This window comes from Coffea arabica, chromosome 10e, assembly GCF_036785885.1.
Source record: "Coffea arabica cultivar ET-39 chromosome 10e, Coffea Arabica ET-39 HiFi, whole genome shotgun sequence".
NCBI lineage: Eukaryota > Viridiplantae > Streptophyta > Magnoliopsida > Gentianales > Rubiaceae > Coffea > Coffea arabica.
Genome location: NC_092328.1, coordinates 13625310 through 13684029, shown reverse-complemented (window position 1 = coordinate 13684029; position 58720 = coordinate 13625310). Strand labels below are relative to the sequence as shown.

The 58720-nt window shown below is 34.2% G+C and overlaps 3 protein-coding genes and 1 long non-coding RNA gene across 7 annotated transcripts; 1 reads left to right on the top strand and 3 right to left on the bottom strand.

Moving 5' to 3' along the window:
• Positions 1-20658: 20658 nt before the first annotated feature.
• Positions 20659-21519, bottom strand: LOC140015487 (uncharacterized). The gene is made up of 2 exons (XR_011822114.1): positions 21191-21519; positions 20659-21084 (listed from the first exon to the last, which is right to left on the bottom strand). It is a non-coding gene; the product is annotated as an uncharacterized lncRNA (long non-coding RNA).
• Positions 21520-27728: 6209 nt separating this feature from the next.
• On the bottom strand, positions 27729-28590 carry LOC140015118 (uncharacterized). Its single transcript, XM_072067006.1, has 3 exons — positions 28297-28590; positions 28115-28173; positions 27729-27969 (listed from the first exon to the last, which is right to left on the bottom strand). The coding sequence occupies exons 1-3, from the start codon at positions 28588-28590 to the stop codon at positions 27729-27731; spliced, it is 594 nt and encodes a 197-aa protein (XP_071923107.1).
• A 965-nt stretch (positions 28591-29555) lies between these two features.
• LOC113712191 (stromal 70 kDa heat shock-related protein, chloroplastic) lies at positions 29556-34686 on the top strand. The gene is made up of 8 exons (XM_027235504.2): positions 29556-30258; positions 31521-31773; positions 32530-32609; positions 32694-32836; positions 32914-33012; positions 33186-33375; positions 33491-33889; positions 34037-34686. The coding sequence occupies exons 1-8, from the start codon at positions 29725-29727 to the stop codon at positions 34439-34441; spliced, it is 2103 nt and encodes a 700-aa protein (XP_027091305.1). The 5' UTR covers positions 29556-29724; the 3' UTR covers positions 34442-34686.
• Positions 34687-38894: 4208 nt separating this feature from the next.
• LOC113712546 (uncharacterized) lies at positions 38895-49615 on the bottom strand. Of its 4 annotated transcripts, none has more exons than XM_072067618.1 (10): positions 49416-49615; positions 47928-48061; positions 46675-46819; positions 46444-46571; positions 45399-45470; positions 43641-43767; positions 43435-43559; positions 43135-43176; positions 41009-41221; positions 38895-39230 (listed from the first exon to the last, which is right to left on the bottom strand). In XM_072067618.1, the coding sequence occupies exons 1-10, from the start codon at positions 49570-49572 to the stop codon at positions 39162-39164; spliced, it is 1212 nt and encodes a 403-aa protein (XP_071923719.1). In that variant the 5' UTR covers positions 49573-49615; the 3' UTR covers positions 38895-39161. The 4 variants fall into 4 exon arrangements, with proteins under 4 accessions (XP_071923719.1, XP_071923721.1, XP_071923720.1 ...); XM_072067620.1 differs by having other exon boundaries at positions 47928-48057; positions 49416-49554; XM_072067619.1 differs by having other exon boundaries at positions 49387-49552.
• Positions 49616-58720: the final 9105 nt, after the last annotated feature.

The window sequence follows — 58720 nt, the reverse complement described above, 5'->3', positions numbered from 1 at the left end:
AAAGACCATAAGGTTAAAATTTGAACTTAGATTTGTGACAAGTAATGCACTTAGCCACCATACGTTCTACATTTCGTTTCATCCTTGGCCAATGAAAGTGTACTTGAAGGATGACTAAAGTTTTTGACACGCCAAAGTGTCCTATCAAACCACCTCCTTGCACTTCCCTAACAAGCAGAGAATGTATAGAACAATTAGGAATATATAGTTTATTAAGGTAAAATAGGAATCCATCAAGGATGTAGAATTTACCTTGCATAGTCGAACCAGAAGAAGAATAAATATGAGAAAAATCTGGATCATTGGAGTATAATTCCTTAACTAACTCAAAACCCAACAACTTAACATCAAGCAAAGTAAGTAAGGAATGCCTATGTGATAGTGCATAACTTTATGCGTGATCACATAAGGAAATGTATAAATGAATGCAATCCACCTAACATGATGCTTATTTAACTTTTGTTGAGACTTAATGTGTTTAAGCAATTCATGATCAGCGTAAATGACAAATTCCCTTGGTCTCAAGTAGTGTTACGAAGTCTCTAAAGTTCTAACTAATGAGTACAACTTTTTATCATATGTGCAATAATTCAAAATTGCCTCATTTAGTTTTTCACTAAAGTACACAATTGGCTTATCTTCTTGCATTAAAATAACTCTAATGCCCACTCCTAATGCATCACACTCAATTTCAAACGTTTTTTCAAAACTAGGCAGAACATGTAATGGTGCATGTGTGAACTTGTGTTTAAACAATCGAAATGCATTTTCTTGAGTCTCTCCCCATGCAAACTTTTCATTATTTTTTATTATGGCAGTTAAAGGTGCAGCAATAGTGCTAAAATCTTTGATAAACCATCTATAGAAGCTTGCAAGACCATGAAAGTTGCGAACTTCTCCCACTGTCGTTGGTGTCGGTCATTCTTAGATAGCTTTTGTCTTATTTTCATCTACTTTCATCCCCACTCATAACAAATCTTAGGAAAACAAGTTGGTTGGTACAAAAAGAGCACCCTATTTTGATACTCATCCAATGCTACTCATCATTTATTTTTGTGAGAAAATTTTGCTTAGAAAATTCAGTGCCAATTAATTAATTCAGATGTTCAAAATTTGGTTATCAAACACATTTGAACACTAGGGATACCATACGTGCATTGCACGTGGTTGGATGATATGTAGTTATATCATTTTGTTTTGTTTTTATAATGAGTTTACCTTTGTAATGTAGAGTTGGGAATAGAAGCAAAGGTGGGAATTGCATGTTACAAAATTTTGTAAAGTAAGCAATTCAAAGCAATCTTATTGAATGTAAGATGAAGAAAAAGAGAAGATATTAAACGTGAAATAGTAATCATTAGTGTTTTAATCTTTCTCGACTTTTATCTTCTTTTTCAATTGAGTTTTGAGCTTGGATGCATTACTTCTTGCTCCCCTTTTTTTGGTTTTGAAGGACTGTAGTGGAACATCATCGTCAATTTTAATCACCTTTGAATTTTTGTCTTTTATTATGCTTTGCCGAGCATGTTGTTCAGATGTAATAGATGGAGTGGCATTTTCTTGTTTGTTGTATTTGGTAGTTGCTCGAATGCTATTGCCACCATTGATAGATGTCCATGAGAGGAGTGCCCGATCTTAATTAAGCTTGATGAGGAATTTGAACTCCTTATACTTTGCGGCAATCATTTTCTTATACAACTTTGATTTCTCCTTGTCCTGTTGGATTTTCAGTATTTGTAAATCAGATAGGTTTAAATTGAATGCTTAACTAATAAAAGTTGATGTGTTTATTATTTTAATAATTTTTAGGAATTTACCTTGAAAGATGTAGTGCTATCTATGTATTCTTGTATTGGGCATCCAATAAAATTATTTGTCAAGTCCTCAAATAATATTATTGTTGCTACATCTTGTCCATTGACGACTTCCATCCTTATATTGTACCTATTTTGGAAATGATATTAAGTTGTTAACTGTGCTTTTCAAGTTTGCCTTTTTAAAGTCTAGCTTTCATGTTACGTATTTAATTGAGTGACTTACCTTGGTGTAAAATCTTTTGTTGGATGATTGCATTTGGGGCATTCTGCATCTTCTTCGAAGTTGATAATTTTGGTGCTATATCCTTTACAAGCATTTTAGTATAGTTCGACTTTGTTCTCTATATTGTTAACAATTGCGTTGGAAGTGTAGAAAGCATGCTGCAAAAAGCATTCATTTGTTATTGTTTTTATGATGTTTGGCTTTTTTTTCAAGGAATTTTCTAAATTGAAGATTTATGAGACGATAAATTTACCTCTTTCAATGAATGTTGTTGATGAATAATATTTTTGAGTTGAATGTGCTCGGCCAAGTCCATCTTGTTCTTCAAGGTTGCGGCTTCAATATTTTCACTGTTCTTTGTAGTAATCCGATATCAATTTTCAGTATTGTAATTCAAGGCATTCAATTTGTATAAAAAAATTTGTATTCATACCACTTTTGAAGTTTCAAAACCTCTTTGCAATTTGGATTGACTTTTAGAGTTGACATGAATGTTGTTGACAATTGAAACTCTCCTAGAATATTTTAAAATGTCAAGTTGTAATGATAATATTATTTTATTTTTACCTTGGTATTCAGACATTTGGATTTGTATTGCTGCAATTGCTGGTTTTTGAGATGCAACTTGTTGTAGAAATTGACCTTCATTAATTACCATATCTCCCTATAAGATGATTTTCATTGTGGCAAACCTATAGTGTCAGGATAATTTTTATATTTTAATATAAAAATGTTAGGCATGAAGTAATGATTGCTAAGTTGTGAAATAGGAAAAGTATTAGGTGGCTGAATTATGAACACTCTACATATAAAGGAAAAAGTGATGCTAGACGTATGTTTTTTTTTCATACTTGGAGCTTCAAACATTTATATAGCAAGAAAGCAAGCTAAAAAGTAATCTTACTTTTTGTTTATTATGGTGATTTCTCTCTTTTGAGTGTATCCACCTTGTCTTTTTGGAAGCACCAATATTTGAGCCACACTTGTAACAACTCACTCCAATGACATCTGTAGAAAATAAGTTTATTTTGAATGTAAATAAGTACAACAATTCAGTCTAACAGTGTAGAAAATTGTTAGAAGTTTTGCACAAGAAATTTGATTGATTTTGGAAGAAAATGTTACCTATTCGTTTGTTGATAAAGTCTGGTTTTTTTGCCTCTTCAAACTTGATAGGTGCATAGATAATGTTCCTTGTTGGTACATGAGAATGGTCTTCTTTGATGTGAGTGTAATTTCGTAGGACCAATTCAATCTCATTGTTGACATTTGCATACGAAGTGTTTGTTTTATTCACACTTCCATTTGAAAGTAAGTACAACTTATTGTATTGAAAATTATTTCCAAATCTTGTGATGATATCATCAAACATGATAGCTTGAATTTTTGTTCCCTATAAATTTATTAAAATGTAAATAAGAAATGGTAATAAATTGCAAAATATAAATAAAAATTAATAGATGAACATGAAAGTATATATTTTTTCACTTCATCATGGACCAAAATTAAATTTTGCAAAGTTGAAGAAGAAGCAGAAAAAGGAATAAATATAATGGTGATTTGATTATTGGTCGCCATAGTAAATAGACAGAATATTAGAGTTTTTTTGTAATTTTTTTTTAAAAAAATTAGGAATAAGCTTTGACATGTTCACTTTTTTAAAAAACATTTTCTAGCCAATCAGTTAATTTTAAAATTTGAAAAAACCTAATACAAAAGCAAAAAAAGAAATAATAGTAACTTGGTGCTGGAAATGGGAATAAATTACAAAATATAAATATAAATTAAGTGATGAACATAAAAATATATATCTTCTCACCTCATCATCAACAAAAATCAATTTATGCAAAGTTCTAGATTTCTGTTTTTCAACATAATGCTCGATATTAAATTTTCGTAATAGTAAAACTCGAATTGTCCACATCTTTTCTTTTGGCTTCAGTGAACCGATGAAACGGTTCTTTGTATTGCCATAATACCTAAAAATATGAGGGAAAAAAACTCGAAACTGGTAGATTAGTAAAATGAAATGTGAAAATACCAGTATAGTAAAGGTTTTAAGTATAAATATAATACGTAAAAGGGTATTTGAGAAAGTAAATTAATGGTAATAAAAAAAACATAAAAAGGAAAGGAAACAATGATAGCAGATCACAGATATGGCAATATTTTCCTAACATCTACACGTAAAACCAGACAATTTCTGCTTTCCTTTCCACCTCCTCCCTCTCCTGCCCAATTCTCTCTCTCTCTATATTTTTTTGGCAAAATCAAACTATTCTATTTGTGTCTGTTGATCGATGAATTTGTATTGCATGGTTGTATTGAAGGGAATGTAAAGAGGTTTCACCAAGTTTGAGAAAGGTATGTGTATTGCACACGTACCTATAATACTTCTTTTGCTCTTCTTCTGTTTCTTTTCTTTCTTTTCTGTGTCTAAGGGTGTTGGAAATTGGGTGTAGAACTTAGTAAAGATGCGATATTTATATAAATGTAATGTTGTTTTCTATCTCATATGAATTAATTTTTTCAGTTTCTGTGATTAATTCGTTGTTTAGCTTCATATGATTTTAAGATTGTATTTTAAGTTTTGGTAGGGGTTTTCAGTTTTTGTTTTTTAGCTATTAATGATTGGTGTAAATGATTCGTAGTGGTATTTCAGTTGGTGTTAATGATTCATAGCATTATTTCAGTTTTAGATTTTCTGTAACCTGACTGTTCAGTTTTTAATTTTTATAATGATTGTAGGGGTTGCATGATTGCAAGCCATAATTTTGAAAACTGAAAAGGTGCAACCCGCATTAGGTCAGTAGTACATAGCACACCCTAATGGTGAGACTATGGTAGATGAAATTCAACTCTTTCAAGATGCAAGATAGGTTTCAGCTCAGGAAGCTATCTGGAGAATTTTTGAATTCAATCTTAATGAGATGTCCCCAACCGTCATCAATTTGCAAGTACATCTCCCTGGAAATAATGTGTGACTTATTGAAAGAATCAAAATCAAAAAAATCTTCTCCAATGGTTAATTTTATTGGAATGTTATTCTCATCTTCTTGGTTCATTTGCTATTCATTTTATGAATAGTTTTCGATTTTTTTTCAGTTTTTCTTGTTTTGAGGGTTGCTATTAATGCACTACCACTTACAACTATATCCTGGATGCTATTTATTTTTTTTTTTGGAAAGTGGTTTTATGTCCCAAGAATATGCAATGGATGACATTTTATCTATTAAATATGATATTTTTAGTTTTGGAGTTCTAGTCACTTGTGACCCTTTGTCTTACCTTGGGTGCAATAATTAAATTTAACCCACAATTAAGATTATATGAAACCTTAACAACAAATTTAAAAAGGCATAATTGGAATAACAAAATTTCTAGTCACTTGTGACCCTTTACCTTACCTGGGTACAATAATTAAACTTTAACCCACAATTAAGATTAAATGAAGGCTTAACAACAAATTTAAAAGGGCATAATTGGAATAACAGAAATTAATATCAAAATACTGCTTACACTCACACTCCAAAGTAGACTCATGGTACTTTTTATACACTATCACTTACAACTATATCCTGGATGCTTTTTTTTTGGGCAGTGGTTTCATGTCCCGAGAATATGCAATGGATGACATCTTCTCTATTAAATATGACGTTTTTAGTTTTGGAGTTCTAGTCACTTGTGATGCTTTGTCTTACCTTGGGCACAATAATTAAACTTTAACCCATAATTAAGATTATATGAAGCCTTAACAACAAATTTAAAAAGGCATAATTGAAATAACATAAGTTCTAGTCACTTGTGACCCTTTGTCTTACCTTGGGTGCAATAATTAAACTTTAATCCACAATTAAGATTAAATGAAGCCTTAATAACAAATTTAAAAGGGCATAATTGGAATAACAGAAACTAAAATCAAAATACTACTTACGCTCACACTCCAAAGTAGACTCATGGTACTTTTTTGGAGAATTTTTGAATTCAATCTTAATGAGATGTCCCCAGCTGTCATCAATTTGCAAGTGCATCTCCCTAGAAATAATGTGTGACTTATTGAAAGAATCAAAATCTAAAAAATCTTCTCCAATGGTTAATCTTATTGGAATGTTATTCTCATCTTCTTGGTTCATTTGCTATTCACTTTATGTCATTTTATGAATAGTTTTCAGGTTTTTCAATTTTTCTTGTTTTGAGGGTTGCTATTAATGCACTACCACTTACAACTATATCCTGGATGCTATTTTTTTTTTTTTTGGAAAGTGGTTTTATATCCCGAGAATATGCAATGGATGACATTTTCTCTATTAAATATGATGTTTTTAGTTTTGGAATTCTAGTCACTTGTGACCCTTTGTCTTACCTTGGGTGCAATAATTAAACTTTAACCCACAATTAAGATTATATGAAACCTTAACAACAAATTTAAAAGGGCATAATTGGAATAACAAAATTTCTAGTTACTTGTGGCCCTTTGTCTTACCTGGGTACAATAATTAAACTTTAACCCACAATTAAGATTAAATGCAGCCTGAACAACAAATTTAAAAGGGCATAATTGGAATAACAGAAATTAAGATCAAAATACTGCTAACACTCACACTCCAAAGTAGACTCATGGCACTTTTTATACACTACCACTTACAGCTATATCCCGGATGCTATTTTTTTTTTGGGCAGTGGTTTCATGTCCCGAGAATATGCAATGGATGACATCTTCTCTATTAAATATGACATTTTTAGTTTTGGAGTTCTAGTCACTTATGACCATTTGTCTTACCTTGGGAACAATAATTAAACTTTAACCCATAATTAAGATTATATGATGCCTTAACAACAAATTTAAAAGGGCATAATTGAAATAACAGAAGTTCTAGTCACTTGTGACCCTTTGTCTTGCCATGGGTGCAATAATTAAACTTTAATCCACAATTAAGATTAAATGAAGCCTTAATAACAAATTTAAAAGGGCATAATTGGAATAACAGAAACTAAGATCAAAATACTGCTTATGCTCACACTCCAAAGTAGACTCATGGTACTTTTTTGGAGAATTTTTGAATTCAATCTTAATGAGATGTCCCCACCTGATATTGCATACGTGGTTGGTGTACTTAGTAGGTTCACTAGTAAACCCAACTTTACACTTTGGAATGCAATTCATAGAATCATGAGATATCTTAAGAGAACTTTAGATTATGGTCTATTTTATAAAAAAAAATATCCTACTGTACTTGAAGGTTTTAGTGATGCAGATTGGAGTTCACAATCTAGTAATTTTTTGTCCAATACTAGTTATTTATTTACATTGGGAGGTGGAGCCATTTGTTGGCGATTCAAAAAATAACATATAATCGCAAAGTCCACCATGGAAGTTGAGTTAATTTCTCTTGCTTCTACAAGTGAAGAAGTAGGTTGGTTACGTTATTTACTATCTGAAATCCCAATGTGGAATAAACCTGTACCTCCTATTTTAATGCATTGTGATAGTACCACTGCTATTGGCAAAGTTCACAATAAATATTATAATGGAAAATCCAAATCTATAAGGAGAAAACACAATATTGTGATATCATATTTAAATAACGGTTCGTTAACCATTGATTTTGTGAGATTATGCGATAATCTTGCTGATCAGCTTACAAAAGCTCTAGCTGGAGAAAAGATCTGGAAAGCATCAAGAGAGATTAGACTAAAATCCAACAATGTAAAAGCTACCTATGAGGATTCAACCACCTAGGGACTGGAGATCCCAAGAACTAAGTTGGCGACAAACGAATCATAGAGTCGCTTGTTGTGATATATGCAAATTTTTAGTCTAATCATATGATGCTATGCATGTAATTCTGTGACGAATATGAGAGATTGAGAACTAATCTCTTAATGAGTTCTATGGCCTTTATGGATGGGATGTTTTAGTCATAGAAACATCCTTGATAGACTCACCTATATGAGTGTAAGGGGTTGGTCACCCGTATGAGAATTTGAGCTAGTTCTCTAGAGCATTCATGAAAACTGGGTAAACAACATGACCATAATGTACTGGCTTGAAAAGCTTGTTTAAGAACACCTTGAATATCATGTGTGTTAAGTTTTCTACATTTCCTCAAGTAATATAGTTTAAAGGCTAAGTCCACAATGATTCTAATACAAGAAAACTAAAACACTAAGTGGAAGTTTAAAGGCATTGACACTTTCATAAGGCATGATATTCTCACTATATGTCCAAGCTATTTTTATTAAAATAAGTGGGGGATTGTTAGATATTTTAATAAAAATATCATTATTATTTTGAATTCATTCACATGCTTATTTTGAATTCAAATGCAATAAGTTACAAATTTTTTAATGAAATTTCAGTTACAAAATCAACCATTCAAAAGGGTAACTTATGAGATTTATGCCTTGTATTTGTAACCTGTATAATGATTTAGTTTTAAGAATTTATTTAGTGAATTTTGACTATTATACAATGATGACCTAGACCTTTTCAAATTTTGTAATTGAAAATATGACATATTTATTCCATTTAATGGTGGTATTCTAATACTCCTAAAGTTTTAACCTATAAATAGAGGCCATTATCAACCAAGTTTGAGGCGCTTTCTTGCTATCTCAACAAACTATCTTCCTCTCACTTCTATTGTGCACTAGTTAGGTGTTAATAAGATTTTTAACTTCTCTAAATTGTGTAGATTTAGTAGAAGTAATAGCATAGGTTGGGCTGTTGTATTCCAGAGGCAACGTATCATCAACCTTCTATGCCGAGTATAATCCCGAGAGGGACGCGAATCGTTTTAAAAAAGTGACCTAGTCCGTGCCTCACCTAACCAAAACTACTTTATTTCTCTTTCTTTAACCTTTGTTTTGCAGGTTGATCGTGCATATCAAATTCTAAAGGAACAACAAAAAGTCTAGCTCAGAGCTTTTCAAAACATCACATATAGGAGTCGCAATTGTGACCTCCCATTGGCATTAGCAACAAGCTTACCAAGTGCCTCAAGCTTATGGGTTCCAGAATGAATTTCAAACATCATTTTTTTGTCCAAGAAACCTTTTAATGGAACCCCAAAACAATATGTTCATTGTCAAAGAAATAAAAACATGATCTCAAAACATCAAATACTACTGAGAATGCCCATTTTATCTTTTATATCTAAATGTATCATTTTAGAAAAACTTGTTATTTATTTTAATTCATTTCATCTTCTTCTGTTTCATACTTTATATCTTCCCCCACTGAATATATGCCCAAATTTACGCCAACTTTTTTTTAAATTTTATTTTTTTTAACAGGAGAAGAGTGGGACTTATAAAACAAGGAAGGAGGAAGGAAAATTTAAACCCAAGATCAAGCTCAAATATATGCTAAGTACCAAACCACTAAAATTATGATATTCACCTTGTCGCTATGAGTTTTATTTATATGTACATTATGTTCTTTCTTATTTTTTCTAATAAGGCAGTTTTTCTAAATTCCTGTGCTAACACTGGAGCAGGATTGCTGCACTTGAGGTTAAGGTTAATCCTATTTACTAGAGGAATGTATACTTGACGTTGATTCATTGATGTTAGTCAATCAAGTTGACTGTCAAGCCTTAAAATAATATTCCTAAATTACCCATTCAACTTGTGATCCTTCTAATTCTGGTAGATGACATCAAACATCTTAAGTTACAAAAAGATTTGAAAAAAAAAAGAGGAAACAGAAAAATACTCAAATTCATCATAATTTTTGAAACTCAAGTTCAAACTAGCTATTAAGAACCTTCCCACGTAAAAGCTCCACCAAAATTACCCAACGTTCATGAATCTGGAACCATCCAAGCCCACACTAGTCTAGAACGTAAAATTTTCTACAAAATGGCTACTAAAACATGAGAAGGATTCTTTGTCAACTTCTTGATAGTAAAATAGTGTAAAAATATATAGAATAAAATCTTACCAATTGCATCTTCATTCGATTCTCTAATCATACAATCAATAATCGATCATTTGGTCTACAATATATTGGACAAATTCTATTGTTCAACTACACGCACATGCTCTATAGATTATTCTCCTTCTCTCTCTTTAGAACTCTTCGAGTTAAAATCTCTTTCATATCGTCCATGTAAGAGAGACCATCTGGTTTTTTCTCCAGGAGAGCGAGCACTCTCTCTAATATTTGAATAATTTCTCTCATAGAATTTTCTAGTGAGAGATTCTTTTCTTGTATAATCTCCTAGTAAGAGTTTCTTTTCTTCTAAATTATTCCAATGGGAGTTTTATTCTCTTTTAGATTTTTAATTATAAGATTTATGTAGTTTCTGTCTTTTTTAATGAAATTTGAGATTTTATGGATCTAATGTTGGATCCTTAATCCTGTGAGGACTCGTAAATTTTCTTATATTAAATTCTTATTTCGAGCTCATTTAATTATTTATTTGGCCAATTGCCCCGAATATTATTTTCTAATCTTTTTAGACCTAATTATATGGATCTATAGTTTAGTTATATTTTTAAAGTGACTCGTTTTAAAATTTAATTTCTGAAGGCTCGTTAAGTGAAAATAGTGAATACGCGAATGGCGTAAATAATTGATTCGAGAATACAATAAGTTTGAAAAATTAGAAACTTGTACATTAGTCTCAAAATAGGTATTTTTATGTTTAAGTGCTCAATTATTAGTTAGTAATATTATCGTTATAAGAATTTCTTAAAAATTTCACTCTATCACGTACAAATCGGAAGTACGCATTTTCGCGTGCGCATTTAATTGAGGGCCTTTAGACCATTATTTTTGGACTATTAAGAGTGAATAATAATAGTATGTATACAAGGGCATTAGAAGTTTAGTACACTAGTGAAATAAACCCGAGAGAAATCGAGTACAAAACGCGCGTGTACGCGCACTATTGGAGAGTTGACTTTTGTACACTTGAAACCCACAATTGCTAAGCTTCTCACGGAAGCCTCACCATCAGCAAACACTCTCTATTCCTCATTCCCAACAGCCGAACCAGCAAAGGAGAAAAACAACTCCAATTCCATCCTAATTCCTTTACCAAATCTTCTCCAATTCGCTTCAAATTTCACCCACACTTAGTTTAACACTTGGAGATTGCATCTAACTAAGAAAAGGAGCTCCAATCCGCGGGTTTGCTTGAGCTAAGGAGAGCCGAAATTTCTGTCTTGAACATCTAAGAAGGTAAGCTACGATCAACACTTAAAATCTTGCTTCATGGAAGTAGTAATGCACGTTTAAGCCCTTGCATGTTTATGGGTAGCTTGTTTGTGATGAAAAATTGGTTGTGTGGGCTCTATGAACTCCCACCTTGGATATATGGACTGATTTGTGGTGTTTTGATGGTAATAATGTTTATTTAGTGCTTAAACTAGTGGATTAATGTTGGGTTATTGATAGAAACTCAAGGATGGTGCATTGACCAAAAGTGATCGTTTTGCCCCTGTCTTGTTCGAGCACTTTGGTGCCAAATTTTGAGGATCTAATGGCTTGTTTATGTTGTTTACATGTTATATTGATTGTGTAAAAAGTTTCATGGAAAAATAACATGATTTGGTTGGTTAAATGAAGTGATTTCCAAAGTTTAGAAAACTGGAAAATGATTCCCGTCACTGCCCAGGCAGTCACCTTGTTTCGGCTATAACTCATAGCTCCGATGTCGAAATCGAGTGCCGTTTGCAGCACTGGAAACTAGACATTCCCAGCTTTCATTTGGTATAAAATGCACATTCTGGTTCCACTCGAGTGAGCCAAACCATTTGTTTGAAAATTGCTGTCCTGTTTCGTTTGTCACTGGGAGGCAGATTATGAACTGCGATTTGATGCTCATGTATGAGCTGGTTATGAACAGATTTTGAAAATGGTTTCTTCTGAGAAAATGTAGCCTTAAGAATCTATTTTCCAACGCCACCAACCACGATCGATTCCAAGTTGAATTGAGTGATTTATGATCAAAATTCGAAACTGGTTTTGTGAAGGAAAACCATGCATTTGGACAGATTTGAAACTAACGATGCTTTGGGACTTGTTATCCGAAACTTCTCGGTGTAAATCACCTATCAAATGTACCTTGAGCATATTTTAGACATTATCTACTGGAATGGACCATATTTGAGATGTTTCTTGGCCGAATGTTTGAAAACGACAAAACGAAAGTTCAAAGGCAGCTTAGCCTTAGAACTTCTTGTGATTTCAACGGTCTCGTTCACTGATTTCCCGTACATATTTTTCTATGAAATTTGGCAAGAGAGTGGCCCTTATATGGTAGTATATTCTTGCTAAATTTGGTGCCATTCCGAGTCCATTTCATTGCTCAACTAAACTTCCAAAGTTCATGATTTGAGTTGGAAAACCCTTGATTAACAAGGAAATTTTAGTAACTTTGAGCTACCATATCTTGGTGCTCAAAATTCCGAATCTTATTCCGTTTGTTTTTCTTTAAACCTGGATTGTAACTCTAATAGAGTTCCAAATTTCAGAGGTTAGTTCGGATCAAGTGAATTTTGCCAAATTTTCAAAGTTGGCCAAAAACCAACCTAAACCTGTCTTCAATGCCCCAGAACAGCAACTTTGAGCTAATTTTTGGATACCTTCCGTTTGGAATAATGGAAAATTGTCTTCTAAGGACTTTTAGTACTTTCTAAGAGGTTTCCAACGGTACCAAGTTTTCCAATTTTGGACTTGTAGAGAGTACGATACAATTTTTCAAAGTAAGTGTCACAAATCTGAAAATTTCAAAACTGAAAGGAAATGGAGTTGTTCAAACTCTTTTTTTCCCTTTTAATGTCACTTGGTCATTTTACACTCGATTTTAAGGATGTAAATCAGATTTTGCTTATGTGTTAAAACCCCACTTTTGAGTCTCGATTTACGAATAATTAAGGCTCATTTTCGTGAAATTTTCTTAGATTATACAAGAGTGCAATCTTCCTTATTAATTGGGGTTTATAAGTGACAGTTTATTATTAAATGCTCAGGCGCTCAAGAGGACCTTCCAGAGGATCTCGCGGGAGACGCCTAAACCATCATTTGAACTTGCTACTTGAATCACAGTGAGTGTCAAGTGCATGTATTTATTGTTAAATGGTTAACTGTTTCTTATCCGTTATGCGAATTTGAAATTTTGAGACGAGTGTGTACTTTACCACACTCATTCTCTTTCGAACGAAATTATATTCGTATTTTGCTATGTGAATTCATATTCGACTTGTACATAGTAATGTGGATGTGATTCGTATATGTGATTCGTATTTGTGATTCTTATTTGGAATCGTCGATTTGAGCGTTGGTCATCGACTTATATTCGTATTCGTATTCGGGGGACACCCAAACTCGTTGGCTAACTTTGCGAATCGAACCAGCATGGGTTTGGTCAATAAGCTTAGCAAACCATGAGATATTCGTAGAGTCTGATCTATTGGAGAGATCTTGCTCGGCATTACTCGCGCAGTATTGCCTTGATATACTCGAGTATTATCAAAATTTTGATGAGCGGGCCCGGTAAGGGGGTGTAACGGTGACGGGATTCGAAGAAAAGTGGTGTATCTACGGATTTGATACTTATGTGGTTGACGGAGTGTCAACATGAGATGTGATCAAGATTTTGATTCGACTACGTGGAATTTAGCTCCTGAGAGTTACAGTATCCTTGAATTGTTTCTGTTCAATTTTCCTATTCGAAATGTGAATTATTCGAAGTTGATAGCTTTATTTATTATATAAATTGTGGCTACTTGGATTACGTGTTTGCATGTGTGTTTCTTGGCCTCACTGAGTATTGGCTCATCCCATTAGTTTGTTTTCCTTAATAGGAACCCGATTGGAAGGAGTTAAGCAAATGCCGACTTGAGGCACTTTTGTATTAGTGTTTTAATTGTAATCGACTAGACACTTTTGAATGTTATATATTTTGGGGAAAGTGATTGTAAATTTGGAATTGTGATGTAAGACTGGATATTTACGTATGGAAATGATTTCGCACCTTTATTTTGATTTTCATTGTTAGTATTAGACTAGATTTGAATTGGATTTGTCTCGAGTCCTGGCGAGAGTTGGGCAGACGTCCCGCGGATACCCTTTGGTTCGCTTTAGGGAGAAGTGGGGGCGTCACAAATCCAACGTTGAATTTTTATGTGAACAATTATGTGTTGCAGATATATGTGTCAAACAAACCCATTTAGTTAAATTTACTCATACTCGCGCATGATTAATTGGGTATGAGTATCTTAAGTTTTTATATATGGTTATAAATGAGTTACCCAAAAATACATATTTAATAAATTGATATAATTGGATAACCCATCAAACTCAATTAACCCATTTAAAATAGTCTTGATAATCACATCCATTTGAAATTGTCTTTAACAATAGTATCCTAATTTCTTCATCACCTTTGTCCAAACATAGCATCAAAAAATGGAGAATCTAATGGAAATGTGGAAGAATCTGTTGGCCAGTTTTCAACTTAAAGATAAAGAATAACTATAGACTTGAAAATTTTTCTGTTGTGCTTTCATTTGTATTTTCGTGGTATCCAGTTTCAAGTTCTCAGATTTTTTATTTTGTCATGATGTTAACTACTTTTGTTTCAATTACTATTATTATTTGTTAGTTTTATCTTATCATTTTATTTTCTAGTAGTTTATTAACTTACTCATTTTTCAGTATTATCAATTTATGACAAACTTTAGCTTCTTTTCCTATTTTTCCAAAATGAAAATTTGAATTTATGCACGAAAAAAATGTTACGGGTTAAAAACTTTTTAATTAAATTTTTATGTTAACTTTCATATTATTTAGTCAAAAATTTTATATTCTTATTATTCAATTATTAAATAATATGTAATTTTGCGACATAGTGCACGGATGGAAAAAATGGTAATTAGACTTATTGGGCATTATAAATAAATATTTAAAATTAATGATAGGTGCAAACTGCAAACGGTGGTATAAATTGATAATTTAGTTTACAAAATGAATTTAGATGAGTTTGTAAAAAGTTAGAATAAATGGGGTTGTAAATAGATAATTGGGTTATCCAATTTATTTTTTGACTTATCAATTTATACTCATCTAATTAAATAGGTATAAATGAGTTGGCTTACTTATATCCATTATCCATTTTAACCTATCCAAACCTGCCCAAATCACCTATTTTGACACCTTTAGTTGTAGACCATTAAATAAGGTTAAGTCCAATTAAACTGATCAATTATAGTTTGGATTTTGTTGTATCCAATAGGATGTGGACAAATCCGTAGAGATTTAAAGATAATTTTTATTTTTATAATGGGTTGAATTAGGAATAGAAAAGATAGTAGGAAAGTTATCTATAAGTAGAATTATGATCTCCGAGTCATACATATTCTTATTGTCATATTTTTAGGATCATAAAATAGTTCTTTTTTATATTTCATTGTCAAAAAAGATACCAAAGAAAAATTAAAGACTCTCTCAAAGGATTAATGAATACGTGTTTATCTGGAAGATCTGCTCAAATCTCTAAGGATTCAAGTAGCAATCAATCAACATGAATCCAGATACGTGTTTATATTACAATTGCATTCAAATATCTGATGTTGGGATCTTAGAAAAATCTAACAAGTGGTATCAGAGCCCCCAATATCAGGATTTGAATTGCTGAAGTTTTAAGTTTGTGATTAAATTGGTGTTATTCATGAAAAATAGTATTATTACTTTAGTGTTACGGCATGGCCATATGGCACTAAATCAAGAAGGTATATCTTTATCATATACAACCCTAAACTATCTTGTGGATATCACCATGTTTTCTATGATCACTAAAGGCACAGGTCATGTTTCATGTCCGGACTTACAAGCTGATTAATTGTTTCATACAATATGGACCCGAATGATCATATTTTCGTTGGCATAGTTATCATTAGGTTCTAGCCATAATGATCAAATTAATAAAGATCATTGGCCTTCTTATAGATTATATTTCAAGAGCAATATGTTTTTCGGCATGCATGAATGCTAGTTTTATGTTTTTCTTTTAAGTTTTTTTATTGACATGGCTTTCCTTTTGATTATTAAAGTTGTGGGAATATTTTCAGAATTATAAGATTAGGAATATTAGTTTGGTTAAAAATTGGATTCTTTGGCTTGTTTCATTGTTTAAAAATAAATATGCATATATTTATGTTAAGCAACTAGGGTTTCTCTATTTTTAGTGTACTCTAACAAAGTTAAATGAGACATTTAAGTTTGAAAAAATTGTAGTTTTAGTCTCCAATCTGTAATCCATGCACGAATCTAGTCCCCAATCTATTTCTCAAAACAAATGCAGTCCCTAATCTATTCAATTTTGAGCAAAAGTAGGCAATTGATAGATTTCATCCAATTATTCATGAAATAATAGCACGTGCAGTCACGTGCCTCCGTATAAAAGCCTTTCATCCTTTTTAAAACTCAAAAAAGGGTAAAGAAAAAAAGGTCAACTATTGTATTTGTTTCATCTTTTATGTTAATTTGAGGTGCTAAAACACACTACATTTTTAAAATGAATAACAAAAATTACAAATTTCCTTCTTCTTCTAAAAACAACTGAGAGAGAAAATCTTAGGAGTCAAAGAGAGAGGACGATAGCTCCAAGTTGGTAAGAAAAAACTTGAAGATCTTCATGCGATTGTTAGTGGTGGTGGATCTATAACAGAAGAAATGTCGGTGAGCCCTATAAAATTGAACAAGGCACCACCTCCCAACTATGATATGCACTTTTCACTTAAAACTCTTTTAATGATATATAAATCCTACTAATGTGGTTCCAAAACCCATGAAAAGATAATCTTTATAGTAGACTGCACATAATTTGTCAAAATTTTGATATTCAAAAAAGGCGTAAAATAGAATATATAGTCAATTCTGATGTGGTCCCATGTGTCTCGCTATAAGGGGTTTCATGCCAAACAACATCCATATGTGTTGGGTTTTGATAGTGGTTAATTTGGACATATTTGACTACAATCTTTGTTGTTTTTGTTCTGGTCTCAACTTTGTATACAAGTATGCAATTTTTAAAGTTTGATATGCAATTATATACATATTCTGATTTAGAATATTTCCTTTTTTTGGTTGTTCTGTGTTTTTGTTAAACTTCAGAAAATGACAGCACAGAAATTACTATGAAGTATTGTTTATAAGGCAAATGTGAAATAGAACCTGATGTTCATTATAAGATAGGAGAATTGAGGGTATTTGATCATGTAGAGGTTAGTGCCATTAGTTTATTTGAAATGGATAGGATGCTGGAAGAACAAGCTAGAGCTTATAGGGACAAGAAGTACTATATTCTGATAGAAGCATATGGAAAGTGTTTGTTGCAACATGATAAAGAGCTCTATCACTATCGTGTTGATCATTTTGAATATGGTAGGGTAGTTAATCTATTCATAGAGGTCTCATTTAGGAAATTGATAGACTCACAATAGGGGTCTGACATTGATGATGATGATTTCGTATTAGAAGAGGAAGATGATGAATTTGATGACGAATTTTAGGGTAGTTCAGGTAGTGGGTCTGGATATTTTTCAGAGAAAGATTCTGGTTATAATCAAAATTTTGATGATGATGACTATAATGGAAATGTTGATCAAACTTCAAAATGGTTAGGGGTAAAAAATCAAAGGAAAGAGAAGAATAGAAGAGATGCTAGGGAGAGAGCAGTACTTCAAAGTACAAAGCCAATGTCTGAAGATTCTAATTCTGAGATTAATAACTCTGACATAGATGTTGCCCCAAATTCGGTTCTGATTTAGAAAGTCTACATGAATCAGATGAAGATGAGAGAGAAAGACTTCCCATGTTTAATCCTATGTTTAATCCTAAGGATGCAAATAATCCCAAACTCAGAATTAGGTAAACTTTTACCAACTTCAAATAATTGAAAGAAGCCATTAGAATCTGGAATATCAAGAGACGGAGACCATTGAAATTCATAAAAAGTGACAAGTTAAGAGTTAGAACTATATGTCCCAAGAAAGGCTGGGATTGGTGCATATATAGGAAGATGAAATGGACTGGGACTTTGGAAATCAGAACCTTCCAAGAAAAGCATAGGTATGGTTTTTCATGGCTAAACAAAAGTGTGAACTCCGAGTGGATAGGAAAAAGGTATATTGAGACGTTTAGACAAAATTCAAGGCTAGATTATGTAAGTTCAAGAATATGGTTATCAAAGACAAGAAATATCATTTGAACAAGCATCAAGGTTACAGAGCCAAAAAAATTGCTAGTGAATTGACCCAAGGTAGTGAGATGAACCAGTATAACAAATTACCTAAGTACATCAATGAAATTAAAAAGAGCAATCCAGGTAATACTATAATATTGAAACTAGTAGATGACTACTGTGACACAGTCACAATGCAAGGGAAATTTCAGAGACTTTAAGTGTTATGCTAGGGTGAAATAGAGGTTCTTGGCTGGTTGTAGGCCTATATTTGGCTTGGATGGAACTTTTTTGAAGGGTCCAAATAGTGAAGTTCTACTTACAACAGTAGGAGCTAATCCAAATAATAGATTATATCCTATTGCTTATACAGCAACTAAGGGAGAAATAAACGACTCATGGATCTGGTTTCTAATACTATTGAAAGAAGATTTGCAGATTGTTAGGGACTGTGAATGGAATCATCCAAGCTTGTGACACTGTATTTCCTAATGTTGACCATAGATTCTATGTAAAACACTTACATAGCAATTGGTCAGCTGTTGGGTTCAAAGGAATAGCTTTAAGGAAGGCTTTATGGAAGGCTGCTAAGGCAACTACTGTGCCTCAATTTGTTAGAAGGATGGAGGAACTTGCAGAACTGGATCTTGAGGCTGCTAAGTGGCTTGATGACAAGAATCCTGTTGAATGGAATAGATCACACCTTAGAACTTTTCCTAAGTGTGATTTGCTATTGAATCACATTTGTGAGTAATTCAATAGCAAAATTTTAGATGCTAGAGAAGGGCTCATTATAGAAATGATGGAATCCTTAAAGCATGTTATCATGTCCACAATACAAGGAAATAGGGACAGAACTCGAGAAAGGTGGAGTAAGCACAAATTCTACCTAAAAATCAGAAAAAGATTGAGGGACAATATTCAAAAGGCTACTCACTATATTCCTTACAAGGCTAATGAGATACAATATGAAGTTATGTGTCCATATGGTGAAACCTTTTCTGTTAACATTCAAGACAGAACATGCTCCTTCAGGAAATGGGACTTGATAGGTATATCTTGTTTTCATTCCATTTCAGCCAATTGGGCTGCAATGAAAAATTTCATAGATTTTATTGATGATTGCTACACTGTCAATACTTGTCTCAAGTGTTATGACCCTTTTATTCTTCTTGTGAATGGTGACCATGAGTGGATGGATGTAAATGTTAAGTCGCCATTACCACCATCTTATGGAAGAGCACCAGGCAGGCCCAAAAAGCAGAAGAGAAATTTGCTGATGAGATACAACAGACAAAAAAGAAGCCTAGAAGAATTAGGCAAGCTTGTCAGTGCACATATTGTGGTGACTGGGAACATAACACAAGGACATGTAAACTTAGAAATGAAGCAGCTGCTGCAGCTAGTCAGAGCTGTGAAACTGGTCAAGACAGTCATGCAACAGAGGGTGTAAGTCTTTCACAAGTTCGAGATGGAATGTTTGATGTACAATGTGCAAGTGTCCTATCCTAAATAGAAGTTGATAGCCTGATAGAGAATATTCCTATGAGTAAATCAATTATCCTATTGTGTGCTAATACAATTTGTGTTTATCTTAATGGTTCTGGTATGTCTTTTTTATTTCAGGTTAGAAATACCAATACTACTACAAATAAAGCTACAAGAAAAGCATCCAAAAGACATCTTGTTGTTGTGAGTAAATCAATTCCCTTTTTATGATAATTAATTTAGATATGTATTTGGTTTTTCAACTACTATGTGGTGGTTGATTTTTAATTACATTTGCTGTTGATTGTTAGAGGGAAGTACCAGTAGAATAAGTGTAAGGAAAATAGGCTCGCAAGACCAAAATAATCCTGATGCTATTGAGGATAACATCATATCATCTGCCCTTGCTGCTCAACCAAATCTAAGGGAAATTTTTGGTCTACCAACGCAGCCAATTCCATCTTCTACTACACCTTATAGGATCAGAGATGTTCACATCCATCTCGAACTCTCAAAGTGAAGATGAATTGGTGTTGCTAATGCTTGAGGATAAGGAGCTGCTATTTTAGTCATTTTGTTAATGTTCAAGTTCTAGATTATTCATCTTTTGGTTGATGTAATGTTAACATTGTCTTGACTCAATGCAACTTTTAGTTTGTAATGAATTATGGGTAGGATTATCTAATCCTTTTTGTGAACTTTGTAATGTTGTCTTGGCAGGATTTCCTAAACCTTTTAACATCTATAATACAAGTCTTTGATGTTTGTTTGCATAATGCCAAAGTTATGAAAATCTTAGAAAGACAAACTTTAATGACTCATTTCTGGACATAACTACATATTTCTAGTGTTTTGGACTACCAGATTGTTTACTCTTGGCAAGTGCAATTTGGTTTTCAAAAATTAACAGTACTACAAAACAATTTGCAATTGCTAAAATCCAAAAGATGACCATTTAGCCAACCAATTTTTCATTAGCATGTGCAAAACATAGATGCTAGATTACAATTACATCACAAACTAAACATTCATCCACAAAACATGTCGCCAATGAATCCAGTGGCCAACATTACCTCAACAACTTGGCCGAATTGTTCCCATCTTTCTGTCTATGTTCATCCCATGCCTTTGATGTAGTTTAAATATCAATGGAGCTCTAGACTAGCAAACTAATCAATAGTAATATCAACAACACCACAATTTCCATCACCAACTTCCGTTCTCTTGCTCTTAGTCTTTCAATCATCATATCCTTGTTGTTCATAATTCTTAACAGACCAGGAATTAGTGCAGTACATCTTTGGTACATGGTTGGGTCATGCCATTCAAAGTAGTTGCAACCATTGCAATCTCTGCTACACTTTCAATCCATAAAACAGAGAAAAAAATTAAAATAGGGAGAATTGCATTCATAACTAGAAAGGTACATAAAATCCCATACCTTCCTAATGTCACAAGAGTAGTACCTTCTCCTAGGGTTGTTTGTCCAAGAGGTAAACATCTTTGCTGGCTCACCACACTTGCAAATTTTTTCTTGTGCCATCACTAATTACAAGTAAACTCGATGAAGAAGGTTTAAGGTTTTTGCCCTAATTTGAGAAATAGACAAATCTCCTTGCAAATCTAAATAAGGAACCAGATCTTCTTTTGGATTTTCTCCGTGAATAGATTAGATCTCTGTTTCATGGCTTGTAAGCTTTATTCTGAGATACAATGGGAAGCTCGGTTAAGTTAGGAAGGGTTTGGTTGCAATGTGTTTCATTCTCTTTCCTTGGATTTATGAACCAATCTTAACTCTAAAATCACTCTTATTTTGTTAATTACTAGTGTAAATCTATGTTATCGTTTTTAACTAACAAATATAGAAACAAAAATAATGATAATTGACATTTTTTTTTACCGATTTCTGAGTTTAAACAATGATAAAAAGGCTTTTATGCAGAAGCACGTGACTGCATGTGTCGTTATTCCGTGAATAATTGGATGAAATTTATCAATTACCCACTTTCACGCAAAATTAAATAAATTGGGGAGCACATTTGCTTTGAGAAATAGAATGGAAACTAAATTCGAGCATGGATTATAGATTGGGGACCAAAATTAAGCTTTCCAAAATCCAACAGATTGGCCCACTAAGTATGAAAGCATTAATGGGTTTCAAGAAGATTTTGGGCTTAAACGATAAATTTTGGATCAAATTTATGGATATCGACTTTTAGTCCAATAAGTTTTGATCCATTTGACTGATTTGAATAGAATTGACTTGTGTGACTAGAATTAACTAATTTAGCTAGATTTGATTAGTTTGACTAGTTTGACCATATTCGAATAGAGTTAACCAAAGTTGACTTTGATCCAAAATTTTGTATAATTTATGCAATTTTAAATTTGAATATTGGTATGATTATATATTTTGAAATAAATTAATTGAAACAAGATGCCACCAAAGTGAGTTTTTTTTGTGAAAATTAGTTTGTTCTAAAATATAACTAGTTGGTATTTATAATTTTATGAATATTGATCTACCTAAAAGAAGGTCAATATTTAACAAAATTGCACGTGCACTTGTAGTAATAAACACGTGATTATTATTCAATTTTCACATGTGAATTATAAATTATCTCAAAGAAAAATTTATTTTTTGATATGTTATTATGTCAGTATTTATCACTGCACTAAGATATCATTTAGAAATTAATAGTTTTGTCCAAAGATGAAACAGTAATGAAATATCACTATTTTGAAATGGGGTTACCTTTATTTAAATTTATTATTATTTTGATATGTATAAGTTCATTTTAATTATTTCATATTTTCTGTTTAGTTGTGAATGATCTTACAAATATAACTGTCAATATCAATAATATTCTTATGTTGAATGGTACAAATTTCAAGTATTGAAAAGAAAATCTCTTAATAGTTCTCTTAACAGTTCTTGGACTAATGAATTTCGACTTTACGTTAAGGGTTGATTCTCCTCTATCTCTTACAGATGAGAGCACCTCTAATGCAAAAAGGGATAAAGAAAGGTGGGAGAGATCAAATTGTTTGTATTTAATGATCATTAAAAAGACTGTTGCGGAATTATTCAAAGGAACAATGGGCCTGTTTGGAACCTGAGTTTTTTGTGAGTTTGTCTAAAACTTTACTGTAGTGCACTGTAGAAGTTTTTGAAAAATTTTTGTAGAAGTTTTTATAGAAGTTTTTGTAATTGAAAAATTTTTGTAGAAGTTTTTGTAAGGTGAAATTTTTTTTTCCTTTTCTTTTTTTTTCTTTTTTTCTTTTTTTTTCCTTTTCTTTTTCTTTCTTTCCTTTTTCTTTTCTTTTCTCTCTTCTTCTTCTTCTTCTTCCTTCCCCCTCCCCCTTCCTCGTTACCTCTGCCTCCCATCTCTAGCACCTCCGCCAGCCCCACCTCTCTTCTTTTTTTTTTCTTTTCTCCTCTCCCACCTCCCCCGCCACCCCTTTCCTCCCCTCTCCCACGCCACCCCCTCCCACTCCCTTCCCCGTTCCTCCCCCCTTTGCCCGCCAACCCCTTTGGGCCGCCATCCCTCCCACTCCCTCCCCCGTCACCCCCCTATGCCCACCATCCCTTTCCTCCCCTCTGCCCCGCCACCCCCTCTGCATAAAAATCAAAGCTTTTTTTGCTCGTCTCCAATATGTTATTTATCTAATGCACATTTGATTGTGTGCTTTGACTTGTTTTCTCATCTGGGATTTGGGTTTCATTTTTGAGGAAAGGAAAGCAGAGGAAAGAAGATGTAGGGATTTGGAGGGAGATACTAATGGGGAAGAAAGGAAAGAGGGCGAAACGTGGAAGGAATAGTTGTGGTATTTGCATGGATGTTAAGTCAGGAGCGGCACTTGAAAAACTATATTGATCTCTACTCTTCCCTTGGCCAGAGGGGAAGGGGAAGGGGAAGGGTGGTGGGGGAGGAGTGGGGGAGACGCAGAGAGAAAAAAAAAAGACAAAGGGGAGGATGGCAGGAGAGGAAGAGGGGGAGAGGGAAAAAGGGCAAAAAAAAAGAAGACCAGCACCGGAAGAGGTGATCGGTGCCAGAACCGGCGGCAGAGATGGTGGCCGGCGACAAGGTGGTGGTGGGTTGGGGTGGGAGAGGAAGAAGAAGAAGAGAAGGGAAAGGGATTTTTTTTTTTCTTTTGTGTTTTGGATATTTTAAGTGTGTAAGTTTTTTGGGGTTCCTGTACCAAAAGTTGTTAAAAAACTAGTAGGTAAAAAACTTGTTCAAAAACCTGGCTTCCAAACACGCCCAATGTCAGAAACGACAACTACGATTAAGGCTTTCTTTCAGGACATTGAGAAAAGGTTTGTTAAAAATGAAAAGATTGGAATAAATGCGCTCTTGGCACGCCTAGTTTTAATGAGATATAGTAGTAATGGATAATATCAGAGAGTACACTATGGAGATATCTCATCTTACTTCTAAGTTGAATGTGTTTAAATTAGTACTCTCCGAGGAGTTACTAGTGCATCTGGTTTTGATATTTCTTCCTATACAATTTAGCTAATTTAATTTAAGAATAATTACAACTGTCAAAAAGAGACTCGATTTCTAAATAAATTCATCTCACACTGTACAGAAAAAGAGAAAATGTTCAAATAAGATCAGACAGAGAGTGCTCATCTAATTTTAACCACTAATAATAAAAGTAAGGGACATAAAATAAAGAAAGATAAAGAAGCTGTAGGTATGGCACCTCAAAAGAAATAACAAAAGAAATTGATTAAACCAAAAAGGAACAGTTGGTTCTTCTATAGAGTTGAAAGCCATAAAAAGAAGTATTACACCAACTATCACGCTTGGCGTGTTAAAAAAGATATACTTCTTAATTTGATTTGTTATGAGATTAATTTAATTTCGGTACTTAAATACACATGGCGGTTAGATTTTAGTGCAACAACTCACATCAGTGTGTCTATATAGGGTTGCCTGAATTACGGAAAGACTAATGATAATGAAAGATATATCGCTATGGACGATGATAAAACAGTTCAAGTTGAGCCAACAAGAGTTCTTAAATTATTATTAAAAATTGAATAGAATCTCAATGAAATAGTTATTATACTGTCTTTTTGACAGAATTTAATTTTTGTTCCTATTTTGGATAAATTTGGTTATTTTTGTTCATTCAAAAATGAAACTTTTAAATTGTTTCATGATTCAAAATTGATTGGTTCTAGTTCTTGTTATATTACGATAATCTATATTTAATTGGTACAATTGTCTCATTTAATAAATCTCTACATTTGAGTACTATAAAAGTAAAAGAAAATTAACCAACAAGAATTCAGTGGCATTATGGTATATGAGATTGGATCATATCTCTAGACAAAGAATAAAAATACTTATGTTAAATGAAATTCTCGACCCCTCGATTTTACAGTTTTTGATGATTGTATTAACTATATAAAAAAGAAACAAACCAACTAAAGAAAATTTGAAACCAATAGAACCTTAAATGTCTTAGAACTTATACATATAGACATTTATGAGTCATTTCCTATATTTGTTTGGAATGGTCAGCAATATTTTATAACATGTATAGACGATTTTTTAAGATATAACTACATATATCTCATTTCTAAAAAATCACAGTCACTGGACGTGCTAAAAAATTTTAAGGTTAAAGTTGAAAACTAACTCAACAAAAGAATCGAAAGCATCAAATCTAACTATGGTAGTTAGTACTATAGTAGATATGATGGTTCAAGTGAACAACATCCAAGACCATTTATTAAATACCTAAAAATATGTGGTATCGTCCCACAGTATACTATGCCGGATTCACCTACTATTATTAGCGTTGCTGAAAGAACATGGTAAGGAGTATGATATGTCATTCAACCTTACCAGAGTCATTTTGGAGAGCAGCACTTAAGACTGTAGCTTATATTCTTAACAGAATTTCAACCAAGGCAACTACTAGAATCCCTTATAAGATTTGGACCAGGAACAGACGTAGTTTGAAGCATTTATGTATTTGGGGATGTCTAGATGAGATAAGACCCTATAGGCCAAATGAAAAAAAAATTGGACTCAAGGACGATTAGTTGTTATTTTATTAGATATTCTGAAAGATATAGAGATTACAAATTTTATGATCCCATGAGAAGGCGTGCTTTCCCTTTCACGCCTCTGACCTCGCCTCTTTCTTTCCATTTCACGCTTTCCTTGTTGGAACCACGACTTCAGCCCCAATTCTTCATGCTTCAACTCCTACTCCATAATAGTTGCTCCATTTTCAGTTAATCTTGTCCTCACGATTGAAACTCTAGGAACTTCATTTCAATGGTTTCTGTATCCTTCCAGGTGGCTTTAGCAAGAGAAGTTCCCCACCACTGAACTAACCATTACACAACTACTCCATTCTTTTTCGTAACAATCCTCCTGTCTCATATAGCCATGGGTTCCACTCTCATATATTTCCATTCATCAATTTCAAGCAACTGCAACACTAGGGCTACTTCTGGCCCTACCTTCTTCTTAAGTAATAATTCATGGAACATTGGGTGTACTCGAGATTCTACTGGTAATTTGAGTTATAAGCAACTTTTCCTATCTTTTGCCCCACCTAATATGGCCCAAAATACTTAGTAGACAGCTAGCATTGTTCCTCATCTCTATGGAAGTTTGTCTATAAGGCTACAATCTTATGTAAACCCAATCTCCCACACTAAACTCGCTCTCACTTCTCCTTTGATCAACATAAGCCTTCATCCTGTTTTGAGCTTCTTGTAAGTTTCTTTTGAGCAGCTCATTCAACCTCGTCTATCCTTCAGATGATCAACCACTCTAGCAACCTTTGAGTTTGAGTAGGGCCCGAGGGCTAGCTGAGGAGGTAACATACCACACAAGGCTTCAAATGGACTCATACGTATGGTTGTGTGATATGTTGTATTATACCACCATTCAACTAGTGATAATCAAGCATTCCATCCATAGTTATTAAACCCAACCCGGGAAGGAACCCGGCGAAGGAAGTGGGTCAACGGGTTACTGGTTCAACCGGTGGGTGAGTGGTTGAACCGGTGGGTCACTAAATATATTTAAATGTTATATTTTATAATTTTTTATATAAGATATATGATATAAATTGTAATAAAAAATATCATAGCAAAAGCTCATTTAATTTAATGTGCTATAAAATAATTAATTCATATAAGAGTCAATCAAATATATAGGTATTTAGTAATACACCAAACTTCAAGTGTAAAATTTTATCTATATTTAGTGTAATTATCTAGCTTATTTATGAATTTTAACTGCAAAAAATTATTAAAAATAATATTTGTCTTTAAAATAAATTATGTAATATGTTATTTTTGAAATCCATTTTATAACTTATTAAAAGATTCCAAATAAATTTGTTTTAGAGAAATAAAAAAAAGATAGAATTGACAAAACGTTTATATATTATAATAAAGCTATTCTATTAACATATTTTGAAGTAGCCTAGCGGTAAGCATGTTGTAGTGTTGGTTAGAGGTCCAAGGTTCGAACTCCAGCAAAGGCAACAAAATTTTTACACAAAACCCGATTCGTGGACAAAATCGCCCGGATTTCCGGTTTAATCCGGTCGGACCGCTGGATCGTTGATTAGTCAACGGTTTGCTTGTTCAAACAATCTGATTTAAAACCCAATCCGGTCCAATGATCGGGTCACCAGTTCGACCGCGGGGTCGGGCCAGGTTTAGTAACTATGATTCCATCTCTTAGGCTCCAAATGTGTCATGCACCTCAAGTATATCTCCAGTACCTGGTTTACCCATTCAGACTGGCTATCAATTTGGCGATGGTAGGCAGTACTTAGACTCAACTCTGATTTACCCATTCAGACTGGTTATCAATTTGGTGATGGTAGGCAGTACTTAGACTCAACTCTGATCCCAATAGTGTAAACAACTCAGTCCAGAATTGATTGGTAAATAACTTATCCCTATCAGAAAGTATACTCACTCTGATCCCAATAGTGTAAACAACTCGGATGCTATCCCATGCAATATGTCAAAGAGAATGTTCTAGCTACTGTGGGAGCATTAAAGAGATGTGTCAAGCTGATGAAATGAGCAAACTTAGTGAACCTATCCACCACCACCACGATGGTATCCCTCTTTTCTGAAGTTGGCAACCCCTCAATGAAGTCCATTGTGACATGACTCCAGGAGTACTGATGAGTGGGAAGAGGTTGCAGTAGTTCTGGATATGCCATGTATTCATCCTTGCACTTCCTGCAGGTGTCACATTGAAGCACAGTAGTTTTGATTTCCTTATACATTCCAGGCTAGTGGAAAATCTGTTTGGCCCTTTAAGTCGCTTACTTGAACTCCAGAATGACCACTTAACTGTGAGTCATAAAGTGTGTTGATAATCTACCTCGTTATTCCGCCACTTGTTCCCATCATTACTCTCCTTTTAAATCTCACCACTCCATCCTAATAGGAGTAATCTGGTAAGTTATCAGGAATGAGTATTGATTTCTTGATCAATTTTTGTACATGTTCATCCCCTTGGTAGCTCTCTATCACCTCTTTCATCCATTCTAGAACAAAACTCACCAGAACAAAACTCACCAACTTTGAGCAGTCTCCTTCCTCCTTGCTGGCATTACTGGACAATGCATCTGCAGCAACATTCTCCTTTTCCTTTCTGTATTGCATCTCACAGCTCAATCCAAACAGTTTAGTGAGCCACCTTTGCTGGAGTGGAGTAGTAATCCTTTGCTCTAACAAGTATTTTAGTCTCTGGTAATCTGTCTTGATGATGAAATGGTGCCCCTTCAAATAGGATCTCCATTTGATCACTGCAATCACTAATGCCAATAACTTCTTTTCATAGATGGTTTGCCCCATATTTTTAGGTCATAAGTTCTGACTCAAATAGGCTGTTGGTCTCTTATCTAGCATAAAGACAGCCCCCACTCCTTCATAACAACCATTAGTCTCCACTACAAATGGCTTGTTAAAATCTGGAAGAGCCAACATAGGGGTGTTGCCCATTGCCATCTTCAACTTTTGAAATGCCTTATTAGCATTTTCATTCCACTGAAACCCATCCTTCTTCAACAATGCAGTAAAAGGTTGTGCAAAGGATCCATACCCCTTCATAAACTTCATAGTATCTACATTTATTATTTTAGTAGCTAAATTTGTTTTTTAGTATTTACACCATACATATGCAATTTTTATTTGGCAATTATAGAAGCCTTTGATCAGGGATGAACTTAAATCCCTCCTTAACTGTAAGTTAAAGGGTTCAAAATTTGACTTGCATTTCAATCCAAGATTTTTTGAAATTTTATAAAGGGGTGCTTGGTGCGCCCATGTGGATTCGAGATGGTTCAGTCTTTAGTCTCTTGAGTTTCCCGTTGACACATTTAGGGCCACCCCTTCCTTCAGGGTAGAAGGTAGGAGCACACGAGTATTAACTATGGTATAAACTAGGGTAGAAGCCCTTGATCCGTTCCAAACCACTGCTCAACTGAGTGTGTAGTAGATTTGTGTTTGGATTGCATTTTCCGTCATTTTTCATGGAAAAATTACTGTAGCGATTTGATATATGTGAGGGAAAAAGATGATAGGAAAATGTGATCACGAAAAACGATAATATTTTTCAACGAAAACAAGTAATTCAAACAAGGCATAATAGCTTGCTAGAACCAGAACCTCCTCGACCTTCCCCTTTGTCCTATTGGCCCACTCCACTGGATAACAAACACAGTCCAAAAATCTGAGATCGTACGGCTAATACTTCCTCCCTTAACCATTCAGAATCCAACGACGTCCATCCCTTCTAGAATTTCCGAGACCCCGTCTTCTATCTCCTACGTCACTCTCGTCTCACCTCTTCCTTACCTACTAAATAAACCCTTTTCCTCTCTTGGTGTATACTTTATCCAGAGCCAATCTGTTCCCTCGATTTTGCTCAAATTATTCACCAATAAAGTTTATCTTTTGGCCCAAAAATCAGCCTGAAAGTTGATAAAAATGGCGTCTTCATCAGCAGCAGCAGCAACCCAATTTCAGAACCCATTTTTGCATTATAAAACTCCATTTTTAGGCAATAAATTGAGCCCAAATGGCAGTAGAATTTCTTTCTGTAATTTTAAGCCAAGAAGCAGTAATAATGGCAGAAAACCTCAGTTCTACAGGCCTTTGAGGGTAGTGAATGAAAAGGTTGTTGGGATTGATTTGGGGACAACGAATTCAGCAGTGGCTGCCATGGAAGGAGGGAAGCCTACTATAGTTAGTAATGCTGAAGGGCAAAGAACGACGCCTTCTGTGGTGGCCTATACCAAAAACGGGGATAGATTGGTTGGGCAGATTGCAAAAAGGCAGGCTGTGGTGAATCCTGAAAACACGTTTTTCTCTGTGAAGAGGTTTGTTGGAAGGAAGATGTCTGAGGTGGATGAAGAATCTAAGCAGGTTTCGTATAAAGTTGTGAGAGATGAGAATGGGAATGTTAAACTTGAGTGCCCTGCTATTGGTAAAAGGTTTGCCCCTGAAGAGATTTCTGCACAGGTTAGTAAATTAGTTCATAAGTTTTGTCAGTTTTAGTGTTCTTTCAGATGTAATAATGTCACATGATACTAATCCTACGATGTTGAAGCCATTGAGGTTGAATTTTTTAATTATGTACTTTTTCGATTTGAGTTTTATGGTATTTGATTCATTTTACCCGTCAATTGAGCTGAATATGCATCTGTTAACTTGAGATGGATTGGAGAGTTAACTGTTGTATTTTCTGTAGCGAATGTCAAATAAATCAGACGACCAGTTTCTTGGTTCGCCTTGTTACTTCTTGTCTATATGCAGAGGGTGTGGAGGCCAATTGTACATTTGTCCACCTCGGCACCGTCTTGGGATTAAGGGTGAGCCCTTTAAACCCTGTTGGTGTACCTTGGGGGGCTCCCTAGGATTCGAACCCAAGACCTTAAGGTCTTTAAGAACCCAAGACCTTAAAGACCTTAAGGTCTTGGGTTCGAATCTTGGGGAGGCCCCCAAGGTACACCAACAGGGTTTAAAGGGCTCACCCTTAATCCCAAGACGGTGCCGAGGTGGACAAATCCACAATTGGCCTCCACACAGGGTATGCATGTTGACATGTCTAATTACAAGTTTTCTTCCACTTATGTCTAAGATTAAAAGAGTACAGGTATATTGCTTGCAGCTTTTGGAGATTATTGTCGAAGGTCAAGGACTTTATTATCTTAAGTTTAAAAGAATGCAGCTTGATTGCAACTTTTAGAGTTTATTTTGATGATTTAATTGTCTAGGAAATTTAAGAAAGTGTAATTTTGGTACGCCATTTATCTTCTATGTGGTAGTGGTATTTGGAACTCATGGACTTTTTGCTTCCAATCAATTTTTCACTTTTGCCTTTAGTACAAGCACTGTTAGATTGACTTGGTATTGTGAATGGGGAGAGAGGAAGAATAGGCAAGAATCCGTCTGATGTATGTCAAAATTCAAATTCAAGATAGGATGTCTTTTAAGATGAGAATAAACAATAACAAAAGGTTTCCTCCTTTCTTGCTGTCTCATTTTTGGTTATGTTGTCCTGTTATTTTTTAACTAGGATATCTCATTCTTCATCGGTTGATGTTTAACCTTTTATGAGAAAGAAATGTTTTTGGTGGTTTTTTATCTGGTGTGTTTGTGGTAGATGGTTAAGGCTTGCATCATTATGTGTATGACGACTTTTTCATTAATTGTACATTAACCACACTGGACGATAATCTTTAGCTAATATAATGCACTGAAATGTTTTTTTTTCCTTTCAGGTATTGAGGAAACTAGTTGATGATGCATCAAAGTTCTTAAATGATAAAGTAACCAAGGCAGTGATTACTGTCCCAGCATATTTTAATGACTCACAAAGAACTGCAACCAAAGATGCTGGTCGGATTGCTGGTTTGGATGTCCTCAGGATCATCAATGAGCCAACTGCTGCATCGTTGGCTTATGGATTTGAGAAGAAGAATAATGAAACCATTCTGGTATTTGACCTTGGAGGTGGTACATTTGATGTGTCAGGTATGGATAATTGTTGATCCTCTTCCCTGTTTGTTGTGTTAGTATTATTTTGTTATTCAGGAACACATTTGGTAGTCCTTATTAGTTTCTCTAGAGTCATTTCGGCAAAAATGTTATTCTTATTCATTGTTAAATTCATGCCATACAAATAAATATTTCAGATAGCTAGATTGGCATGTCCTGGTGATATTACTGTCAGCTTTTGATGTCATTTAAAGCTTATGCTGCTGGCAGTCTTCGTCGCCATTCTGTGTTCTTCATCTCTTTGGTCGCTAAGGAAGAATTACCAAATTTAGTCTCTGCTGTATTCTTTGCATCTCCCAGTATCATATCAATTGAAGGCAGGTTGAGCACTGGTTATGACTTGGTAATGCTGCATAGTGTGTAGAAAATGTGGTTACAAGTTCTGAGTAATATCGTGCATATGAAAAAACAAGGGAAAAATACAATCTTGGGATGGAATCTTCAGTAATCCATGATGGGTATTAAAAATGCTCCAAGATGTTCAACCATTCCTTCTAATATTCTTCCTGAGAAGCAACAATTTTGTGAAATGTATCTTTGGAGGAGAATTTAAGATATCTGTCATGATTGATATGTTTTTCTTGTTTTGTAGCCTTGCATCAGTATCATTTTGTATAAGATTTGAGATAAGTAGTATTTCTATTTAAAGAGAGATTAGATTTTAGGAACATTTTTGGTTGTGTTAACCCTAATATCGTCTTTTTGGAATAAATCTTGGACTTTTGTTTGCAGTTCTTGAGGTGGGAGATGGAGTGTTTGAAGTCCTTTCAACCTCAGGTGATACACATTTAGGTGGTGATGACTTTGACAAGGTATACAACGACCTAATTAGTCTTTTAATGAGTTTCTTATTGGAGATTCTCATTATTGATAAGTATATCTGTGGATTTGCACAGCGAGTCGTAGATTGGCTTGCTGAGGACTTTAAGAGGAATGAAGGAATAGATCTTCTGAAAGATAAACAAGCTCTTCAACGTCTAACAGAGACAGCTGAGAAGGCAAAAATAGAATTGTCTTCTTTGACCCAAACTAATATTAGGTAATTATAAATAGCATTTATTGTTTACTTGCTTGTATGTCCTCTGTCCAGTTTGACTTAGTGAGCTTTTTTTGCAGTCTGCCTTTTATTACTGCTACTGCAGATGGTCCAAAACATATTGAAACGACACTTACAAGGGCCAAATTTGAAGAATTATGCTCAGATTTACTAGACCGGTAGGTATTTATTCAAATTGGTAGTTTCAGTAGTATCATTTGTCTTACTCGTGTGGATAGTTAAATGTTCAGGTTTTTAATCGAATCAGGTTTTTAATTGAATTGATTCGACTGCTATCTTATTGCTGTTGAAAATTTTGGTATTCCCCTGATGATTGCGAATACCTTCATAGGCTAAAGACACCTGTTCAGACTTCCTTAAGGGATGCGAAGCTTTCCTTCAATGATATCGATGAAGTAATTCTTGTTGGTGGGTCAACAAGAATACCTGCTGTCCAGGACCTTGTCAGAAAGCTGACTAGCAAGGAGCCTAATGTTACTGTGAACCCTGATGAAGTTGTTGCTCTTGGAGCTGCAGTACAGGTTTGTTTTTCATTTGAATTGCCATACTTTGTTTTCCCTTTGTATCTGGTACTTATTTTTGCCATGCACATGAAGTCTTACTGAGCCATGCATTTAATTTTCTGAATGGTTTTAGGCTGGGGTCTTAGCTGGAGATGTTAGTGACATTGTTCTCCTGGATGTGACTCCATTGTCTCTTGGCCTTGAAACCTTGGGTGGTGTAATGACTAAAATCATCCCCAGGAATACAACCTTACCAACTTCCAAGTCAGAGGTCTTCTCTACAGCAGCAGATGGACAGACAAGCGTCGAAATTAATGTGTTGCAAGGCGAAAGAGAGTTTGTGAGAGACAATAAATCTCTTGGAAGCTTTCGTTTAGATGGTATCCCACCAGCTCCTCGTGGTGTTCCCCAAATCGAGGTCAAATTTGATATTGATGCCAATGGTATCTTATCTGTTACTGCTGTTGACAAGGGTACTGGAAAGAAGCAAGACATAACTATTACTGGTGCCAGCACTTTACCCAAAGATGAGGTACGTATCTTATATCCTATGTCAGACGTCATGGTTGTTCTGGTGTTGAAAAGTCATATCTTGTTTGGATTCTGAGCCTTGAAGAGTTCATTGTTCTGCAATGGTTCCAAAATCACTGATTTGTTTCTGGTGCCTTGTAAACATTAGGTGGATAAGATGGTTCAGGAGGCTGAAAAGTTTTCAAAGGAGGACAAGGAGAAGAGGGAAGCAATTGACACCAAGAACCAAGCAGACTCCATCATCTACCAAACTGAAAAGCAGCTGAAGGAATTAGGAGAAAAAGTCCCTGCTGCCGTCAAAGAGAAGGTGGAGGCTAAATTGACAGAGCTAAAGGATGCAGTATCTGGTGGCTCGACCCAAGCCATTAAGGATGCCATGGCTGCACTAAACCAGGAAGTGATGCAACTCGGACAATCTTTGTATGGCCAGCCGGGCGCTCCAGGAGATGGACCTACACCTGGTACTGATGCTGGAGCATCTGGTTCAACAGGTAAATCATCTGGTGGAGATGATGGTGATGTTATTGATGCAGACTTCAGCGAGAGCAAATGAAGAAAAGTAAGAAATGGCTGATGTTTTGTGAACTGAGTGTGAATTTTTGATAGTAGGGGTATGTATATCAGGTAAAACTGCTCAGCTGGTGGTTAAACTGTTCCAGATACTATAGCCATCCAGAATTTTTTTATGTTTCCTGGATTTGAGGCCATATCCACTTAGTAAGAGGGGGGATTGTAGTTGTATATAGTACATTGAGCTTGATTACGGTGCATGGTTCTTCAACGAGTTTTTCTTCTCAATTGCGCCATTGTTTCGTCACAAAATTGGAATCAGAGTCTTCGAGCGGATTTTGGACACGAGTCTTGCGTGTGAAAAGGATTGTTTCTGGATAAATCGTCTAGCTTTATATTTTTCCCTTCGCTGTGTACATAGAACCCTATGCGAGAGTTAGGCTTATCATGTGGTTTTCACGGAAATTGAATATTCTTTTCTTTTGGCGAAGTGGAAATCTCTCTTGCTGTTTGCATTTGCTTCCTGAGTTGAAGAGATTGGCCTCTATAACCTCCACCGCTGATTACTTCTGGTTGACATTAATAATGGCATGTGTACTACAGGCATGAAGCCTGGAGGCTCTAAACCGTGAAAGCATTTTTTTTGGCATTTTCCAAATTACAATTATTAACGCCGAGAACCGTAAAGTTGGAAACAAGGCATCAAATTTCCTCGATCTTTAACCCCAATAATCATGAAGTTGGGAAAAGGGAATGGATCATGACAAGAACTCATGATTGCCAGAAAAGTAATCTTGGAACCTCTTCTTACATGCTTCCAAATCTCTAATGAAGTACCGAAACATCATCACTCAACTTCTGTGGTTCTGTTGAGTTGCTAAAGATTTGCAAAGACTAGCTAATTTTATGTTATACAGATGGTGATTTTGCAGGAATATGTCATCAATTGCGGGAAGTAACATGCAAAGACGAATTCTTAATCGCAGAAAATCTGGTTTTGCTGGGGAAGATAAAATCCTAGGAACTGCTGCAGCCCACAGGGGCCAGAAACTAAAATTTTTGTGGTGAACAAGTTTTCGCCAAAATCAATAAGCAATGGTCTGTTAGAATTCATCAGAACATTTGAATATGTATACCGGTCCAGCGAAAGTGCTTGCAAAAGATGAAAGTAACAGGATTTGCTGCAGGTGCCAGAAAGTGGAGGATTTTTTTTATCAAATCATGTGTATCTTGCTTTTCTTTCCCAAAATGAGAGTAAATTCTCACTGCTTGAATCCCTTTACCCCTCCCCTAATCAAAAGAATACCACCGAAAACAATCAAAGTTCAACAATAGAGAACACAAAATAGTCTTTTTTGACATTAGATTTCTCTGGAAGAACTCAACTAAAATCCAAATATTCCTTGTGGCAAGTTCTGGAGAACAAGCATGCTTTTCATGTGTTTGGAATCTCAAGTACATTACATAAACTAGAATCGAAATATTCGTTTACACGCTCTGAAAAACTTGCCTCTTTTCTTGATGGATCTTGTCTTCACTGCAGTCAGAGTTACATTTTCATCATCTTCATCCTGTTCTGTTGGATCCCATTGGTGGTGAATTCTAGAGTAGCCTTCGGTGACCGAGGATGATCTCCTCATAGAAAGTACCCTCCTCACTGCATTTGGGAGTGATGCAGTTTCTTTCTCACACATGAAATAGTTCTGAGAAGAAGCTGAGGAGACCGAACATTTTCGGCTCAAAATGACTCCAAATACCTCTCCAGCAGAGTCCCCATGATGATCTTCCTGAGTTAGGTCATGGATATCAACGTTGGTAAGTTCTGGTATGTTCTTGTTCTGGTCTATTCTGGATTCTTGAGGTTCAGGCTTGTGACCATAAATAGATTTTGGTGCTTTGAGTGGTAAAGAAAGATCAGAAAAATCTATGGATTTTGATCTTCCTGGGCTGTCTTCTTTCATTCTTGAGTATCTACTCATTTTCCTTTCTTCTGCTTACAACTCACAAGTAGCGAATAGTGATAGAGACTCAATTTTTCTATGAAAGAAGCTTCAGAGGACTTAGAAGGCGAAACTAAAACGTTGGAAAAGAGAAGAAGAGAAGAGAAACTCTCTTTACAATTAGTATTTTACATTTGGTAGTAAAGAGTATTTGAGTTTTGCTTCCATTTTATTCCACTTTTGGTAGGAAAATATGGGGATTTTTTTTTTTTTTAAAAAAAAAAAAGATCTTTTCCTTTCTCTCACTTAAAAACTTCCAAACAAGCTATTATTATATCTTTTTCCCCTAATCCTATCTTTGACATTATGTTTTCTTTCTTTCCATCCAAACACGCCATGCCTAAAGGTAGAGTCAAAGGGAAAAAGACTAAACATGTGTCATGCAACAGCTAATTTCAACTATGCCTAAATTGACTCTTGATTCTTACTTGATCACCAAATAAGACAGATAATCTTATAAGCGTTTACTAGAAAAAGGCAAAAAGAAGAAAGAAGAAAGGATGACCAGTGCTAAATGCTTGAGCTGGATCTAAGGCACAGGAAACAGACACTTCCCACTGAATTTGAGGTCCAATGAAAAGAGGGGTTATCAAAGTCAGGTAAAAATGCCAGAAATGGTAGTTGGAATTACTTTGAAAATGTGGAAAACCATACCTCATATTGTCAAAGATTTCAGCATCAAGACATAGTTAAATATGGGTTGATGGGGAAATCTTCTTGACTCCATCCATGACAACTATGGTGTGAAATGGCACTGCAATACACACCATGGCTTTGTCTTTTTCCTCCAACTTGCCTTTGGTAAGCCTGTTGAAACATTTTCCCTTTCATGTTTGTGCATGTCTGCCTGTTTAACGTGTTTGTCCGGCAATTGGCCATGTGAACTGTCTGCTTCCATGAAGTGACAAAACATTATATTGCCACTTCCATCCAAGTTCCAATACCAGGTTCTTCTGTCATTTTCCATAATGGCCGGTGGTGTCAAGCGTTGTTTTTGCCTAACAGCCTTCTTAAGGGAGTATTCACCATGCAGTTTCTAGATTGAAAATTGGATTAAAATAGTCAAGGCGTATAAGATTCGGGAATTTTGGTATGTGAAACTAATCTATTGATTGATAATTAGGTATCACTAGATCCCCTTAAATACGTAATTGAGTGTCTCGTGAAAATTTTTGTAAACCATTAGTATTCTGTCCTGGTATCATCAACGGAAAGGAGTTTAGGAGGCCAGTCTTGAAGGTTAGTACCATTTTATCATCAAACAGAACTTAATAGAAGTATTCAAAGAAGGTGACAAGAATAAATATCTCCCAAGGCACAAGTCTTTTGGGTTTAGTTTGTTAAGAACAAAATTCACAAGCATGATGACACTAAAGATGTAGAAGAAAATAGAATTGATTACATTTGGATTTAGGGTGCGTCTGATAAAATTGAAATTTGAAAACTGAAATCTAAAATTTGAAAATTCATTAAACTATTAAATTATTAAATACTAAATCTGACATATTTGAGTGTATATCACATTAAAGCCCTGTTTTATATTCCAATTCAGCACTTAAACTTAATGAATTCAAATTTTAATATGTTCAGATGCATTTGATAACCAAAAATTGAATCTCTGAATTAATTTTTTTTGTCAAAAGAATATCTGAATTAATTAAGTGGCACTAAATTTCACTTAGCACTGAATATGATATACACTCAAATATGTTTCAATTTTCAAAATTTCATTTTATCAACGTACCCTAAGTGATAAGTGAATAACTTACCACTTATTTTTTAAAGCAAGTTTTGCCTAAGAAATTCAGTATCATGTAATTAATTCAGATGCTCAATTTTTTTTTATTATTATCAAACGTGTTTGAATATATTAAGAATTGAATCCATTAAATTTTAATACTGCATTGGATTATCAAACATGGCATTAGCCTGTTTATGTAAAAGAGAATCCAATGCCTATGGAAATAATTTACAAGAAATAGTTTAGCCCGTGAGCATGACTTGACGTATGTTGTCAAATATGAATAAACAACAGTGGGGATATTATTCTTTGTAGTTTGTTTTTTCAGAAGACTGCCAATTTGGCCTTTGAAATAGTGGCTATGTGTTCAAGAACTTCAAAATTGTGTCTCCAGAATTCAATTTTAACCTTTGGCTAGATGTGACTTTCAGTTAGCAAAAAGGGAAAAAAAAAAAAGAGAGAGAGAAAATTCAAAATCTAGCCTGCTAGGCAGAAAAGATTTTATACTGACATCTAAAACAATTTATAGAGCGTACCAGAACAAGTCCTCATGAAGTTTTCCACAAATGCAACTAAAGCATCCCCCCTTAGTTTTCAAAATTCCATTACTCTTCTCTCATCTTTCATATCTATTTTATCTCCTGAAATGGAAACTAATGTTGGTAGAAGATATATCACTAGTTTGAAGACCATTTCATAGAGAATAGAAACCATCACAATTATGTTGGGGGTGATTATAATAAAAGACGACAATCTTTCCAGTAACAGTAAATTTTCAATAAATGTCAATGTACTGCAAATTTGCACACAGTAGATCTGCCACTGTAACATGAGTGAGTCAAGGGATATCGCTACAATATTAACGCATCACAAGTTCAGGAATATCTTGCAACCAAATTTCCTTGGCATTTTTTGCTGAATCATGCGCAACTCCATTTCTAGTTCTTATATGTTACAGCATACAGCCAAATGGTTGCTGGCAGAACAATATGTGTAAATCAGGTAAAGAATCCTGAGTTAAATCAGTTGACAATCTCAATCCCTGTCAAAGGTTTTCCAGCATGGACTTGAAGGGCAACATCTCCAACAACCTGAAAAAATTGAATAAGAGTATTCAAATGTTAGCATCCAAGAGGTATGAATGACTTTGAATCAGAAAAGTAGCAATATGTTTCTGGCACAGGGGCACCAATTACTTGGGGCCTTTCTTCCTGCAATGAAAAAGTATTTTTAAATGTGTCTAATCCGATTTTAGAATTTGGTATCTTGTTTAAGGCCATTTAAGCTTTGAGGAGCATTTCAACTTGATGCAACTTTATGTCAAGGACCTCCAACCCCTGCTACTATTACTCTCTACCTAAGTTACTCGGACTTGGCTACAGGTTCCCACTGACATGGCTACTCTACTGCAGAGTGAAGGGTCGGACATGTTACGGCAGGACAAAGTGAAGGGTCTAAGTAACATAGCTCTCTACAATGAAAGCATAAATAACATCAATTCATCTATCTAAAGCTTCAACAGGTTCATTGTGCTGATTCTTCAGTGCAACTCCATAAGGCATGTCAATAGTCATTTCTAGTTGTATATGGTGGGTAGACTGTAACTCGAGTCATGTTGAGGCCATCACGACTGGAACTTCTAGAAAATTAGTTTCAGTGCACAATGGTGCACATCATGAATGAAATTCCAATGGCTTTCTTACAAATTCCCTAGAGAAAAGGATGACTCAGTACACAAATGACAGTCAAAAGTACCTGCATCAATATAGAATTTTGTTCACAACAAAATGGAAAAACAAGGTTCTATTTTAGTTTTAAATAGTAAAATAATTGAAAATAATCACAACGTGCTTAACACAACATAGACTTGTCAATGAGTTTGAAGGGATTTGACAAACAATCCAACTAGACAAGGTAGATGGTTTCTAGACCAACTAAAGAACAAATGGATTAGTAACCTTTAAGTCGATCAGATGCTTGAATGATGAAATATGGAACTGTCATCATGAATGATATTTGGATGGATAGCACCAGAGCCTAAATTGCCAACAGGACAAGCTAATCTAAACAAATTCACAATGTAAGACCTCTAGTAATTAAGAGTCCCATGGAGACCTAAGCACTCCTAGTGGAGCACTTACTGGACCTCACCACCAGAGCAAGTACCAACAGCAAAAGTAATTGTGTTATATCAAGGTTTTATTATCTATCTATTATCTCATGGAATTGTAGTGAAGCATGTATTTGTTGCAAATTTGCATTTAGGCTAGTGATTGAATACTTCAGTGTAAGGGGCCACCTAGACTCCATTTTTGTTTCTATGTGCAGCAAGTGGCATGTTCAATTCCAGGCACAATGTAATCCAAATCTTGGTATTTGGTGTCAATGTATTTCCAGCAAGGTCTAAAAATTTGATCACTTTTCCTACACAGACTATATTTCCGTCACAATTTGCTTTCATTTAGGATAACAATGTTAAGATAACTAGGATTTGCATCTACAATTCTCAGCAATGCAATACAACCTCCAAGAAAGTGCCAGTCCATTGACAATCTTTCCAGTTCACCACACTACCACAATCCACCATTTAAAGCTTAGAATACCCAATCCTATAAGCTTGTCAACCCTCCAACGTTTTCACCAACACCACATACACTAGGACTACCTGAATCTTACAGTCCTCATTCACTACTAATTGGAACTTGATTAAATCCAGTTAGGCAAATACATACGATCATGTGATTGTCTGTGTATGAGCTACAGTAAAAACAAATATATGAATGTTTGAACAACTAATGTAACTTGAGGGCTTAAGTAAATTAGGACAGTATTTCCAGCTATGATGTAGAGAATTTAAGTATGTCCATACCTTGGCCATGTATCTGTAAGAATATTCTGTAACCCCAGCAACATGAGGTGTAATAATGACATTAGGGAAGTTTAAGATAGCATCATCAGGATCAAAAGGTTCAGTCCAAGCAACATCAATTCCTAATCCTCCCAAGTGGCCTGATTCAAGATGATGAAGAACAGCATTATAGTCCAAGAGGCCTCCTCTAGCTATATTAACCAACAAAGCACCCTGAAACCCATAATAATGCAAAAACAGTCCAACATATTATTTGAAAAGTTGCTTTAATCATGAATGCTTTTCTTATCAATGCAACATCAAAATACTAGTAAAAAAGCACAAAGAGATTATTGAAGATATAATGGGAAAATAAACACAAAACATTATATGATTCGACCATAAATAAGAAGAAATTAGTGATAAAGAAATAAATAATTGAAACTTAATGGTGTTGTTAAAGGTACGCTTAAGTTTGTCTCTTCCCTCTCTACAAGAGACATGCATCCAAGCACACAAGCACAAGCATGCAAACAAAATGCGGTCACTTCCATATCAGACATATAGCTTTGCTACATAATCAACCTCTGTTAAATTTTTTGGGGTTAATTACACTTTTCCCCTTGAACTTGGGCTCTTGTAACACTTTGCCCCCTTAAACTTCAAATATATACACTTTACCCCTCATGGTTAACTTTTTGACAGGGTTCAGATAAAGTTATATTTTTCATGACCAAAATACCCTTGGCTAATTCTCAAACACACATAATAATTGTAACATAATAAACACCTATTTCTTGAGTAGTTGCTAAATGCATTTAAACACAATTACACTATGCATTTTGACCTTTTAGATCTAAAATGAATTAGATAAATCTATAAAAAGAAGTCTAAACAACTCAATGTGTTTATCTCAATGCCAAAAGCAATACTTATTTTAAATGAAATAAAATTAATTAGTGCATTTGGAATGAAGATTATTTGATAATGTTTTTTCATTGTAGCACTTTTTAATGTGTTTTTTATCAGATAAAAATATGACTAACCCCTCCCACTTGGGATGGGGGGTGAACCTCTACACTCTGTTGTTAACCCCTCCCACTTAAAAACTATTAAGTGAATCTTCAAAGCCTAACCATGTTGGTGTCAAAAAAGAAAGGTTATATAGGTCATTTTGGCATGAAAACTAGCTCCAAGCATCCACTTTAAACGGAAGGCTGACACACGAATTTGTAAAAACATGAGGCTTATGATGCACGGGGCTCTCAGATGGTTAGACAGCTATTTATAAGTTTCACTCGCAGGAAGAGAATTTGTCCTTTACCCAATTTCAAAGCCGATAAAGATCCATTTTGATTTTTTCTTTCAGTGAAATTTAGAAGGTCATAATTAGTTAAATGTATGATGTTATATCATGTTTTAAACCAGACAAGTTTCCTGTGCGTATCAAATTATATACTGTAGACAACAATGGTTTTGACCAATATCATGGCAAATCACTTTCCTCAAAATTTTGGAATACTTTTTACATGGTTGGGAAGTTAGGGATCAAAATATTTCTCATGATGAATCCTCGTCAGTTACCTAGATCATCACTGGAAAATCTAAAAGATATTGAAGTGGATTCTGAAACCAAAAATGATTGGTGTTCATAAACTACCAGACAACTAATTATCTGATAAAAAATCATTACTGCATATAGATATTAACAACTATCGCTAAAAAAGGGCACCCAACAGAAGAATATTGGGAAATGCCACATTAGATTTTATTCAAAATGTACATTTCCTGAATTTATTCTTCGATTAATGATTTTACACTTCATAATTGCAGTCCAGCCATCTTAGTAGCAATAAGGACATTGACCTAGATACAATACATGCCAGGTTCAAACTCCATACCCAAAATTGTACTAAAAAAATTGGGAAAAAACAGGTTTCTTTGTAACTAGAACTCATCACAATGGTTTAACATGACAACTATATATTGACTCGTCTAAAAACTCACAATTTTAATATATTTCCATGTAAAAGTTTAGTTGGAAATTCAATGTGAAAGGCTTTTATAACCTTCATTTCACAGACTTAATTAAAACCCAAGTATAGTGATATGCATGCATCAAGAATAGTCATGTTGAGGGAACCAACCTTTTTCATTGAAGAGATGAAACCCTCATTCACAATGCCAGCCTGGAAGCAAAATTGGGAAATTAAAAGATCAAAATTCATAGTTTGACAAATAAGACAATGTAGCAACACCATGATGGGATAACTTTGAATCAGTTGTGAATTTTGAGCTAACAAATGGAAGTGCACAACATAAGTCCTGTTTATTCTGTTGGTAAGTTATTGCCCATCTCATAGATTATGTTATGAACCAATATATAACTAAAATTTCGTCAGAAGCAAGTATATAGGAAACATCAATGCAACACAGAGAGGCCTAACCGTTTCTGCATTCATTACTAAGCAACAGACCACTATGTCAGCTTTACTCGCAAAATCGATGATATGTTCATGAGTTCCCTTCTCATCAACTAGATCATCTTCAGTGCCATTTTCAGCGCAGAATGCTGTAAATATATGATAAGACATTGAAAACAACATTCACAAAAAGATGTCAGCAAGCAAGTTTTCATACACAGGCTTCATACCTTCAGTTTTGCATGACTTGTCTAAGTATGGCGCCCAACTGCGCTTGGTAGCAATTATCTTCACACCGAATGGACGCAAACGCTGTGCTAACTTAATCCCAATATTTCCAAATCCCATAATGAATACCTACAGGAATTATGCACCACAAGTTCACAAACAGCAGCAATAGCAAAATGATGAAACACTAAAAAGGTCTCCAACTAAGATATTAACCACAGTTTACCAAGATGCAAGTCCAATTTTAATGGCAATTTGCATTATGACTAGGTAGACATATTCATTCTGTTAATGCAATGAAGTAGATAGACATTAGCCGAGATTGGGCTTACCCATCATGCAAATCATAAATGGTAACGAGCTTGACATTGTTCATTAACTATAATTCAAACTAGTAGCTAGCTACAAGAATGTCAAGTTTGGTTAAAATAAAATATGCCCTCCGCTTGAAAATTGCTTGACATTTTGGAAATTATAGACACCACAATTAGGAGATTAACCATCCCCAACAATTCCATTTTCAGTGAGCATTTTACCCATAAATACTATTAACATAAAAAACAAATACATTTATACAATAGGTGTTATTCTTGCAAACTTCACTTGTCAAGATGTTGTATGTCCTTCATACTTCCCTACCATTTCATGCAGCAGTTCCTTGGCAACAAATATGACCATACAGGTCAGCTGATTTAAAGTCCTAAGCAATCTTAACACCCTTCCCCTTTATAGCATTGCATGTTGCCATTACTCCGAGGTTGTTAGCATCATGCTCAGTCCTTCTCCTGGACATACTCATGCATCTCCAGATCCTCTCTTCCTTTCCCTAAGGTTCACTTTGAAGATCTTAAACTGCAAATTGTCGTATATTTTCGCAAAAATCTTTAAAAAATTTACACTATTCAGCATCCACAATAACATGTCAGAGTATTTAGCATTCAATTTGTTAAGTGGGAGTTCCTTTTTAACACAACATACTTAAACTTAGTTTTCAGTTTCTGTCAACTTGAGTAATTGACTAATTGAACCTTGAATACAACTACCAAATGAAGATAGGCTGAACCAAACAAACATTCCCTATATTAACCTCCTTTAAACTGTCGATTCAGTTCTTGTACCCAATTTCTTCCTGCTAAGATGATTAACTCAGCTAATAAGAATCACATCTCAAGTTGGAAGCAAAGTAGGCCTTAAAACGGTCAGATGTTGACAAAATATTTCAATAAGGTGAAGTTGTTTCGTATATGCCAGTTTCAGCAAAGAATACCACTCTGAGACCTAAAAGCACCCATATACATGAGCTCACAACTTTCAGTTCATTTGCACTTGTACATAAGTGATAAGTCCATACTAGATGAAATTACTTATCCAGAAAGTTATCTATCCTACTATATACAGTACCATAGCAAATAGGAAGATGCAAAAACTAACTCCTTTTCTGTTTCATTCTAACTGTTCACATTTCATTATTAGTTTATTGAAAAGATTCTTCTTTTTCACTGAATCGAATTTCCTTTTCATGACATCCCATAAGACAAAAATTATAGGAGATATGTTTAGTAGTAGATTAGTAGCTTGTCATGCCATGTTTTCCCTTTTTCCCCTCTATGGGTCCCAATGCACCTCAGGTTGGGTGCCACTCTAAATATGGAGTTCAATTTCAAAGTAGGGTGTAATGCCATGCAAGATAAAATTAGCATAAGGAAAGATGGCACAAAAAGAAAGGGAGTATTCATTCTGAAAGGAACTCAGAAACTCACTGTTTTCCCCAGAAAGGTGTCACCAACTGGCACTCCAAGTTTTCTCTGCTTCACTGCAATTTGCATTTCATTCTGAAATAATAGCATCATGCTTAAGCACAAAATTTACCTATTTCTGGACCACCAAGTAAGTGGCTACATGTACACCTTAGACTATATGTTGATACTCATACTCTTAATTAGGTGACATACAACAAACCCCCCTCTCACTCTCTGCTTCCAAGAAAACACTGACTACACGTTAAAATTGTGGAGATATTATGGATGCGGATGATAAAGGATAAATAAGCAATTGTAGTGATGCCCTTCCCCCTACACCTAACCCCATCTCACTCCATGACAAGGAAGAAAAAGTGAAAATAGACTTCCAAAAAAAAAAGGCAACTTTAAGCATACAGACCACCTTGATCACATTACAAGTACATGTACGTAACCACCGTAGAAAAAGAGTACAAAGACAGAACTGCAGATGTAAAAAAGCTGTGAACAGAGATACTTGGAAGCCTAAATGATTTCAAATAAGTCAATCAGTTTGACAATAGATCCTTCATATGCTAAAGTAAAAAGTCATGACAGGCTTTAATTACTTGTGCCTCTTTAAGAAGAAATAGGTCGTAGGCAAGGCTCTAGACTCCCAAATACCAGTCAGAAAAAGTTATAATTTATGTATCATAATGGTGTTTCATCATCAAGGTACATGTTTAAATAAGATGAAAACCCCATCTATGGAGCCAGGTCAGGCATATAAACTTCTTCCAGACAGGTCAAAAGCATAAGCAGAGGTAACAACGAAAGTGAGCAATTCATGAGGTTTCTAAGAGTTCATCATGATTGTAAGTCAGATCATCCTACTTCCCCCAGTGAAAATGATTCATCTCCAAAGTAGATTTGCAACTCCTATATCAAAAGCCCAACGCAAGTAATCATCATTTTCCAATCACCTAACAGAAATTCTGTAGCATTAGCTAAATAGAAATACTTGCTTAATGTCTATTCTATGTTGCTAGGTAAATCATACAGTACAGAAGGGCTGAAAGCAACCAACTTGCTTACGAAGAAGACCCAATATCAGATATATAGCCATTTCAGCACATGATACTGCATTTCCTGTTGCACCACTTGGAATTCTGGCAATCTTTATCCCATGCTTTGATGCAGCACCAATGTCAACACCTTTATGCAACCAAAAAAAAAACCACTAAATTAGACATAGCATCGGGGGAAGATTGACATAGACAAGAAAGTTCACAAGCTTCATGTAAGTGTAAAAGAACACCTTCCAAGCCAACCCCATACTGCATAATGAGCTTCATCCTCTTTGCACGAGAAATCAGCTCTGAGTTCAGTCGCATGCTTTTTACTACACAAAGATGATAGTTTCCAATAACATCAGGCACACTGTCAAATGGAACATCATCAACCTGCAATAAAAAGGATAAAAAAGCTTAACAAAGCATTTATATGGATGTAAGTCTACAACTGTCACTCAACTATCCAAAAAAGTGTCAGAGAAGCATCAACAGACCAGAAAGAGAAGAGAAAACTTAATTGTGCAACTATTAATCAAAACTTGGAAAGCCAATTGGTATTTCTTCAATTTTGAAAAGACAAAGCAAAAGTGAAAGCATCACGATGAACTTGAATTTAGACAATAGCACAGTAAAAAGTGAGGGAAAAAAAAAGAATATTGAATCAGGCTAAGAGGGTAAAAACTGTACGAGTGTAGTTGCTAAAAACTGTATGAGGGAATAATAGAAAAGTATAAACACTCCCCTACATGCATATACATATCTTGAATCTCAATATACTTATTAGTTCTTAATTGCAGTTCTGATATGTCCCCAGTTATGTGATAATTTTCATTCTCTTAATCCTATCTCTCTGCCACTTTCAGAACTCAGTTGAAATCCTTTTCCATACCAGTTACCAGCTAACTCTCCTCACAGTACCTATACCAAATCATTTACAGTTTTTCTTCTATAATTATGTTCCAAATGCTCTTGAATCATTTTTCCTTGCTTATTTGGATGCATCTTGAACATGTTAGAACTAGCAGAGCTTTATGCACTGTACCACATTTCACTATAATATTTTAAGCTACAAAGCTGACCACTTTTCAAGCAAAGGTGCAATTTGGCTTTTGCAAGGGGGCATAGGTGAGTGCCTTATTCGCCCAAAGCACATGATTTTTCTAGTATGATAGGCATGTAACACATGGGGACTAACTGCATTTAATCAAACTTCCCATTTTAAACATGTCAAGCTTAGAGGTTAGTATAAGTAACAATATTAGATTATTTGCATAACTCTTAGATCTTCTCCATATCTCATAAACCCAGGTTCATATTTTTGGCAAAACTTTGTTCAGATGACTATACTTGACAATTTGTACAACTCATGCAGTAGAAATTTGTACATTATTTCCAAATACAAATAGATTTATGTTACTTGGTTCTGAAAGTATGAGAAGTGACTAGCTTTAGGACATACAATCATATACATAATTATGGAAGTTACAAAGTTAATTACCTTTACAAATGGATAGTCCTGCAGATATTCTCTTGTATAATCATGAGATGCTGGAAAGTGAGGCCCACAAAAAAGAACACGTGTAATTTGATCACTTCCATTGTCCATTTTTTGGCCTTCCCCACTATTCCTGCCTTCATAAGCTTAAATGTCAAACAGCATACCATATGTACCTTCAAAGCACAACTTTATCCTAACATGTTCTTTTGTTGTTCAATTCTAATAAACAGAAAAATACATTATACATTTGCATATATCGAGACAAATTGCAGCATGATTAGAATGTAATATTTTTAATTCATCACCTACTGTCAAATTGCAATCATACTGTTTCTTGTCATCATTTTTGGAACCTATAAACCTCCTCCTGTGTTACATCTCAAAACTCTTTCGTTCGATTCTAACTCACAGCATTACCTTCTGATTTTAACTAATCAAAGAAAGAATGCATTGGCTATGCAGAGAAAGCAACACAATGCTTATTTTACTGCTGCTCAACAGTTCTCTATCGAGAAAAGATACCAAAGATGTGATCTAACATTCAGGAGAATAAGAATACCTAAGGTGGTATAAGCTAGCAGTGAAACAAAACCATTCCCAAGATTTTCTGTTTGGGTAGGCTACCCTTTTTCTTTTAGTGTAGAGACTAATTCGGATCATTATACAAAGTTCAACAATTCATCTACGGCAACAGAAAATAAAAATACAGAGTACAAGATAATGGCAAATGCCTCCATGAAACCTCAAATGCATCTGCCATTACCTGTTGGCACTTATTCCACGTTTAATTGCACCCTTGTGCTGTTTAACTTTGGAAAGGGAGAGCCTAACATGGGAAAGCAGAATAAAAAGCATAACTTTAATGCAGTAAGTCACAGTCTTAATCTTCCTCATTGTTCTGGCATGGACACTAGCCAAATGTAAGTGAAAATGAAGATAAAAATTATAACCATGTACCGTCTAGCCCGTGATAAACAACATATTCAATCATAAAATGGCTTTGAAGGCCAGGAAACGTAGTGGTGCGATACCACCACCATAACAAAAGAAATCAACAGAAACAACACCCAAATGGAGGATGCTTCAAAGTAGTCAAAATTTGATGAATCTCTAGTGTTAAATGTTCTAGATGGCAAGTTGGCAACCACCAGTCACAAGAACTTCAACAGATGCCACCGCTGCTTAGTTTGCATATTCCAACTAGTTGCAGTTCACTCTTAGCATGTTAAGTCTTAATCATACATTCTCAAGATCCCAATATTACTGTTATAATGAAAAGGGTCAATAAAGTTACGCTTTCTGATGCCAACATTTCCACCCCAACACCCATGTTTCACAAATTTATGAATTCCCAATAGGAAATATTTTCTCAAATAACACCCAGATTTGTAATCTCTAATCAAGGGAGAAGTGATAATTAGAGACAACAATCATAACATGACCGAGGGAGTTTAATTACCTGGGAAATTGGGATTCTTGTTTGATTACCTGGGATTGTTGAGGTGAAGAAGTGGCAATGCAGAGCGTGATGACTGCTGGGACTTTGACTCCACCTACCGCTGCTTCTACTAACTAAACCTACCGCTTCTAATGATTTCGTAACTGTTACTAGGAAAAGAGATGTGGAGCTTCCGGCTCGATGCATGACGGAGGGAGGAAATGGGAATTTGGCAGTGTGTCAACGTCTCACCCTGGAAAAACGTAGAATAAGATGATTGACCAAAACGGCATCCTACAGCCGCTTGGATGATTTTTTATTTTTTTTTTTGAGTTTGTTTCAAATTTTACTATAGTTTACTGTAGAATTTTTTGTAAGAACCTTTTTTTTAGTTTGTTTAAAATTTTACTGAGTGTGTTTGGATTGAAAAGATTTGAAATAAAATAATTTGCTTCACAAATTTTAATTATCTTTTTATCTCACATACATCACATCACAAAAAGTGTTATAGTAATTGTCTCAAATAAATCATCCCATTGTATTTTGCTGTAGAATTTTTATAAAATTTTTTTAAATTTATTTAAAATTTTACTGTAATTTACTGTAGAATTTTTATAAAAAACTTTTGTATAAGAAGTCTCAGGGCAATAAGTGTTATTGCTTCTAGCACTAAGACAGTTTAATTACTCTAATTTCTTTTTTTGTCAAATAATTATTCTAATTTCTAACTCTTAATTTAAAACCTAAGTGAGACAAGTTTATTCCTATTACATCTTAGCTAAAATTTTCATTTTCTAAAATTTTGGAATATGAGAATATGAAATATTAGACATTATTGTTATAGAAGGATTTGTGATTTTGCTTCTTGCTAAATGTAGTGCATATTTGTTGTCATTGAATTTACATTCAGTGTTTTGGTACACACACATAGGATGAGAGCGTTCTTACTACATGAGAATGTTATAAAAGGATTTGCCTATAGGGTTAAAATTGTGTTATTTTGTCTGGAGTTTTTTCTCTTAACTAAGAACAATCTTCTCTTTGCAGACTTAAGTTTGGCAACTAAGTCGAAGCACATTAAATTTTGTATATCACTTCTATTTTTGGTGTTATGGATAGTTTCATTAAATTTGGGGCAAAGTGTACCATCAATCATCAAACTTTTTAAAATCTCATCTAATTCACTGTACTTCTTTTCATGTCAATGAAGCCACAGAACTCATGAAATATTTCATTTTGATCATTGAAATGCTTCATTTTTATCATTTTGTCTAAAAAAATCAGTTAAGCGACATGGAATTTGCACCATATAATGTGTGCATGATATCTATATAACACTTTTTGGCATTTCACCTAATGATATCTAAGTCTCTTCATGTCTTCTCCAGGTGATTTCCTTCCTTTTTCATGTTTTCTGATTTTTTTTTCCAATAATGTGGAAATCCATCCATAATTACATTAAAATCATGATCTATACAACACATACATACATACATGGATATACACATATAAAATCATGATCTATACAACACATACCACATAATGTGTATGTATGATTGTGTGTGTATATAATACACACACAATCATAAATATACACACACACACACAATCATAAAGCCTCGGTAGGTAGTTAAAATGGTATTAACTTTGTGTGTTTTCAAATTTACCCTTATTTCTAACCTTTATCTCTATTATCAATCTCTATTATCTGTTAAACATCTTTTGTCACTTTTAAACTTTCATTTTTATCCTCACAAAAACTAAATTTTATCCTAACTATCCAATTATATAAAACCAACATAATAATTTTTGTTGCAACTACCAATAGGTTTAAATATCCAAACTTTTTATTATAATAAAAAAGGTTTAATTTCCAAGATGAGTACCAATTGACATAACTACCAAGATAACTATCAATTCATTAAAAAAAATTCCATAAAAATTAATTTATTCTTAAATTGCACACACATGAGTACGCCTTTAGCACTAGTCTTTACAGTAATAAAGCTTGTGTAGTATATATAAAGTCTAAGCAGGTTTCGTGTTAACAAAATATATCATTCTTTGAATTGTCAATTCGACACTTATTATTAAGGGCAAAACGGTCATGGTATAGTTACAATTAAAAACTTAAAACCGCGTCTTCCTTTTCCCACATTAATGCAGTTGCTCTTATTTGATTTCTTTATATTTATCTAAATCTCTGTATTTATCTAAGGATATTTGAAACACTCTAAAACTACTATGTATCTGCTACAGCACTACTCCCTTCGCCATTGATAAATAATCATGACCTCATTTTACTTGAATAATTTAGTTTTTTTTTTCTTTTTACAAACTTTTATGCTTTTTTCTCCTTTCATGTGTACACATTGCTCATATTCTCAGAGCATCATATGTTTCCCAAAGTGCACACACATGGAATCTGCCCCGATTAATAATATATATAATATCTATTCTATATATAAATATGTATAAAGTGGGAACCTTGAGTTTTGGCGTAAACATTTTTTTGTCACCTTTTGAACTTACATTTTTACCCTCATAGGTATTATGACTACCAAAGCATATCTTTCCAATATAACTAACCATAAACACACAACATATTATACTCTTAAAGAAAAAAAATCTTAAAGGAGGAAAGTCATGTTCAGTAATAAAAAATCTATGTAAAATAAGTTCATACAAGAAACAATTTATTTCTAAATTGCACACACACATACACATATATCTGTGTGTGTAAATAATATTTTATTAAAAGTATGTATTCTTTAAAAAATATTTGTCACTAGTGTTTAAGGTACACAATAATGTGCGTGCAACTAATAAAACAATATTATCAAAATATTTTAAATATATTTGATGAATCATTTTTAGGAGAATTGGGTTTATACATTTGATAATATAAATAGTAAAAAATTCACCAAAATAAAGTGAATAAATAGATAGTTATCTTTCATAACCATAATTAGTAGTTGTCAATATAAATTAGGATTAGCTAAATAAGTTCAAAATCAAAATATTTACCCTTTATTTCATTTGGTGTAAATAACATTCGCCACACTATGAACTTCGATATTACCCTTTGAAAATTACTTTATTTTAACTTTCTAAACACATAGTTTATCGTTAGTTATCTTGAAAAAATTTTTGTTTTAACTATTTACTTTTTAATATAACTAGCCTAAGCATCATAAATATCACTATAACAATTATTTTATAAAAAAAAAATTTAAGAGGTTAAAGTTTGCATTAGCAATAAAAAATTCATATAAAATTCGTTTATCATAAATATTATGCATTTTTTTATTGCACACATATTGAGTGTGCAACAAACACTAATATCCCTAAAAGAAACAAACTTTTGATGTGAATTAAATTAAATTTTTTTATGAAAATTTACCAATTTGGTACCTCATATTTTCAGAAAAAAATTATTGTCCTTGCATTCAAAATCAGCCAAAATAGTCCCTCACAGATGAAAAAGTCTGCCGTTTTGGTTCCAAAGCACATTTTTGCTTATTTCTCCAACCAAAAATTGCATGGTTGCTTCACTTGCTTAACTCTGTGAGTATGGCTTGCGCTTGAAATTATGAACAAGTGAAGAAGGTGTGCGTTTTTGGGCGAAGAAGTGTGCGAAAATGAGTTTTGGGACCAAACGAGCATACTCTTTTTTTTATGTCGAAAGGACCATGTTAACTGATTTTAAATATTAGAGACTAATTTTTTTTTTTGAAATATAAGGGACCAAATTGGAAAATTTTTCGAAAGAAATTTGGGGTGACTTCGTGTATGCATGGTGAAAACAAGAGCAAGAAAAGATGACTTTTCTCACTTTTTCACAAAACCCACCCAGGAGCATCCATAGTTTTGTCACATCAAAGATGAAAACGTGTTACAAAAATTACAATCAAATCTACTAATTTTCTCTTGTTTTGTATTTTAACCGCAGTTTTTGCATAGTTTTTACATTTTCAGCCCCTATAATCTGATTTTATAGTGAAATCTTGATAGTGCCCTGACACTAGTATGCGCCTCATATGTGGCTTATATTGTCTGATTTAAACAATTTATTAGATGGAATGGTCAAAATAGAACATTTTAAGAGTTTATTAGTCCATTTGACACCAAACTATAGTATGCGCCTCATATGTGGCTTATATTGTTTGATTTAAACAATTTATTAGATGGAATGGTCAAAAAAGAGCTTTTTAAGAGTTTAATAGTCCATTTGACGCCAGTAAAATACAGTAGGCTAGATAAAATTTTGAACAAAGTTTGGTTACTTTAACTCCCTTTATGCTACAGCAAAAAAAAAAAAAATTTATGCTTAAAATTTTATTTTCTACTTTTTCAATAGTGGTGTTTATTGCGCATTGATTTCTAATTGTTGTAGGCCCTGTAGCTCTTGAGCCCAAACATTTCGAAACCCAAGTTGCAACTTGGTCATTATTTTGCCTCCCAACGATTTTTGTTTTGTTAATTGTCCTCTATTAGTCAAAATTCAGAAGTTAATAAAATAAATTTCCTTTTTAAAAAAATATTGGGAACCATCATAATGGAACTGCACCCAAATTATTTGGACCAGAGAAATTCAGTACCCAGCTTATTTTTTTATGTTTAAGATTTTGAAAACAAAAGGATAGTGAATGTTGCATCCTTAAAGAATAGAAAATGAAATTTTGGTTTTTTTTTTGAAACGACAGGCGACGGACTTAGGTCCTTGGAATGTAGCTTGAAAGTTATTGACCAAAATTCAATTAGAATATCTATATCTTAACGATATTGAATTCATTGTACTTCTTGGCCCTAACTAGAAAAACTCAATAGATTCTCACTTTGTTCTGCTCAAAAACCTTTTTTTTTTAAGAATTAATCTTTTCTATATTGACGGTGAGTATTGAACCAACTACTCCTAACCTAGAGTAGTTGGTTACCAAAAAAGTTTTAATAATCTACATGGCTGTAGATTAAGGGATCAAATCTCTTGACCTGCATTCTAAAAATTCAGGATTTCTTGAAAGATTTGGCCAGCGGATACGTAAGCACCGTCTAATTTGGTGATAGTTTCAATCCCCTCTGAATTCCCCCCATAACCCCTTTGGATCCCATCCTAGTATAGAGTAGGAGTAGATGTAAACTGCTACAAGCACTTTAAAGTTACACGGATAAAACACCCAATAGTTTCATGAAACTCCAACTAACAAATGTGAAACTATTTTTTCTGCCCATAAACTCATCAATTTTTTGTTTTCCAGAGGAAATAATATTCAAGCCAATGCATCAACCTTTTCAGGCTCTGTCTGTAGGTTAAGCTAGATAGCATTGGATAGTATGCTAAGAAAAAAATTGAATGCAAAAAATTGAGGTTAAAGATGCATCGAAACTGCCAACTTTGCATGTTGAAACTTTGAAATAAAATTTTTTTCTTGAAATCTATAGCTTGAATCAACAATCAAAAACAAAAATATTAGTAACAAAACAGACATTTTACCAGTAGTACATATATGAAGATATTGTAAGTGGTGACAAGGAGTAGGAGATAGGCATCATAGTGCAAAGACCAATTTATAGATGAAGAATGCACCAATCAAGGGCACACTCAATTTGCCAAATCTCACAATTTTGTGCATTTAGAAATCGATCAAGAGCTTGAACAGTGAAGCCACATTGTAATCAATCTGAACACCGCAAACTGAGATTCAATGGATGATATGTTACTTCTACAAAATTCTGAATAGTTCTCTAATGAAGCAAGGGAATTATAGACAGGGAAGGTAATATGGTAAATACCAACGACATGCTTTTTCTGGTGCAATCTTGATGGCTTGCATCTCCTCACTTTCCAAATTACAAGCCTGTATCTCATTATGAACTTTATTTTGCCTGAAAAAGATCTGTTCATTGTTGCTTGAAACACAAACAGGAATCAAATCCCTGCTGCAATGGCTTCTGATGCTACACAGCTTCACCCACTCCTCTACAAGTTCACTGCATTTCAGGATCCACAACTGCATTTCATGCAATGAGGAATGAGTTACAAAGCTTAGAAACCATCCATCTCAATCAGTCTATCATGCAAGGCACTTCTAGTTGGCAAACTTTTCGTAAGAAAACCTTCCTCATCAAAGCTCATATACACGAGATAAGTGCACTCAGACTCACCAGGTAGCCAATACAACACTCCAGATTTTGAAATTGGAAGGGAGAGTGAATGAAATAGGAATTGAGATGGCCCTTCAACTGCACGCCAATATCTTGTTTTAAAGCTTAGTATCTCACAGCTGACATATCTTTCCCTATCACGAAACAAGTGCACGATTTTATATGCACTGGTGTAGTGCTTGCTCATGATTCCATATGATTGATCATCAAATCCAATGGTTCCTCCGGGGAGTCTTACTTGCTTCCCCGTGATCCATGAGCATGACACTTCTCTGATTTTCTGTTGTAACTAGGACCAAACCGTTACAAGTTGCAAGAATAAAACCAATATGATCACTTGGATTGTTTACATAACAGGTTTTGCTCTTCCCATCAGGCAATTGCAAGAAATAGAAGCAACATCTGTATGACCTAATGATGGTAGATATCTGAACAAATTCTGAGGCAATCCGAGGACTGATTGCAGGGACAATCTATCAACTTTTCCCTGATCAAGTTGCTTTAAAGAGAATGTTGCAGCTGTGGATTTCTGATATCGAGCTTCCCTAAAGATAGAACTGTTGATCAAGTTGAACCATGCCTTGCATACAAGAAATAGTCTGCAGAGCGAATCAAATGGAAGTAGAATGAGTACATTCAAAAGCAATGTCATCTGATTTACTCCCTCTGGCCCCGGAAAAACTTGCATCTCTATTTTCTCATTCTTCAAGATGTACTCTCTTTGAGTTCTCTTACAGCCCTTTAGCCCATCCATGGAAAATTCTGTTTGGTTGCTTTTTTCAACTGCTTTCCCGAACCTGTTGAATTTTTTAGCATAAAAATTGATTAAGTTGTTTTCTTCCTCCATTGCATTCTTCCAGAATCACACTTGTTTTATCAATCAAATCAAGGCATGATGTTATCCAGAATAACTGATACTCTTTGACTTGAAGAAATTTGATTTACCTAAAAGATGCGGATTATTCTCAATCACCTTTCCAGCTGATTGAGAGAGAAACTCTTGCAAACATTACATGTTTGTTCTAATTGAAATAGATGTGCAAAAGCCAAACGTCGTCCAACATGTTATTTAGTAGTTAATCTTTCACTTATCCAATATCTCAGACTCCAAGTCATAGGAACTCTTAATTATAGTAAGAAAAAAAAATGTCTAGCTTACCGGATTCCTAAAAGCTAAGAGCTGCAAATACCTAAGCAGAAATTTTGATCCATTTTGCAATGTTTGTGAAGGTTAATCAATCAGAGACGCAATTAGCTAGTTAGAAGCACGAGATATTGATGTGCGATGCTCAGTAATCTATATGCGAAGCACAACAATGCAGATCGTACACGGTCATTAAAATTGGGACTAACTTCACTTTACACCCTTGAATAAATTTCACACTTTGCACCCTTGAATTATATAAATTTCTCACTTTGCATTCTAAATTTTAGTTTTAAATACTTTGTACCCTAATTTTTCATAGGGCAAAAAACCTCAGCGGCCACTAAACTATTGATCAGATCATGTTTTGGCCATCAAACTATTTTTCGTCAGTAATTGGCCACTAAACAACTTAATCAGTAAACCCGTGACCATTTAGTCGATAATTGCTATTAATCTGTGAAATTAGCTGTACACGTGGCAAAGTGCGGGGTAATTTTGTCCAACAATTACGCGACCCTATTTCACAGATTAACTGCTAATTTTACAGATTAAGAGCAATTATCGACTAAATGGTCACGAGTTTACTAATTAAGTTGTTTAGTGGCCAATTACTGACGAAAAATAGTTTGATGGCCAAAACATAATCTGACCAATAGTTTAGTGGCCGCTGAGATTTTTTACATTTTTTTCATATTTATCTCACTTAAGGAATCGTTAACAGTGTTAGCAAAACTAACACATAAGGGGGACGAATTTCTCAAAATAATCATTAAAAAAAACCCACAAAAAACTAGGGGTCTCTCAGATCCTTTTCTTAATGAAGGGTTGCCGCACATGCTGGCAAATTTTTTTCTAAACAACGTGCATGGGGACACATTAATTTTTTTTTATTTTACATTCCAGTCCCTAGGGTCTGGACTGTAAAATTGAATTTTTTTTTTTTTTTAAAATATCATGTGTGGCAACACACTTATCAATTTTTTTTTCTTTAAAGTCTTAGTGTGTCGCCTCACACGAAATTACTCAAAAGGCCCACCAGCCACCACGCCTTTCGCCTCCCCTAATCTTCTGTAGTTGTGTATATTTCAATAGGCCAAATTGATTAACTGCAGAAACACCAATAAAAGAAAAAAGAGAAAAAAAAAACAGATCTTTAGTAATAGCACTAAACACTTGTATACAAGTTTTATCATAAAAGAAGATTATATATAGATTACCATAAAAGAAGATTGGATTAGGTGAAGAGGTTAAAGAAATTTTGACTTACCCGCTGGTATTTGCAGTAATACGAATATCAGACAACATGCGCTTTTGGAAAAACACAGAAAAAAAAAAGTAAAAAAAAGTGTAGCTTGACTCTTCTTCCTATTCTTGATGAGTGCATTTTTGTTTTTTTTGTATATCTCTATAATTTTTTGCGTTAGGATACTGGACTCTTGTTTTCGTTTTTCAGTCTTCTCAAGAAAAGAAGGTGTCCTAAAAAAATAAAAATTTGATAACCGTGCGGCAAAACACTAAGACTTTAAAAAAATAATAATAATTGCAGTGACACACTAAGATTTAAAAAAAATTTCAATTTTGCATTCCAATCCTTGGGGACTGGAATATAAAATAAAAAATTAATCTACTGCCGACATTGGTTTAAAAAAATATAAAAATATTGCCATGTGCGGTGACTCTAGATTAAGAAAAGAATATGAAAGACCCCTAGCTTTGTGATTTTTTTCATGATTATTTGGATAAATTTGCCTATTAGAGGACTCTGTAAATCATTGCTAGAAGTGGTCAGCAAAAGAGGAAAAGATTTGAATTTGGAACCAAATGCTATATTATCATTGCTTTGCATGGTCCTCTATTTAATTAATTTTGCTAAGATGTTGTTGATTGGATTTAAGTAGGACCAATCTAAGAAATTATAGTGCAAAGTATCCAAAATTAAAATTTAGAATGCAAGGTAATAAAAAAGGAATACAAGTTTGGGGTGTAAAGTCGAATTAGTGTTTTAAATTGAAAAAAAGAAAACCCTAAAGAGGAAAAATTTTG

Excerpts from the sequence above, each read along its gene's own strand:
- LOC140015118 (XM_072067006.1), bottom strand. The coding sequence starts at position 28,590 with ATGGGGCAAACCATCTATGAAAAGAAGTTATTGGCATTAGTGATTGCA. Across the intron at positions 28,174-28,296 it reads AGTTGGTGAGTTTTGTTCTG|GATGGAGTGGTGAGATTTAA; the intron begins GTGAGTTTTGTT and ends TACTCCTATTAG. Across the intron at positions 27,970-28,114 it reads ACAAGTGGCGGAATAACGAG|GAAGTGCAAGGATGAATACA; the intron begins GTAGATTATCAA and ends TGACACCTGCAG.
- LOC113712546 (XM_072067618.1), bottom strand. The coding sequence starts at position 49,572 with ATGCATCGAGCCGGAAGCTCCACATCTCTTTTCCTAGTAACAGTTACG. Across the intron at positions 43,560-43,640 it reads CAAGTCATGCAAAACTGAAG|CATTCTGCGCTGAAAATGGC; the intron begins GTATGAAGCCTG and ends ATATATTTACAG. Across the intron at positions 39,231-41,008 it reads CTTACAGATACATGGCCAAG|GTTGTTGGAGATGTTGCCCT; the intron begins GTATGGACATAC and ends CAATTTTTTCAG.
- LOC113712191 (XM_027235504.2), top strand. The coding sequence starts at position 29,725 with ATGGCGTCTTCATCAGCAGCAGCAGCAACCCAATTTCAGAACCCATTT. Across the intron at positions 32,610-32,693 it reads GTGGTGATGACTTTGACAAG|CGAGTCGTAGATTGGCTTGC; the intron begins GTATACAACGAC and ends GGATTTGCACAG. Across the intron at positions 33,376-33,490 it reads CTCTTGGAGCTGCAGTACAG|GCTGGGGTCTTAGCTGGAGA; the intron begins GTTTGTTTTTCA and ends GAATGGTTTTAG.